Here is a 72,089-nt window from a genome sequence, read left to right on the forward strand (position 1 = left end):
CTCTTTCCAACCTCCAACCCGAGCTCGATGTAACAAAGGCTGAGAACCGTCGGTTGAAGGGAGAGCTGGCCAAGATGGTCGAATACAACCGGAGTCTCGAAGTGTACAAGATCGGCCTCAGCCGGGATAATGCTTAATTTTTCTCGAGGATCGATGAGCTCGAAACCACCCTTTCTCAACTCCGAGGGGAGCTGGATTGGGTGAAGGCTGATGCTGCGAGGCTAGAAACTGAGAGTGCTCGGTACAAAGAGCGTATGAGGGTGTTCGAGGAGAAGGCGGATCAGAGGGCCCAGATATGCGATGATCTGAAAACCGAGCTTAAGGAGACGGTCGATGCTAATGACACCCTCAAGGCCGAGCTCGAGTCGGCCATCCGCATGCAAGATGTCCTCGGAGAGGCTCGGGATGTTCTGGCGGAAAATTTAGTCCAGGCCGAGGCTGATTTGGAGGAAGCTCTGAAGAGCGTGGAGGCCGCCGAGGCTCATGCCACTATCGCCGATGAGTACGAAAAATGGAAGTCTCGGGGGGTCACCCTCGAGCAAGCCGAGCATGGCTTTACGGATCTTCCGGCCCTTATTATCGAGGCTAGAAGAATCGAGGAAGAGGCCAAGGGTGCCCTCGGGGATGACTCCGATGACTCCGAGCGGACAGTGTCCGAACACTCCGGCTCCAGCCATTCCGGATAGATTTAGGGTCTGTCCTTAGCTTTTTATTTTTTGCCTTTTTATTTTTTGCCTTTGTAGAGGTCTCTAATGTAAAATCCTCTATATAAATAGAACATGTGTTTTTCTTGATTCTTTTCTTTGAATGACTGTTTGTTATGACCTTCGTCCGAATTGTCGGTTCGTTTAAATAGTCGTTGTTTCTGACTATGCCTGAATATCGGCTTCTCACTTCATCCGGAACATTTTGTCCGAGAACTTTATTGAGGTTTTGCCCATGGGACTTACTTTATGCTTTGTGAATTCGGACGTCTTCGAATCACGACGGGCATTTTTAGGGCCGGAATTTTTTGGCTATTTTTATCTTTTAGGGCCGGTATTTTTCGGACACCTGAATCTCAGCCTTAGCTAGATTTTGATGTAAAAGTCCCCATTCGTGGGATTAATGACTTCGGCCTGGTTCGCTATGACCTTGTTGCCTTTGTCGAATTTCGACCGTAGTGCCCGGTATAGGGTGTATAAATGAAAATAGTGCCGAAATACGGCGGTTATCACCGGGGTGAACTGTTTTGACAGGAAGACATCCGAGATATCGTTTATCCAAACTTTCGATAATTTTTACACTGCAAGTGTTTGTGTACATGAGAATGAATTTTTCCCTTCCGCTTTTGTCGTAGCAAATACTAAATGGACACGATTCATTCCGATCTTTTGGTCCTTACATCGGAACCTAATGCAGAAGATCCGGTTCTAGGTTTTGCCGTAGCAAATGTTATGTGGACACGATTCATTTTGATCGTTTGGTCCTTACATCGGAACCTAATATTGAAGGTTCGGTTTTATTTTGTTGAGTGCCGCCTCCAGTTTCAGCTAACCGGGGTAAACTTCAGAGTGGGTGTGATAGTCCCCTAGCTTTTATCCGAGCTGCAAGATCGGGTGAGTGTTATTAAGTCCCCACTCGTTGGGTGTGACCCCGAATTTCTGGGCGTCTGTCTTCGTCTTCATTGAGTAACACGTTGTACTTGTTGCCTCATTAAAAACCTTGTCGGAAAACCCATTTTGGGACAAAACCGCACTAAGGAAAAGAGTGCAACACGTGTTTTCAGGCCTAAATTCTAACTTTATTCGGCTCTCGATTTTTCTGCAAAAGAGAAAGGTTAGATAGAAAACACGGGGAGTCCATACCTTAGCAGTAGTATCTTTTCAGATGGGCCACGTTCCAATTGTTGCGCAACCGTTGCCCGTCCATGGACTCCAACTGATACGATCCTTTGCCCGTGATCCCGGTTATCTTATACGGACCTTCCCAGTTTGGACCCAGTTTTCCTTCGTTGGGATTTTTGGTGTTCAAGGTAACTTTTCGAAGCACCAAGTCCCCAACTTGGAAATACCGAATATTGGCTCTTCGATTGTAGTACCTTTCCATTCTCTGTTTTTGGGTTGCAATACGGACTAACGCGTTTTCGCGAAGTTCATCCGTGAGGTCGAGTTTTACGGCCATGGCCTCCTCGTTTGACTCCTCGGTGGTATAGCTGAACCGGAGAGTGGGTTCACCAACTTCCACGGGGACAAGGGCTTCAGCCCCGTAGACCAACGAGAAAGGAGTTTCTCCCGTACTTGATTTGATGTGGTTCTGTATGCCCATAACACCTCCGGTAATATTTCCCTCCAGTGATGCTTTGACGCTTCAAGTCTTTTCCTCAGATTTTGGATTATTGTCTTGTTCATGGATTCCGCTTGTCCGTTTGCACACGGATGATACGGGGTCGATACAATTTTCTTGATCTTCAGCCCCTCGAGGAAATCGTTGACTTTGCCACCTATGAACTAGGGTCCGTTATCACAGGTTATCTCAGCAGGGATGCCGAAGCGACAGATGATGTGGTCCCATATGAAGTCAATGACTTCCTTCTCTCCGATTTTTTCAAAGGCCTGCGCTTCAACCCACTTAGAGAAATAATCAGTCATAAACAGAATGAAATGGGCTTTACCTGGTGCCCATGGTAATGGGCCGACAATGTCCATTCCCCACTTCATGAAAGGCCAAGGTGAAACCACCGAATGCAGCAACTCCCCGGGCTGGTGAATCATCGGAGCATGTCTCTGACACCCGTCACATTTTCGGACAAAATTTTTCGAGTCTTCGTCAATCCGGTTCCAGTAATAACCAGCCCTGATGATTTTTCGGACCAGAGCTTTAGCATCGGAGTGGTTGCCACAGGTTCCTTCGTGCACCTCCCTCAACACATACTCCGTTTCTCCGAGACCCAAACACTTAGCCACGGGGCCGAAGAAAGATCGTCGATACAATTGGCCGTCTACCAAGCAGAAATGCGCAGCTTTGGTCCTTAATGATCGTGACTCTTTTGGGTCATTCGGGAGTTTTCCATCACGCAAGTAGTCGATGTACTTGTTGCGCCAATCCCAAGTCAAACCCATTGTGTTTATTTCGGCATGTCTGTTTTCTATTGCCGTGTTAAACAAGTGCACCGTAGTCCCGGGGTTGATTTCTTCCCCTTCGGTCGAGGATCCCAAATTTGCCAATGCATTGGCTTCGCTGTTCTGTTCCCTCGGTATATGCTGCATGGTCCATTCTTTAAACCGATGTAGTATCACTTGGATTTTTTCAATATACCTCTGCATCCGTTTGTCTTTGACCTCGAAGATGTCGTTCACCTGGTTTACGACAAAGAGCGAATCACACTTTGCCTCGATTATTTCGGTCCCCATACTTCAGGCCAGTTCCAAACCTGCAATCATAGCCTCATACTCGGCTTCATTTTTAGTCAATTTAGCAATTCTAATAGACTGTCGAACGGCATCCCCGGCCTGGGTTCTAAGGACGATCCCCAGCCCGGAACCTTTGAGGTTCGAGGCTCCGTCCGTATGCAGCAACTAAATACTTGAGGCGTTCCCCGAGGTCAGCAGAAGCTCTTTCTCAACCTCGGGGACCAGAGCCGGGGTGAAATCTGCCACAAAATGGGCCAAGATCTGGGACTTGATGGTCGTTCGAGGTTTGTACTCGATATCATATCCGCTAATTTCGACGGCCCATTTAGTTAGTCTACCCGATAATTCCGGCTTATGCATGATGTTTTTCACGGGGTAAGTAGTTACTACACATATTGGGTGGCATTGAAAGTAGGGCTTGAGCTTTCTAGATGAACTTACCAGTGCCAGTGCCAATTTTTCCAAGTGGAGATAACGGGTCTCCGCATCCCCCAAAGTTCTACTTACATAATAGATAGGGAATTGCATACCTGATTCTTCTCGGACCAAAACGCCACTTACCGCTACCTCGGAGATAGCAAGGTAGAGAAAAAGTGGCTCGTCCGCCTTTGGCGTATGCAACAGCGGCGGGCTAGACAAGTATCTCTTCAACTCTTGTAAATCTCTTTGGCACTCCGGTGTCCAAACGAAGTCGTTCTTCTTCCTTAGTAAGGAGAAGAAACGATGACTCTTGTCTGAGGACCTTGATATCAAAACGACTCAACGCCGCTATCCTTCCGGTGAGCCTCTATACTCCTTTGACGTTATTCACCACCTCGATATCCTCGATGGCCTTGATCTTGTCCCGGTTTATTTCGATCCCCCGGTTTGACACTATGAAACCCAGAAATTTGCCGGACCTTACCCCGAAGGCACATTTTTTCGGGTTGAGCTTCATGTTGTACTTGCGGAGCACGTCGAAGGTTTCCTGCAAATGTTTTAAATAGTCCTCTGTTTCCAGGCACTTGACCACGATGTCGTCAAAATAAACTTCTATTGTTTTTCCTATTTGTTCTTCAAACATCTCATTAACTAGGCGTTGGTAAGTTTCACCGGCATTTTTTAATCCAAAAGGCATGACATTATAACAGTAAGTCCCATATTGGGTGATGAAGAATGTTTTCTCTTGATCCTCCGGGTGCATCCGAATCTGGTTATACCCGGAGTAGGCATCGAGAAAACTTAACATCTCATGCCCGGCCGTCGCATCGATCATTCTATCGATGTGAGGCAACGGGAATGAATCCTTCGGGCATGATTTATTTAAATCCTTGTAATCAACACACATTCGAAATTTGTTACCTTTCTTGGGCACCACTACCACGTTAGCTAGCCAGTCCGGGTACTTTACCTCCCGGATAGAGCCTATTTTTAAAAGCTTTGTTATCTCGTCTTTTACGAAGGCGTGTTTTGCTTCCGCCATGGGCCTTCTCTTCTGCTTCACCAGGGGAAACTTCCCGTCTAAGCTGAGCTTGTGAGCTGCTACCTCCGGTGATATACCTGTCATATCTATATGGGACCATGCGAAGCAATCTGCGTTAGCTCGAAGAAATTCAATTAACTTATTCCTGAGCTCCGGGGTTAACCCCGTGCCCAGGTATACCTTTCTGTCCGGTAGATACTCGAACAAGATGATTTGCTCCAGCTCCTCTACTGTTGACTTGGTTGCGTCCGAGTCATCCAGCATGACGAATGATCTGGGCACACCGAAGTCATCCTCTTCACACCCCGAATCCAATCCTGTATCCTATGATTGCTATTTGGTGTCTGTTTCCCCGGTTAAGTCCTTCTCCTTTTGATCCGATTTTTCGGGCTGAGGTGTCATTTCCTCGACCGCGAACATCTCCCTTGCAGCGGGCTATTCGCCTCGGATGGTTATTATCCCCTCCGGTGTCGGAAATTTCAGCAACTGATACAATGTTGATGGCACGGCCCTCATGCTATGTATCCAGGGTCTGCCCAGTAATGCGTTATACTTCATGTCCCCTTCGATCACATAGAACACCGTTTGCTAGATAGTGCCATTGATGTTGACCGGCAGCGATATCTCCCCCTTTGTGGTTTTGCTCGCCATGTTGAACCCGCTGAGTACCCGGGCTACCAATATGATCTGATCGAGCAGCCCTAGCTGTTCGACCACTCTCCACCGGATGATGTTGGCCGAGCTACCTGGGTCAATCAAAATACGTTTAATCTGAGTTTTAAAGATAAGAATAGAAATTACCAATGCATCATTGTGCGGTTGAATGATGCCTTCTGCATCCTCGTTGCTGAAAGAGATGGAAGCCTCGGGTAGATAATCCCGGCTGCGCTTTTCGCGAACAGCAGAAACCTTGGACCATTTCATCACCGGCCCTAGAGGGGCGTCGGTGCCCCCAATTATCATATTGATCACATGCTGGGGTTCTACTGGCTCGGCCCTTCGATGAGCCTCCCTTTCTTTGTAGTGATTTTTGGCTCGTTCACTCAGCAATTCTCGGAGATGACCATTCTTCAGTAACCGGGCTACCTCCTCTCTTAGCTGGCGACAATCCTCGGTTCTGTGACCATGGGTTCCATGGTACTCACACACCATGCTAGGGTCCCGTTGGCCCAGATCCGACCTTAAAGGTCTTAGCCATCTTACATTCGGGACACGGCCAATGGCCGAGACGAGGCCCGAGGTACTGACGTTGAAGTTGTACTCCGATATCCTTGGCAAATCCTTGTTACCGGCAGAGCTTCCGGCATCGCTCTTGAATGAGAGACCCCGACTGTTCGACGGGCGCTCGACCCGTTTACTACCCCGACCGGAGAAATGGCTTGGGCTAACCCTTGATTTCTCCGACCTAAAGCTTGGCTTCTTCGAATGGGAGTATGGCCGATACCTTTCCCTCGACGATTCGGCCTTCGTTTCGTAACCTTTCCTTAGTCTCTCAAAACTTTTGTTCACATTTATCGGCCCCGGGGGAAGTTCGAATTGATCATCCTCCACCCGAATCATCGACTCGTATCAGTTATGGACATCAGCCCACGTCACAGCCTCATACTCGAGCAAGCTTTCCTTCAATTTGAACGAAGTCGTTGAGCTCTGAACATTGAGCCCCTTTGTGAAAGCTTGTGCAGCCCATTTTTCTGGAACCGGGGGGAGCTCCATTCGTTCCCTTTGGAATCGGTTGACAAATTCACGCAGCAATTCATCGTCTCTCTGAGTTATACGGAAAATATCTGTTTTACGGGCCTGCACCTTCTTGGCACCGGCGTGAGCTTTTATGAAGGCATCGGCGAGCATTTCGAATGAAGTGATCAAATGCTCGGGCAGATGGTCGTACCATGTCAACGCCCCTTTTGACAAAGTTTCCCCGAACTTTTTCAGCAATACCGATTCAATTTCGTCCTCCTCCATATCATTTCCCTTTATAGCGCACGTGTATGAGGTCACGTGTTCGTGTGGGTCCGTTGTGCAGTCATATTTCTGGATATCCGGCATCTTAAACCTCTTCGGGATTAGTTTTGGAGCTGCACTCGGAGGAAAAGGCCTTTAGATGTACCTCTTCGAATCCGGCCCTTTCAGTAAAGGCGGAGCCCCCGGGATTTGGTCTACCCGAGAGTTGTATGTTTCCACCCTCTTCTCGGTTGAGTCTACCCGTTTTGCCAAAGTTTCGAGCATTCTCAGAACCTTGGTGGAGGACCCAGCTCCGGACCCATCGCTCTCGACCATCCGTGCCTCATCTCTTCTGGGTTCAGCAACACCCTTTGCCTCCTCCGAGGTCGTTTTATACCCTCTGTTTTGCAACCGGGCTATTGCGATTCCCTGTTCGGCAATAGCCGCTCTCTGTTCTTGCAACATTTCAAAGATTAAACGTAAGTCAACATTATCCTTCAGGGTACCCGGTTCTTTCCGGCCCTGAGTCTGGGACAAAGTAATCGAATTGTGTGTATTTAAAGGGTCGGTAGCCGGTTGGGCTGCATTCTCCTGATCCACGATGTTTTGATGGTTGAGGCCCTCCCTCGAATTAACGGGGTTAGGATCAGTGGGGTTTGGTAGTCCCCGTGGACCGCTTCCTTCGTTTTCAGCCATGATTTCGTGGTTGTTGACGTGACCAGATTGCCCACTGTCAGCCATCTAGTCCGTTTTTTCAGCGACGAACAGAAGATGTTTTTGATTTTGATGAGTAAGGTAGAGATCAAGATAAAAAACCACTATTATCCTAGCCCCACGGTGGGCGCCAAACTGTTTACCCTGAATTTGGATAATCAATTAAATTTGTGAGTAGGTATAGGATATGTGGCTAAGCCTCAATCTACTTGATGGAGAAAATAAATATATGAATATACTATGAGGAAGCAGCTAATAATCGGTGGTCTGCTATGCACTTGTATGTTTGTTAATATATGAGTGTTACTTGGTTGAAGAAATGTAAGAGATACGCACAACAAATATGGACCGAATCAGATGTTTGAGAGGGAGATTTTATATATATATTTTGTTATTACAAGAGTTCTTGATATAAAGGAGTCAACCCTTTAAGAGGAGGACAATGCCCTTTTTTTTATAGTATTGCCCCATGGGCTTCATACAACATGAACAATAAAATAATAATGAAAAAGCTCTGAGTTGGGTTAGGTTGGACTAGGTTGACCGTACGATCTGACACCCGTACGGTAGGCAGTTGAATATGGCAGGACGTTATCGGCGCGTGGCAACCGCGCAACGGATCTCCCGGACCACCGGCCACGATCAAACGGACTAATGACCTCGACCAAATGGACCAATGGCAACGATCAACCCGGTCATGGGGGGACCGGACCAAATGATGCCCTTTCTTTGCTGCGGTCCAAACATTCCTCCGGTACAGAACGGGAGCCTTCGTGCACGTTCTTGTTCCTTTCTTCCTTCGGTCTTTGGTCTCACCGGTTTAACATATATCCGATTTTTACCGTATACAGTTTCAAGTGTAACCTAATTGCACCATTTGATCTTATTATGATGAGTTGAAGAGCCTTTACTCGAGTGAGAGGCGGAGCCGCGATTTAAAATTTGGGTTTAGGATTTTAATTCGTTTATATTACCGAGTTCTCAAGTAACAATTTATACATATTCAGTGAATTTTTACAAGACAAATACAAAGTTTAAACAAAAATTACTGAGTTTGACCGAACCCGCAAGTCCAATGCTAGCTCCACTCCTGACTCAAGTGCATCCAAACCGTTAAATAAGATCAAGATTTATCATTTTGAAGAACTTTCAAATTTTTTTTAATTTCTATTACACAATTCAAATATATCATTATGTCGTTTTAAGAAAAGAATTTCTCATTGATACAGGATACACAACAACTACTTAAAGTTTTTGAATTCAATAAAATATTCTATTTTTAAATACCTTGCGTATTTTCCTTTTTTTTAAAAAAAAAAAAAGAAAAGAACATTAGCTCACCCATAGTGGTTGAGTTATGAATGTGACAATTTTACAAAGAGGAAGGAAATAAAAAATGGCAAAGTCCATAAAGAATAAGTAAAAACTAATACGTAATTGTCATTAACGTTGTAAGTAAAAAACTAATAATTTCCATTAACGTTTCTAATGCCAGTCGGCACTGCTTTGATGTTTAAAGATAATTAGGTTTTCAGACTATGTACCTTAAGCTTCGTAAGGGTGTGTGCAGGGGCGGATCCACCCTTTAGGTGGGGTGGCATGGTACCCCCTAGATTGGTATATTTTTTATATACCTATGTTGCAATTTGCTTAAACTAGAAGAAATATTTGATCCTGCCACCCCCAGTTGAAAATTAGACAAAGATGTCATGGCTGGTAAACACAAGTTTGAATCTATCTTGAACATTTTCCGACTCCCGTTTCTCTTTGTGCTTTTTAGTTCATGTAACGACTCGTTTTGTCATTACCGTGATTTTTCTGTTTTTGCCCTTGTTGACCCATTCCTGAGTCTCGTTAGAACTATTTTGACCCGAGGAGATAGTTGGCATGACTTCCTAGGCATCGTTGTGGGCTTTAGAATGTTTTCTAGAAAAATTGGCCTTTAAGCGAAAATGAGTTGACTCAAAGTTGACTTTTGAGTAAACGAACCTTTTTCAAAAATCCGTCGATTCCAAGAGGTCTAGATGGTCATTTAGAACTTGTGTGCAAATTCGTTTCGGTTCCCAATGCACTCGGGTGCATTTTGGGACCTGGGTTGGAAAGTTAGTTTTGAGGTATCGGGGGTTGACTCGGTCAATGAGACCTATGATGGGAATTCCGAGGGCGTTCGTAGCGCGTTTTTATGTATATCTGCCTATTTGGTTTGTGTCCGAGAGGTTTCGGGATAGTTCTGAGGGTCAATTTCAAGTTTGGAAGACACCAGAAAAATCTGGTGTCTGGTGCACGCACGATGCGCGAACGAAAGTGTTGCCGAACCGCTGGAGCGCTGGCCGAGCCGCTGGAACGGTCGCACTGCAGCACTGGCCGAGCCATTGGAGCAATCGCACGGCAGCGCTGGCCGAACTGCTGGAGCGGCCGACAGGCCAGATTTTCTATTTAAAAACCTTCTAAAACCCTTAGACATTTCCCATAACTTCTAAACTCATGTAAGCACTCTTGGAGGCAACTTGAAGGTCTAGAGAGTCATTTTCTTCCTAGGGTAAGTGTCCTAACCTTGTATCTATCTATTATGATCTTCTAAACATGATTTCAACCTTGTAATGACTAGAATCAAAGAAGGTTTTTAAGGGTTTCATGTGAAACAGGGTTAAAAACGAAATTGATTATTAGATGATGTTTAATGATGAAATTGTTGTTGTACATGCTAGATAATGTCATATCTAGGCTTGTTAATCATTAATCTTCCATTCTAGAGTTGAAATTCTTGAATGAAAGTAAGGGTTCTTAGACCCAAATTTGGGGGTTTTAATATAAATGATGATTTTGAGAATTAATTGAGTATTCCTATGATTAAAGTAATGGATTTTAACCTTTTAGTATTGAATTTGGTATTTTGGTCATAAAATTCTCATTTTGCCCTTGAGACCCATTTTTCCTAAATTAAGGGTTGGAAGTTGACCCGAATAGAAAGTAGCCAATATGAGGATCATTATTCATGGTTTCTTACATAGAATTCATACGTGATAGAGTTTGATTATTTGGAGAGACACTTCGAAAAACAAGGCAACGTGTGGGTTCATGGCACCTGTTCGGCTGCCGGGTAGGTTATGGCTTTCCTTTTCGGTAGACTCCGGTTAGTTTCCCATATTCGTGTATTAGAAGGAACGGAGAATGCATGTGTAGGAATTGGAGATTTGGGATGGAATCCTAGGATGGTATTGATGTGTGATTGTGTGTTCAGGCTTGTGGCCTGTAGATTGTTTAGGATGTATGATGTGGCTTTCTTGAAATCCGGTGGATCTTATGTGACTTGATAGTAGCGGGTGATACCTATTTTCTATGTCTAATAATGAGAATTCCCTTAATATGTGATTATTTGTGTTATGCCATCAATAGTGAATCTAGTTGATAAAGGGAAGGATAAAATGCACCAACGATTGTGACTGAGTTCTAGATTGAGTTGTGACGAATGATTGTGAGTGTAGGGTGAGATTACCTGTTCTAAGCTAATAGGCTTATCTAGGGAAGTGGTAATAATGTATATCGATTTGATTAACCTGTTGCGTGTTGGGAATTAGGCACTCCGCTATGTTGTGATTTGATCGTTCTATTAAGCCGGCTTGATGACATAAGTTGTTAATAAATATTGGATTATGTTATCGTCTTGCTTACGATATTTTTGGCATGCCCACTGTTGGTATTTGTGATTCGGGTATAGTGTTGGCATACACACTGTTGGTATTTATAATTCGGATATATTGTTGGCATACCCACTGTTGGTATTTGTGATTCGGATATATTATTGGCATACCCAATGTTGGTATTTGTGATTCGGATATATTGTTGGCATACCCACTGTTGGTATTTGTGATTCAGATATATTGTTGACATACCTACTGTTGGTATTTGTGATTCAGACATATTGTTGGAGTACCCGATTGTTGGTACTTGTGTTATTGAACATGATTATTGATGTGATTCATGCATTGCACGCACTCTCATTTTCATGATACACTGTTGAGATATTGATGACATTTGATGAAACACTTGATGAGTTGGGCTCAGTTTTACTTGAGTGACGTGAGAGGCTGATGTCCGATGTTCATCTCCGGATCGTTGATTGAGTGAAATTGATATTTGATAAAACTCTTTTACTTGAGTGACGTGAGAGTGCGATATCCGATGTTCATCCCGGAATCGTGGATTGCATGGCCGATATCCGATGTTAGTTCTAAAATCGTTGTTAGTGCATGGACTCCGCGAGTCCCCAGGGTGGTGCCGGTGAGAAACCCCCATGGGCAAAGATCCGGGGTCCCGTCTGTCTGTTGGGCAAAGATCCGGGTCCCGTCTGTCTGTTGGGCAAAGATCTGAGACAGGTGGCACTTAGACTTCGCGAGTCACACTAGGTTGTGCTACCGAGACGTCGATATTTCCGTCCGGAGTACATGCGTACACTGCATTTGCATGGCATTCATACACTATTGCATTGCATTATGATTTGATTTTGAGATGTTGATGTTGTACTTGTGGTGTTGGATTCAGACTTGGTAGATTCAGACTTGGCACATTTGGGATTAGATGCCTTACTTAGGCAATGACGTGTACTTGGATCTGGATTTATTGATTGAACTTGTTGAAATATCTCATAAACCGTCTGTAAGATTTGTTATATGTTTGATCTCTATCTGATGTAGGCTAACGGGTGTCTTAATGATGAGTTGACTACTAGACTAAAACGAACGATTTAATGATATGCGAGTTGCGAGATCGTTGTGAGATTGGCTGGTGATTATTGGGGTGAAGTTAATGATTAAAAGGTATTGATGTACAATGTGTGGTAGATAGGCGTATGACTTGATTGGGTTGTTATCATGTTTATCTGTGAATTCTTTTACTGATATGTGTTACTAACCATTGTCGACCTATGATATTTACTCAGTACGCGTGGATTGTACCGATATTGCACTTGCTACATCGTTTTCGGGGTGTAGATTGTTTCAGGTGGTTGATTGTGACGTGTGCGGAAATGCGCGCCTCCCACTTCATTCCGGGATGGTGGTTGAGTCTTAGAATATAGTGGAAATCGGAATTCATTTAGTCGCTCTTGTACTAGTCTAGACCAGGTCATGGGAAAATGGATTGAGTCTGTAATCATGTATTGTTCTAATCATATGAATACTTGAGTTTATGGAAAATATTATGATGTTCCGCTGTTATTTCTAAACATCTATTGGTTTAAATGAATCGTCTTTATTTAATTGATGTGTTATTCAATGAGAGGGTTCGCCTACCGAGGAGGAAAAGGTAGGTGCCCGCGCGGCCCTAAAATGGGTTGTGACAGTTCATTTGTACCAGTCATTTTCCTTTTCGGCTCTCCTAATTTTCTATTTGTTTTTTTATTATTTATGTTGTCTTTCCTCAATTCTACTATTATTTTATATGTGATCTCTAGCGAGACCACACAAAATAAAAACTTCAAAATCCCTTAAATTAGACATTTCTCTTAATCTTAAATCTGTGAGTATTTAAATCGAAAAACTTGGGTCTCAACGAGAATTTTGGATTGAGATAAAAAAATCAATCTTTTTATAATTTCTTTTGTTGATTACTCCCTCCATACATGTTTACTTGTCTATATTTGACTTGAGGCACTCTTAATAAGCAATAAATAAAATGAGAAATGAATTTGAGTAATTAATAATAAGGATAAAATAGGTATAAAATGGTAAATTATGTCTTGATTTTTCAAACTATACAAATTACATGTAAAAGTAGACATCTATTTTAGTATAGTGGATGAATAACAATGGATGGAGGGAGTGCATTACAAAAATTCGTGCTTTTCTAGAATTGTTAAATTCAATTTAAATCACGTTACTACTTAAATTGTGATGGAAATTTCGTAAGCATTGCTTAGAAATAACATGAAATTTATGATTTATTTTTTAGAACTTGTAGTTATCTAATTCTACATTTACTTATGAGATGTAATTTACCTATTGAAGAGTTTTTCTATTATTTTTCTTATTTTGATTGTGCAAGTTCATTTTTTAATACACATAAAAGATGTAAGTTCCTTGATGAAAATGTTGATTTTAATTTTGTTGTTAATGGGTGTGGTTCCTTGTTTAAGATGTTAATAATGTTAGTTTCTTGATTTTTGAGATGTAATTTTCATATTTGCAAATAAAAAACGGTCTATTAAGTTGATCCGAATAAACTCAAATGAGATAGACCCTACCCGACCCAAATACACGTTCCTAACAAGATGTATATTGAAAAAAATTGTGGCACCCGCCACCTTCAAATCCTAAATCCGCCTCTGTGTGTGTATATACGATTTTTAAACCCCTTTTTAAATGTTACTATCATTAGCAATAACATTTTAAAGTTTAATGTAATATTACTTACCCAAAACACAAAAGAGATCTGCAATATCTGAAGAAAAAAAGATACTTTTTTGAGATTTTGATATGTGAATGAAAACTTGAGGGAAAATTTTTATAGTAAGAGAAAAATATGTTATAGAAAGATAATTTTGAGAAAAATATGTTGTAGAAAGATAATTTTGATCCAATTTTTTTCTGTAGTATTTATTGTCAAATGAGATACACACTTTGTTTGCGCGTACACACTTTGTTTGCGCGTACACTAAACTAGTTTTTATAAATGACTTTGTTGTGTTAGATAATGTGAGAAGAAAAGGTAAAAACTGACATCGTTGGCATGCAGATTCTTGCATCATCCATCACTGCAAAACAAATAATATCATACTACTAAGGACAGGAATAAATCGCTTTATGCTCGAGATGAGCAATAGGCATAAATGATCTGTCATCTCTCTCTCATTTTCATCAATTGAATATTTAATTTTTGAAAAAAAAAAATGCTTTCCTTATTATTCAATATTAATAAATAAATGTTTTTCTTAACTCCGCATACACTTTTATGCTTTAGGGGTCGTTTCGTAGTTGGTTAGGAGATAAGGAAGTATTTATTATTAATTCTTGCATAAGTAATATCATGTTTGGTAGCTTATTAGGAGATAAGTTATTCATGTATAAAATTAATACCGTGTTGATTTTGCAATTTAGAAACTCACATAATTAATACATGTACTCTATTCATCCTAATTTATGTGGCACTTTTTGGATTTCGAGATTCAAACAAGTTTTGTCACTACAATTTTTTCATTTGCCTTATAAATATTTTAAATTGTCAATTATTGTGACTTATAGTAATACTTTTTATGTAGTTTACAAATTGTAAATTTTATTTCAAAAAATTTAAAAGGTTTCACATCCGAACTCATGGTCAAAATTGAAAAGTTTGACTCTCCAAATCCGAACTGTGCCACATATATCTGGAGAGATAGAAATAAGTTATGAGGATATCTATGTATTTATGTAGGATAAAAGATGAAAATAACTAATGAAAAATAAAATATAAAATAAACCCTACATAACTAATCCCTGTATAAATAATACATATATAGATTTCTTCTAACTAATCCATGTATTATTAATATCTGCATAACTATAACCAGCTACCAAACGATCGCTAAATTTGTGTGTCCTTCCTGCGTTATATCATTGTAGAAAGTTGTTAGGGGAGGTAGCTGGTTTGGGGTGAGTTATACAGGTATGAAATCCTGTATAAGTAATGCTCCCCTCTGTCACATCTATGTGGCATTTTTCGCTTCCTCAGGTTCAATTTGACTAATCTTTGAAGTTAAATTGGATTAGATCAACTTAATTTTAAAATTAAAATTTGGTTATTCAAAAACTATATGAAAAGTACCATAAGTTGCGATTATTCTCATGTTAATGTGATGAAAAATACATTATAAAATATTAATCAAAGTTTACATAGTTTGTATCTCGAAAAACAAAAAGTGTCACATAAATTGGGACAGAGGAAGTAACACGTTTGGTAGTTGGTTAGGAGGTAAGTTATTCGTATATAAAATTAATAGTGTTTGATTTGCAATTTAGAGACCCACATAACTAATACATGTATAAGTTATAAGAAAATCTTGTATTATTTTATGCAGCATAGAATGTGGAATAGTTAATACATGAATAACTAAAACATGCATAATTAATCCCTGTATAAAATAATATATTCCCTCATAACTAATTTTTATTATTAGTAATACTTACATAACTCTAATTTTTATTATTAGTTATACTTACATAACTCTAACCGGCTACCAAACGTGGCCTAATAGTATTATGACTACGAATTTAACGTGTGTGTGTGTATGGTTAAAATCTGTCTCTAATATTGCTGCCTCACCACTCAAGATCAGCAACGTTGCCCTCCATGCACGACCAGCTCGATCGAAGTCGTAAAATATCAGCAAACCGTCACTGTCACCCTAACGTGCCATTATCCCATACTTCCAATTTCTTCTTCATAACATTATCCCACACCAAGAATATCCCTTTCTTCTTAATTTCCACTCCTACTAACATCATCTTCATCCTATAAATAGCAAATTCTCTTGCATATTATAACCACAAATGATATACTAACAATGTCTGAACCGAAAAAAATCATATTACATGGAGATTTAGACCTCCACATTATTGAAGCCCGTCATTTACCCAACTTCGACATAACATCCGGTCGTCTTAGCAGTTGCTTCACCTTCGGTGGCATCTGTGGCACCCCTCATGAACAACATCATTCAGATCACAACCCGAATAATAAACCTCACCACCGGAAAATCAATACGAGTGATCCATATGTGACAGTTTCAGCTCCACAAACCGCTCTAGCACGTACTCGTGTCATATCCAACTCGCAGTACCCATTTTGGGATGAGCACTTTAAGATCCCATTAGCTCATCCTATGTCCTTTTTGGAGTTTCGGGTTAAGGATGATGATCTTTTCGGGGCAGAAATTATGGGTAAAGTCAAGATTCCAGCAGAGACTATCGCCACCGGTGAAGATATATCCGGTTGGTTTCCCATTATCGGGTCTTCCGGGAAACCCGCTAAACCTGATACGGCTCTTCGGTTTAAAATGAAGTTTTTTCCTTATGATAGAAACCCATTATACAAACGTGGGATTGCTTCTGATCCTCAGCATTTAGGTATTTGGTGCAAAATATGTTATTCATACTCTCTCCCTCCGAATTTATGTGCCACGTTTCAGATTTCGAAATAGAAACGAAGTCTTTTTTTACTCTAACTTTTTCATATATCTTTTACTAAATCTTTTAAATTATTAATCAGTGAGACTTATAGTACTTTTTACGTAATTTTTAAATATATAAATTTTATTTCGAATTCACGATTAAAATTAAACTTTTGACTATCGACATCCGTACTTTAAACTGTTTGGTTCTCGAAATTCAAACTATGCCACATGCATTGCGATAGAGGGTAAATCTTTGAATGCTCTCTACAATTTCAACGCTATCTCTGGTTATGAAAATAGCTAATAGCACCATATTTATAATAAACAAATCTACTTTAAGTCAAAACAGAAAAATCTATTCCTATGTAAATTTGATTATAAATACTAACTAAACATGAATTAAAATATCAAATTTTAATCAATTTTGAATTATTGTTTACTTCAGGTGTGAGAAATTCATATTTTCCAGTGAGAAAAGGGAGTTCAGTGAAACTATACCAAGATGCTCATGTAAGCAATGATGTGAAGTTCCCGGAGATTAAATTGGAAAATGGAACAGATTTTGAACACAATAAATGTTGGGAAGATATATGTTATGCTATTTCAGAGGCTCATCACTTGATTTATATTGTTGGGTGGTCTGTTTTTCATAAGATTAAATTAATTAGAGAACCCACAAGGCCATTGCCACGTGGTGGTGATTTGACACTTGGTGAGTTGCTTAAATACAAGTCCCAAGAAGGTGTAAGAGTTCTGTTGTTAATTTGGGATGATAAAACTTCTCATGATAAGTTCTTCGTTAACACGGTATGTACTGTTGAAATACTTTCTGATTTCTTTATACTCCATTCCATGTGGTTTCTTTTGCATAAAGTGTATTATTGTGTGGCTTCTATGCTTACTTTATTCTTGTTTACTGTATTAAAGAAGGTGTTTAGATAGTAGCAGCACGTGACTAACTTTTCTTATTAAGACTTCATGGCTAGTATAATCTAGCTAGCAGCATTTAACTTTAGCTAGTTGCTGTTATTTTATAGTATAAATATTTTTCATTTCTATATCTTAAACTCCAAATACAACATTAGTACTTAACTCTTGCTAGCTGCTGTTATTTTTAAAATTCTTCATTTCTTTGCTTAAACTCCAATGACTATGTAGTACTCCAGAATTTCCTATACAGGTATACGAATGTTTTGCGTACTGCTCGTATGCTTTTTTAAGGCAATTACGGCTTCCTTCGCCTCAAGGCCTGCAGGTCAAGCTATATTTGTTCCAGTTGACTCGATAGTGCTACGATCTGCTAAGCCTTATTTGACCACCCTCGGAGCAACTGTTTATGACCATTATGGGGAACCCTTTACGAAGAAGATACATTAGTTACCTTTATATATGGAAAATCGAGATCTGGTGATATAACCAGAGGCAGACCTACATGGAAGTGTTGGAGTGCACGTGCACTCCCACCCTTCGGAAAAAATTATGTATATATATGTGTATATAACTTGAGAAATTAGTATATATTTAATTGTACACTCTAACAAACGAAAGTATCTTTGGGGCACGTTGGTGCAACTCCTGCTTCCCTTAGATGTCACCCTAGATCGAACCCGAATGTCACTTTTAATTATTTTTTTAATCCTATTTTTAGGAAAACAATAAGGGGTCATTTGGTTTGAACACAAGTTATGATGAGATTAATTATGTTGGGATAAGTTATACTTTTAAGAAAAAATTATTTGTTTACAAAAATACCCTCCATCTTATGTAGTAGAAAAAGGGTTTTGAGAACCTCAGGGCTATTTTAGTCAATTTCACTGTTTTATCCCTGGATTACTATTCCACCCTCTGATGGGTATAAGTTATCCCAGCACGATTTTTAATCGTGGAATAACTTATCCCACGATTAGTAACCAAACAAAGGATAAGGTGGTACTAAATTTTTATCCCATCACTATTTTTACTTATCCATCATACCAAATCATCCCTAAGCGTTAAATCCCCATATTCAAACCTGCACTGTCACCACATGTTGCACAGCCTTAGCCACTGAACTATCTCTTTCATTTGCTTCACTGTGTTGAATTTTATTTATTACACATATTTGACCTATCTACTTGTATTTTCGTCATTGCTACGCTATTAGTGACCGGTCCGACACAATATTATCCCTTTATGTTAAGATAAAAGTGCCCCCACCATTTTAAAATCCTGGGTCCGCCTCTGGATATAACATAGGGTGTTCCAAAAGTAAAATAGGTCAACAGGTCTTAAAAGTGCGTTCGAGTGATTCAATATCCATGAATCTAGAAAAGAGGGTTGAGGGTTGGTAACAAGAATTCTTGGAATTCCTTGGGGATTCTTGATTGGTCCTGAGCTAACTATAGTGCAAAGCCGAACCTCTTTGGTTAATAATATCCTACAGGTTTATCGCTCTCCCAGGGGTGCAGATTTATAAAAGGCGTATAGAAATTATTGTACATTCAGTTTCTTTGAAAACATTTCAGCTAATATTGAGACAAAGTTATTCCCGTGATTGTGAATGGAAATCTTTCCATGCAGTTAGATATGAGCTGGATAACGTCTATTATTTGACTAACTGAGCTCAATGTACAGTTAATCTGTATCGCGAGGCACCAATTGCTTTTGTCTTTGCTTTTCAAGATGATGCATGCCATCAGTTGTAGTTTTTGCTGTATAGCACCCCTTACAATAATTTGGGACGGCATTTGTTGCAGGAAGGATTAATGGGAACTCACGATGAGGAGACCAAAAAGTTCTTTAAGCATTCATCTGTGATTTGTGTTTTGTCACCACGTTACGCTAGCAGTAAGCTCAGCATTATGAAGCAACAGGTAATTAACTTCCTTATCTTAGCAGTTTGTCAAGTTTAAAGTAGCAGCAAGCTTAACATGATGAAGCAACAGGTTAACTTTTTAACCATCCACCAGTTTGCCAGTCTAAGATATTCTAAGAACTTTGAGTGTTAACTTCTACCCACGTGACTATGATGTTATTGTCCCTGCAACCTCCTTTCAATAGTTCCTGTCGAGACCCAATTCAATATAATAGAAACTGCTCACATAAGTTTGTTAGAGAAATGAAAGAAGAGGTCAAAAAGTTCAGCAAGAAAAGATTGCAATGATGCATTCTTTTTTCGTTGTTGATGGTGAATATGTCCTGAATTAATGGACTGTAGAAACGTATTTCTTATAAAACATAATACCTCAGGCTTTGCTGGGTTGAGTGAAGCTAAATTTTGTTATTGTGCATATCTAATGATAGCATGAATATTCCCTATTCCTTTTTTTAAAAAAAAAAAGGCATGATTATTCCCTATTAGAAATCTACGGTGGCTTTGACACAAACCACTTTCTTGCTCTTTGGCCTTTATCTCCCCTTTGTTGATAGTTTGCATATTTACTTGTTTCTTCCAGGTTGTTGGAACCATGTTCACGCATCACCAAAAGTGCATTCTTGTAGATACACAGGCTCCTGGTAATAATAGAAAGATTACAGCCTTCTTAGGAGGTCTTGATCTCTGTGATGGTCGCTATGATACACCTGAACATCGCTTATTCCGTGATCTTGACACTGTATTTAAAGATGATTGTCATCAGCCTAATTTTCCTGTAAGTACTTTGTTGTTCCAAATACTTCTTTGATAATTCTGATACCTGTAATCTTTGATTTGGTGTGGTTCCTACATTTTATGCTTGATAATTACAAGAAAGACCTTGTCAAGAAAAAACTTTCAAGAATTTTGTAGGTTAGTAAGGTAGAGTCAGCCTCACAAATGCAGATGATCAATAGCCTTGTTCCCAGCAAATTAAGAAATTGTTTCTTGCATTATATTGACAATTTCTTACAAGAAGCATTTTGCTAAGAGTTATCCAAATTACTGTAGTTTCTATTGCTGAAACATTTATGCTGACTGTTATCCGAATTTAGCAATAAGAAGTTACAAGTACAGTCAGCAGGCACCGAAATAGACTTGTGGAAATCTGCTAGTAGATATCAGCTAGTTGGAGAAATGTCTAGTATACTTTATTCTAGTTGGACTACATGGGCTGCAGCAGATAACTAGTGGAGACCAAGTCATGTGAAAAGAATGGTTTTGAGGGTTCTCTGTTAAGCTATATACCCTTATAAAGTATCCAAAAGTCTGTTTCCAGCATATGAAGTTTAACCCATCTGTTAATGCTTGTGGTAGTTTAGTAGATGTTATTTTCCATGTGGCTGAAAATGTCAGCAAGCAAAGGGCAACCTGTAGTTCAAAGTGTTCAAGTTGTGAAGCCTGTGTGAATAGTTTGAGCTGTAAAGAATATCCTTAACTTCTATAATTGCTGTAAAACATTTGCTCAGAAGTTCCCCAAGTTTAGGAGTAGTTTGGTTCACCAAAAAGTTATGCCGGCATTATAATGCAAGGGTTGTAATCCTGGGATTAATAATTGGTGCCTAAACCTCTTTTGATGAATATTTGTTTCATTCTGTTGAAACTGGCATATACGGTGTATAACAAGACACATATATTTGGGTTAAAGCTGGGTAACGTTTTCTTTAAAATTTTACCGCTATTTTAAAAGTATTTTGGTCTTTCTGTTCTATCCAAGGATTGGTAATCCCGGTATTAGAATCCCAGGTTAAATTCGGTATAAAATAATACTAGTTTTGGTATAGAATAATTCTGGTATTGCTTATACTGGGAAGTGGGAACAACTTCAACCAAACAGGATAAATAATCCCAAACTTTATCTGTGATTATTTTTCTAATCCTGGTAACCAATTGACCCAGAGTTCCTTCCTTTCTGGAGCTGACGCATGAAAAGGTTCCTGTCTTGTGAATTTCACTAGATTTAACTCTGTTTCCGTATGGAATTCGCAATTAAAAAAGGTCTATTTTTTATTTCACATGACAAGTGGGGAAATGTAGCTTGGGAGAGTAGTTCTAGTAAAGCATTAGGAGCTATTTTTATGCTTGGAGGCCTGAAGCAACTATGCTTTAGGGCATCCTGTTAATTACTTATCATTCTATTTTATGAAAATTTCAGATATAATTTCTATATATGTTTATAGATACATACATTCTGGTGCAGTTCTCTATTTAGGAAACACAGTTGCTTTGAAAATAAATCTCTAATCTAACTGTATTCTGAAATACCACAAGAATAATGTCTTTGTATCCGCTTACGATTTGAAGTGTCTGAACTAGTTGGAGCCAAAATAAAGATTTTACCTACAAGCTACTGTTGTCCGAACTATTTAGCCGTCAGTCTCTCATTTTTCATGCCATGTATCATGGGAAAGTGGTCACATTTAGATGAAGAGTAAGAAAAAAGATACTAACGCTAATAGAAACTAGGTGGCTATGTGATTAAAAGGAAACAGAAAAGATACAAAAGCTTTAAATCTGAACTGACACTCATGTCCCCGGAATTTGAGTGTTCAGGTATACGTTTGTATGTTCCTACTTGATATTTTAACAGCATTATGATTTATTTGCTTCAATGTTGATGTAACTTAGTTTGGGCGTTAAACTTAGTAGACTGCTTGTTGTATAGTATTTGTTATCTGCCTTAATTTAGACAAAAACACTAATGCAAACATGGAGTTAGTTTCATACATTAATAATGAGATAAGAATAGGTTTTGGACTATAATAAACAAAAAATATAAGAAACATAAATTAGTTTAATTCATAAACAATGAAATAAGAATTTTTCTAGTGTATTACTCTATATTCAGTAATTCATTGACATACTTCAATGCTATTTGACTTAAATTTCTCAAGCACTTTATGAAAGTTTAATATGTTGAGTAATATTAGTTTACATTGTCAGGCATGTCCAAGGACTATGATTTATTTCATTAAACATTGAACATTCTATTTATTTCATTAAACATTGAACATTCTATTGTCAGTCATGAATAAGGTTATCTAGAAGTCCCCAAGTTACTTAGAATAAGGATTGTTAAGTTTGATTTGAACCAAAGATGGTGAAACCCTGCAGATTCATCATATGATTATTGTCAGCCACATGTTTATGTGATTTTCTTTGTCTTTTCTACCGTGACATTTTCGTTCTATCTCTTTTGATCATGGCTCTCTAGTTGATTATATTTTTATAATTTTCATTTATTTGTACCACATATACTAGCCAGGGACGAAGGCCCCGAGGGAACCATGGCATGATTTGCACTGTAGAATTGATGGACCTGCTGCATATGATGTACTTATAAATTTTGCTCAGCGATGGAGGAGAGCAACAAAGTGGCGGGAATTCTCTTTTCTTAAGAAAACAATGTCCCGTTGGAATGATGATGCAATGCTAAAAATTGAGCGTATCTCATGGATACTCAGCCCTGCTTTTGCTGTTTTCAAAGAAAGGACTGAGATTCCAGAGGATGATCCCGAACTATATGTATCTAGGGAAGATCACCCTGAAAATTGGCATGTGCAGGTAATGTTTCTTTGTCACGCAAATTGTTGTACAGAATTCGCTGAATTGCTTTTAACCTCATCATCATTTCTCATCTGCAGATCTTTCGTTCCATTGATTCAGGTTCAGTGCAAGGTTTTCCCAAGAGTATTGGCGTTGCTGAGGAACAGGTATAGAAAACATGGCTTTTTATCATAATCTTTTCATAGTTCTGCAAAAGTAGGTATATTGTATCTGGAGCATTTGGCAGAAAATTTACCTGGTTGCCAATCACTATTCACAATTTCTGTGCATTATGCCTTCACAGAACCTTATCAGTTCAAAAGATCTGGTAGTAGACAAAAGCATTGAGGCAGCATACATCCAGGCAATAAGATCTGCTCAGCATTTCATATATATTGAAAATCAGTATTTTCTTGGCTCATCATACGCTTGGCCATCATACAAAGATGCAGGTAAATTTATATTCTGTTGCTGTTTTATCAAATATAAATGTAGAATACATGTGTAACCCCAAATAAATAAATAAATAAATAAAAGATATGATTCTCAACTTAGAAATTTGGCTTGGGTTTTATATTCGCAAGGGATATTGTTGGTCCAATTTACATTTGCAATTTTAATGCATTCGACTAATAGGTAAATCCAGATGGTAAAGTTAGATGTACTCTAACTATCATATTTTATGTGGCCATCATACAGATAAGATGTGTCCTTTCTATGTTTTATACTTCCTAAACCTAGAAAAAGAAAAAAGAAAAAAGTTTCAAAATTATGTGTCCTCCAGTTTAGTTTCTTCAAGTGTTTCATTTACAGATACTCTTGATAGTCTTCTATTTCTTCCTGAAAGTAGTATCTTATATAGCACATACAAGTATAATAGGATTGTCCAGTGATCAGTTCAGCTGATCAAAATTTCTTGATCTACTTCAACTTACGAGCATTGGTTCTTCTTTTTTACCACACTCAATTCATGTTCCTTTATTGTTATTTTTTCAGGAGCTGATCATCTGGTACCAATGGAGTTAGCACTGAAAATTGCTAGTAAAATTAGATCCAAGGAACGGTTTTGTGTATACGTTGTTTTGCCCATGTGGCCCGAGGGGGATCCCAAGTCAACTACTATGCAAGAAATTCTATACTGGCAGGTAATCTATTTCCTGAAACATCATGACCTGTATATTCGATTTCATAAATGTGGTTTCATCTAACATTAATTATGTGATACACCGTGCACGGTGGGGAGCTAAGATCAAGGGCTGTTTTGGAATAACAAAGATGGCAGCTGTTTGGGTATCTGAATATCATAATTGCACCAGTTATCATGCGGAGTAGCATAAATGGGAATGGAAATAGCTGTCCAGTTTCTAAAATTCTCATCCTTATGAATTGATACTTTATCTCTTAAATACGTTGGGAAATACATGGGAAAATCTTGTGTATTTGAGGAACCTGGCAGAATGAATGAGGAGAATTTTGAAAACGAGCGCCACTTTTTACTAAATATTTCATGTTATCTCAAGCTTGTGCTTATTTTTCTATGTAATTTTGATGATTTAGTATGTTATGTTATAAAAAGGATATGATCGGACGCCAGAATCCATCAGATGTGCTTTATTGAGATTTTTGTGTGCTTTCAATAGAGCCAGACAATGCAGATGATGTATCAAGTTATTGCAAGGGAGCTCAAGTCAATGCAGCTTTTAGACTCACATCCACTAGATTATTTAAATTTTTACTGCCTTGGAAATCGTGAAGCGAATGCTCAATTTTCTAGTGATGATGATAAGGTAATGTCCATTTGAATTTGTGTAGTCTATATTAAGTTAGCATATAAACACCATATGCACTTGCAGTGAAGTTGAAGGTCATCATGAGATTGAAAACTGTGTGCTCTTCATTCATAGATATAGCTTGTTGTCTTGCTGGTGTCTCTATGAATCTTATCACTTTATAATCTAAGCTGGTAGATTATATCTTGAGCCCTTAGTATATCTGAAAGGGGAGAGTATATAGATAAAATGTCTTCTTCATAAAGGCATTAGATTTCTTTACCTATCTTCCTTTCATATGACTTCCTTTTGTATTAATCCACGCGCTCTGTATTTTCGCCAAATTAAATACATGCTGTTAGACCAGGATGTGTCATATATACAATCCATCTCAGCCGCTGCCCTCATAGTATAATTGTCTCAAGCTCTTCAAGGTTGTCAACGGAATTGTCACATAATCCTTAAAATTAATAAGGAATTTCCTTACTCTTTGAAGCCTCAAATGAAAAATATTGCTGAACTTCTACAGACTCCTAAGTGTTTGCTTCTCCATTCTAAGTTTTCATTCTATTCCTATGACAGAGCAACATGCCCATTTATCATACCGTAGGGAGTGTTGTTTTCGTTTCCCCCTTTTTGGTGGTAATGGTGTGTTTCAACCATTTTCTAATAAGAGATATCCCTACGTGCTTTGATTCAAGTCCTTGTTAAGAGCAGTGAGTACTAGTACCAATGAAAATGTTGGCCCTAAGGGTGCAATTAATGTTAAGCCCAAACACTACGCAGCAACCTATTTTCTTGACATAAACTGTCATCACTATCATGGTGTTCTAAATGTTTATTATGAAATAAGTAAAAATAAGATCGATTAATGCAAAAACAACTCTAAAGTGGTGCTGAGCGCTGTGGAATACATAGAGGTGCAAAAACTCAATTACTGGCTATTCATGTAAGGAACCAAGCAACTCTAGTAGTTTATTTGCTTCATATGCATTGACAACCCTAAACCAAGAAGCTAATAATAAACATTTGTATTTGACACTAAATATTGGTTTGAGATGAGTTTAAATAGAGTGTCATGGCCAGTGGGGATTTATATAGCGGACCTCAACTTGTTGGGATTGAGACATTGTTGTTATATTTGTATTTGATGCTAAGTACTGTTATAATTTTGTCTTCAAAATATATTTTGTTCCTTCCCCTCCACATAACCCAAAGAATGCATGCTGGTTTAGTTTCCCTTTATTTTAGAGCCTTATACCTCTTCTATACCAAGCATCGAAGTAGTTCCCAGCTGTCCTTTGCATAGTCCACTTTTGCTCAAAGATGGTAAAATGCAGGTTGAATAATTGTCTGGTAACTTTATAATTAAAAAACAGGTGATTTGAACCTTCAACCTCCATTTCACATAACAAGCATCTGCGAAATTCAACAAATATTGGCAGATCATGTGTTGATGTGTTTGATTCAATTAAGCTTGGCAAATATTTCTAACGCATGATTTTCAACTTTGCCATGCAACCAGGTCTCGGATTCGTTTAAATTTCAGCGTTTCATGATATATGTGCATGCTAAAGGAATGATAGTAGATGATGAATATGTCGTACTGGGTTCTGCCAACATAAATCAACGATCTTTAGCTGGGTCGAAGGACACCGAGATAGCTATGGGTGCCTATCAGCCGCATCACTCCTGGAGAAAGAAGCAGCAACATCCAGGGGGACAGGTTCGAATAATGTTTGAAAATTTCTCTTGCAAAAATTCTTTATTTTCTAAATTTATACTTTGAAGTTAGAGAGAAAAGTTGGTCTTTAGATGACATGTTATAGACATGGGAAGGAAAGGACCAACGGATTTAGTTTAGTTGGAAAATTACGTGCAAATTCAAAAGCAGATACTATGTCTTTCATTTTAAAACTAGGGCAATGAACTCATTTATCATAAAGTCATTTACAGCGGATTTTCTATTTTTCATCCTTTTAATTTGTGTTCATTTTTCTCCAGATAACTATTTGTTCAAATAGCCCAAGTTGTAATGATATGTCAATTTATTAAAAAGAAGAAGGAAGCACTACTATAATGCTAGAACTCAAAAGTTCAGTTACTACATCCACAGTTTTGAGAAGAAGTTGAGCAAAACTGATGCTTTAGTGAATCATTTCTTTTTCATCTCGTCTTGATCTCCAGGTCTATGGATATAGAATGTCTCTGTGGGCCGAGCACCTTGGAATGTTAGAAGATTGTTTCCAAGAACCAGAAGCAATAGAATGTGTAAGGAGGGTGAATGAGGTTGCTGAAGATAACTGGAAAAGATACACAGTTGATAATTTCATTGAATTGAATGGGCATCTTCTCAAGTATCCCATAAAAGTGGATGCTGATGGCAAAGTAGGTTCCTTACCTGACTTTGAATGTTTTCCAAATCTTGGGGGTAAAATAGTAGGAAACCCTTCCCCTGCTATCCCAGATGTTTTGACCACTTGATTTTGAAGAATAGTCATGGTCCCTTTGGGGGCATCCAATGAAATTGGAATGATACAACGAAGATTAGCATGGCCTGTACAAGAATGATGCGCGCAAATTCAAGAATTTCCATGCGTTCGAGTCTCTGGCAATGTAATTAAGATGGAGCATGTAGCTGTTAAATAGTATATTCTTATATATGTTTATGTTGTATATCAAAAGGTAGAAAAGAACTTGGAAATATTGTAATGCCTGTAAACAATTCCAGGACCCTGTTAAAGAAATGGAAATTTGATTGTTACTTGTTCTCCACATTCCCTGTTAAAGAAATGGAAATTTGATTGTTACTTGTTCTCCACATTGTCTTATGTATAATAACATGGTGATCTACTTGAAACTTGTTACAGAATGTATATAGACTCATTGTTAGTAATGTACATAGCCATAGTTAAGGAGCAGATTTGTAGAGATATGTAGGAAAGATTTGTAGGAATCCTTTTTATTTCTTTCCTTAGTTAGCACTGTGATGTACGTATTTATACTTTGCTTATCTATTGGAATAAGATAACAACTTAACTTCAATTCGATTATATGGTATCAGAGCCTATAGGCCCTTTACGCACCGGCTGTACTTTCCACCTATCCGTCACGCACCAGCGGAATCATTTGGGGATTATATTTTCGGCTCCGTCTCGTCATTTCCAGCTTGATTCTGGTGTTCTTCTATCCCTCAGACCTTGTTTGGAGGCTGTTCTCGAATTTCAGGTGTGTCTGTTCCAACTTATCTGTTCATTTTTTTTTTGCTTCTGCAGTTACAGTTCTGAATAAGGCTGGTCAGATCTGTTTGTTTGGCTCAACACTTGATTTTCTGGATACTAGATAATTTTTGGACCTTGTTCATCCGTTGTTGAGATTGCTGTTGAGATTGATTTGTGACTTATTTGGCTGAGATTTTCTCTGGCTATATATCTGTTTAGCTGGTGGTTTTTCCGTTGATTTTGAAGTCTGTCTTGTTGGTACCTGCTGGTTTTCTACTGTTGGTGAAATTACTTCGATTTTGGCTGGGTCAGATCTGATTCGCTGGTTGCTTCTGTACTGATTTTGAAATCTATTTTGTTTGGTATTTGCTGGTTCTCTATTGTTAGTGAAATCACTTATTTTGGTTGGGTAAGACAAAGTTGAATTTTTTATCTTTTTCTAGGTCAAAAGATTTGTTGGGTATTTTTGGCAGAGCATTGTTGATTTCTCTGTTAATTCATTTTGTTATTACCGGTTTTGTTAGTTTTTTTTCTTAAAAAATGGCAAGTCCATCTTCTGATAAAATGATTTTGGTTTCGGCGGATAAGTTTGCAAAATTTTCTGAATATCAAAAATTACTTAAGAAATCTATTTCAGTTACTACTCTTGCCGAGTCAAGTAAAGCATGCCTTGTCTCCTCTTCAAATAAGTGGGTCATTGATTCGGGTACCACAGATCACATGACCGGTAATCCTAATGTATTTTCTAGCTTTCAGTCACACAAAACACTTTCTCCTGTGAAGGTAGCTGATGGCTCAACCTATAATATTGTGGGATCCGGACTGTTGAAACAACCTCGTCCATTACTCTGTCATCGGTATTACGTCTACCGAAGTTGGCGTTTAATTTGATTTCTGTGAGTAAACTTACCAGAGACCTTAAGTGTTATATTTCGTTCTTTCCTGATTTTTGTTTGTTTCGTGATCTTACGACGCATAAAGTTATTAGTAAAGGACATGTATTTGATCGTTTGTATATCCTTGATGAATATGAGCCTCGAGTTGCTGCCTACTCAGGTTTTGTGTCTCCATTTGAAGCATATTGTTGATTGGGACATCCTTCTTTGCCTATGTTGAAGAAACTTTGTCCTCAGTTTCAAAGTATTTCTTCTTTGGACTGTAAATCATGTCAATTTGCAAAACATCATCGCAACACGTTAGGTCCAAGGGTTCATAAACGGGTTGAGTCAGCTTTTGAGCTAATTCGTTCTGATGTTTGGGGACCACGTCCTGTCGTTTCCAAAACTGGACATAAGTATTTTTTCACTTTTGTGGATTATTTCTCTCGAATGACTTTGATTTATTTTATGAGAAATCATTCTGAAGTGTTTACTCACTTTTATGCTGAAGTCAAAACTCAATTCAATGCTACGATCCGTACTTTGAGGAATGATAATGCCAAAGAATACATGTCAGAGTCGTTTCAGTCCTACATGAGACAACACGGTATTCTCCATTAGTCATCCTGTGTTGATACACCTTCTCAAAATGGAGTTGCTGAGAGAAAGAATAGGCATTTACTTGAGACAGCTCGGGCACTTTTGTTTCAAATGAAGGTTCCTAAACAGTTTTGGGCCGATGCAGTTTCTACGGCTTGTTTTCTGATTAATCGCATGCCATCGACTATGCTTGTTGGTAATATGCCCTACAGTGTTCTTTTTCCAAAAAAGTTACTATTTTCGGTGGAACCAAAGGTATTTTTTAGCACGTGTTATGTTTGACATGTTTGACCATCTGTAACCAAGTTGGACCCTAAGGCATTGAAGTGTGTTTTCTTGGGTTATTCTCGTCTTCAGAAGGGGTATCGATGTTATTCTATTGAACTTGGCAAATATTTGGTGTCAAATGATGTGGTATTTTCATACACTACACCATTCTTCTATGCACCTCCCAGTTCTACAAGTCAGGGGGAGGAAGATGAGTGGTTAGTTTATCAGGTTACTCGTGCTGTGGAAAATAACCAGATGATGTTATTCTTCCATCTCCTAGTTACTCTATTGAGCACCGACTGTTGTGCCTTCAGCACCTACTCTAGCAAGAGCGTCAATTGTTCAAGTTTATTCGAGAAGACGAGAGACTGATGATACATGCCCTGCACCCGCTCCTTTGTCATCAGATCCCCCTCCATCTGATCCTCTGGAAAACCTTGACCTCCCAATTGCTATTCGCAAAGGATGTGTTCAAGACACATCCTAGCCAATTAGGCAAAAGAATGGAGAGGTCTTCAAAGAAGGAACCAATTCTGGAAGTGTGCAAAAAGCACCTTTGAGGGAGAGATAAAGATAAATCTGGAAAAAATGAAATAGCTTGGTACTGCCCAGCTTGGTAAAGATATTATTGCAGATTTACGGTACTACCCACCTGAAACTTGGTGTAAACTGTACTTTAGAACTAACATTAAGTGTGATAGTGTGGACAATCATATGTCTGAGAGCTTTAATGCTTGGATATTAGGACCAAATCATAAAACCATTATCACTATGCTTGAAGAGATTAGAGTGAAGGTAATGACTAGAATAAGGTCAGTTGAGTTAATTTCCAAATACATGGTTAACCAATATATCTCTAATGGCACTGAGGGTACTAGAAATCAACATAAAGAAGTCAATGGAATGTAATATTGATTTCAATGGCGAGAGAGGGTTTGAAATTAGTGATGGGCCATATCAACATACTGTTGATTTGAGAAATAGAACTTGCAGCTATAGGGCCTGGATGCTCAAGGGAATACCATGTCCACATGACCTTGCTGCCATATTATATAAGAAGTATGAACCTATTGACTTTGTTGATAGCTGCCACAGAAAGGGGACTTACTTGAGGACTTACTGTCATTTTCTTCAACCAGTCACCAATATGAGGACTGGAGTGAGGTGGAAGGGTAAAGCATCAATGACATCAAGCCAGCTTGAAGAGATGAGGGTAAAGAAAAGGAAAAAAGTGACAGCAACCTAGAACTCGCAAACAAAGGATCCATGAAAGTAGTGTTAATATGTCGGTAGTTGCTAGAACAAGCTAATGTAGTTGGCAGTTTTGGCAGTTTTTTGATAAACAAACTAAAGTAGTTGTGGTTTAAATGTGGCTATGGCTTAAGATGCTTGTTTTGTGACATTATGCTACTGCACTTGAATGTTGCATCATCATGAATGTGATGCACTACTTTTGTACAAACTTATATTGGTGCACTGGTTTATATATACTAAGGTCTATTTCTATTATGAAGTTCTGTTTCTTTTTGTATGAACTTATGTTGGTGCACATGTTTAATGTCCAAAATGTGCAGTTTATGGTAATGGTAATGTGGTCAAGCATTTGAACGAATTTAATGGTGGTCACTAAATGCGGTCAAGCATTTGAACAGATTTAAAGGTGGTCAATAAGAGCTAAGGTAGTTGGGGGTAACTAGTTGGTAATTTAATGCAAAACACATTATAAATATAGGCTTTCACTCACAACTCGCATTCACAAATCATATAGGTCTTCCAATCTACCTCTCACTCACACTCTAATAGTATCAAATACCATTCTAGGCAGCCTCTAACATGAGCCTTAATTAAAAAATGGTAGCATATTTTGAAAAAACAATTGACCAAATCATATGTCGAAATTGATGATTTCGTAAGTGTTAATTTCATCATCTAATTTATTTTTTATGTTCAATTGTTTTTTTTTAGTTTTAGTAATAACATGTATTTTTGCATATCCTTCCAACTAACATTTTGGAATTTCTCCCAAACACTGACCATGAAGCTGTTATAATTTTTGAAAGAGGTGCGTACAATATGAAATACAAAGTTAGTGCACATGCGCGCCTCTATCAAGGCTGGAAAGAATTTATCGATGCTAACAGATTGAGGAAAAGAGATGTATTGTGTTTCAAGGCCTGTGACGCTGTTAATGACCACATATCCTTCCTTGTTAATAAAAAGCAGGAGATCATAGAGATAGATTAGATTAGGTATATGTGTTTTCAATTTAAGTAAGGTTTATATTGGTGCACATGTGTATATTGAACACCTTTGCTTTCTAAATAAAATGGATTTCATTCATCAACTTCCAACTTACATTAACCACAAAACAAAAGAAAACTACAAACCACTTCCTAACTTATATTAACCAAAACACAAAAGACATTTTTCCAAGCACTTCCTACCTTACATTAAGCACAAACTAAAGCATTCAACTTTAAGCATGCAAGAACCACTATGGCAATTGGTCATGACAAGTCTTTGCATATCCTCGCATTAACCAATTGATCCAACAAGCAAAACAAATCAAGATGCAAAATGTGAAAATCATATTAAAGCTAAAGTTGTTGATCCCCTTCTTTTTCGCTTTTATCTCTTTTGAATTTTCAATTTCGGGCAGATTGATCACACTTGACTGTTCTTCCATCTCCTTCATTTTCTTATCACTTGAGGCAAATTGTTCTGCTATCTCAATATCCTTCAACATCTCGGAAATTTCGGAACTTCCATATTCTTCTTCCATCTCCTTAATTTTCTTCTCCTTTGAAGCTAATTATTCGTCCATCTCCTTCATTTTGATCAGCAACTATGGAATAATGTATTTCGATCTTTCATCAACTTTGGAAAGATCCGTCCATCGAAAAACTTTACACTTCTTCGAACCATAGTAGGGGCAAGACCAATATCTTCTTCCAGGATTGTTGTCGGACCAGGAAGTCTTCAATGGGAGTAAGAGACCATGATTGCATTGCACCTCGACGTTCAACATCGAATCTTCATTGTCCATACAAAACTTATTCAAATCCAATCTTGTTTCTTCCATAGCTAACCCTAATTTTTAAACAGAAATTTGGGGAAAGAAATTGTAAGAATCCTGTTATATCCCGTGTTTTCGCATACTCGGAAATTTTGAAATAATTGCGACTTGTATGTCATGAGGCAATATTTTGATTTTAGTTAATATGTCCATGCTGTCCATGAAAAATATTGCCGTGAAGACATCGGGGAAGGTCAAGGGCAAAAATTGGAATTTCGGAGATTGGTTTCGGGAATTACAAATTATGGTCTTTAATGAATTGGGCTCAAAAAATAAGAGAAAAATTGAGGCCCAAATTAATGGGGTGGCCGGCCATGGCCAAGCCCAAGTCCATGGGATTTATTCCATGTGACTAATTAAATAAGAGGATAAGTATATCAATGTTCATCCTTTAGAACATTCAAGAAAAATCAAAGAAGAGAGGAGAAAGGAGAGGCACGGCCAAAGGAGAAAAAGGAGAGAAAAAAAATTAAAAAAATTCCAAGCCTTCAACTTTGATTCAAGAATTATAATTTCCTTGTATTCCTACTAAGTTCAAGATTCTCTTCAAGATGATATAATTATTTTGGGAAGAAACTACCTTTTGCGGCAAGTGGAAGAATTGAGAAAAGGTAAGAATTTTATCATTTTATACTATGGAAGACATATATATATGTTATAGTATGTAGAGATGAATGAAAAGTATGAAGATTTTGTGTGTTGTGGATGTGTGTATGTTGGCCGTGTGCATCAAGTGGAGGAGGAACATGAATTAAATTGTTTAGTATGCCAACTGTGTTGTTGTAGTCTTGTGATGCAAGTGGAAGAATTTTAATTCAAGTTGGCATGAGAAAATTGTTGTTAAGTTGTTGTCGGAAAGTATGCGATTTTATTATAAATTATGTAATTGAGAAAATGAAGTTGTAGGATGTAAATGATGATTGTTGTAAGTGAAATTGGAGGATAAAAATGTGTTGTGAACATTTATGTTGAAAATGGGAGGTTTTGGGTGGATTATGGTTTGGTGGAACTTTGGCATATTTTGTAGAATAATGTGAAATGTTTTTGAATTGTATTTGAATGGCCTTGAATTAGTGAATAAACATGAAAACGTTGACATTAGTTTGATAGTGTGAAGTTGGGATGGAAGTTGTTGAACTATGTAGAAAAGAAGACTATTTACATTATAATGTATTTTGTGATGATTATTGATGTTGTTGGTATTGTTGGATTGTTGTTGTTGATATTTTGGGCCGAGATAACTCTCGGGGACGTTGAATTTATAGGGGAAATACTGCCGAAATTTCGGTAGACAATATGAAGTTAAGATTGAAATTCTAAAAGCTTGAAACTTACATTTGGCAACTATGACCAATTGTAGATTTTGGGCGAAACGGGAATTGAATTTGAGCGAGCGTAAGGCGCAACTAAGGTATGTAAAGCTACCCCTTTTCTTCTCTTGGCATGTCCTAGGTGTACTAGATTCGGATTTGAGCCTCGTAGGTTATTCTGCTCATAGAAAAGCGAGTCTGAATTTTGGTACTATTCATTCAGCACAATTGAATTATAGTCCTTAAGTTTTGTTGGAAAACTGTTCAAACATCCATAACCCGTACAGACGTGATCGGCTCGCTTTGAAACCTTCATGGATGACTCCATAAATTCCAATGTTTGTAATTTATATCCGCCACCTCGACTTGACCCGAGGTGAGCCCACAAGTTCCGAAACTTCCTTCGTTTGTCTCACTTGAGCTATTCTTGTATGATATAAAAGTAATTATTCTGATATTCTGGATAAGTTACTTACCTTCTGTATTTTTCCTGATATACGATTCTTGTGTGATGCATGATTCTGGCATGTGTGATTTATGTTTGGAAAGTAATAAAGTTGACATTTATATTATTGTGCGCACTATGTGATATTGACCGCTGGACCCCTGACCGCGGTGTGTGCGACATTGACCGCTGGACCCCTGACCGCGGTATGCCGCACTATGTGATGTTGACCGCTGGACCCCTGACCGCGGTATCTGCGACATTGACCGCTGGACCCCTGACCGCAGTATGTCGGGTTTGGGATGCTAACCGCTGGACACTTGGTCGCGGTATGTGTGATAGTGACCGCTGGACTTTTGGCCGCGGTAATTGTGTGTTTGATTTTCTGTGTGTATGAGACGGAAATGTTTTTCAAAGGAAAGCAAAGTATTTTGGCATTTTGATTGCCGTATTTGTCTTCTGGAACCTTTTATGTATGATTTGTACGTCAGATGCAACACTTTGGTATTCTGGCTATTGTGCTCACCTTCTGTACATTTTACGTCGGTTATGTCTTCGTTTTTTGTACTTCATGCTTTGCATACTCAGTACATCTTTTGTACTGACCCCCTTTCTTCGGGGGCTGCGTTTCATGCCCGCAGGTACAGATTCACGTTTTGGTGACCCATTGGCGTAGGATTTTCCTTTTGCGGTTCGAAGTGCTCCCTTTGTTCCGGAGCCGACGTTTTGGGTACATACTCTTCCGATGTATATGTTTATGTTTATTCAAGGTACGACGGGGCCCTGTCCCGCCATTTGATTCTGTTGTTCCGTGTTAGAGGTCTGTAGACATAGACGTGGGTAATGTACAGTTTTGTTTGGACGCGTTGTGTGAATTGTGTTTGGGCGGCCCATCCGCCGTGGCAGCCCCATCGGCCGCATGCATGTATGCTTTGGTACGTTATGTATAGTATGATAGCCTTGCCGGCTTCTATGCAGTATATATGGTTGTAGGCACCAGTGTGGAGCCACGTCTGATATTCATTTATATACGAGTCGTCTGTATGCTGAATCTGGTAAATGAGCGCGTAGGGGTGCCCAGTTCGGGCACTAGTCACGGCCTACGGGGATGGGTCGTAATAGAAGTGGTATCAGAGCGGTTCGTCCTCGGATTGTCTACAGACCGTGTCTAGTAGAGTCTTGTTTATCGGTGTGTTGTGCACCACATCTATAAACAGGAGGCTACAGGGCATTTAGGGTGTTATCTTTCCTTCTGGTCCTAGATCGTGCGATAGAGCTGTGTTATCAGGATGGTTCTTCCCTGACGAATTGTTATATTTTCAGCGATGCTTCCGAAGAAGGCCACAGCCGCCCAGAAGGGCAAGTCTACAGCGGCAGGTGAGACCAGCCGAGCTCAGGTGACTACTAGGGCTCGTGCCCAGATTGAGCCAGATGTTGTGCCTTCGACGGCCAGTTCTGCTACGCCACCAGTATCGGAGGGATTTGGAGCAGCCACAGCTGCAGCACAGGGGGCGGCTCCACCGCCAGCTCCCGCGGCACCAGTACCTGTACCTCCAGCCCCCCAGCCAGGGGCGGATGATGGGACCCTGCGAGAGGCAGTCCAGTTATTGACTCAATTGGTAGCGGGGCAGGTTTACAGACATGGAGCAGGTAATGATCGTGTAGACAGGCGCGATAGTCAGAGGGCCCGTGATTTTCTGCTTTGTCGCCCACCAGAGTTTTCCGGGTCAAAGCCCGCAGAAGACCCTCAGGAGTTCTTCCGACAAATGCAGCGTACCCTGCGATTGATTAGTGCCTCCGAGATAGAGTCGGTTGAGTTGTCGTCATACCGGTTGCACGATGTAGCGGCTAATTGGTACGAGTCTTGGATGCTATCCAGAGGCGAGGGTACCCCTCCAGCCGTATGGGGAGAGTTTACAGAGGCCTTCCTGGCCCATTTTCTACCTCCGGAGGTGAGGCGGGCTAGAGTAGACAGATTCCTGCTATTGAGACAGAGGGGCAGGAGTGTCAGGGAGTACAGTCTGGAGTTTGATTCGCTGGCCAGATATGCGCCCGCTTATGTCGCTGATATGACTGACTGGATGCACCGGTATGTGATAGGGCTGGATGATTATTTGGTTGACAGCTGTACGGTGATGGCGGCCCAGACAGGGATGAACATTGCCTGTATACAGGCCCACGCCCAGAGTATGGAGGACCGATACCGAGGGCGTCAGCCTGACAGGGATTATGACAGGGGTCCGCCCAAGAGGTCCAGATCCGCGAGATATTCTGGGGAATCGCGAGGCAGGCAGCCTCAGCAGCAGCAGAGCAGATATCCTCCCCAACCAGCACCGAGCACACCCCCACAGTTCCCCGAATGGTGCAGAGTATTCAAGGGCAGGCCAGAGCTCTAGGGCTTCAGGCTTACAGATGGACAGAGGATCCAGCCAGTTAAGGCCACCCCTACCCCGATGTCCTCACTGTAGGAGACACCACCAGGAGGGGGAGTGTCGTCATGCCACGGGTGCTTGCTTTACCTGCGGCCAGCAGGGCCATTATATGAGAGATTGCCCACTCAGGGACAATGCCGGGGGAGCATCTTAGCCTACCGGGTCAGTCGTCGGTTCGGTTTCCCCTTCCGTAGCTATGCGCCCGATGGGACGGGGCACACCGGCACCAGCAGGACATGGTAGAGGCCGTGGCGGAGCCTCTAGTTCCGGCGGTCCATCGAACCGCCTATATGCTTTGACCAGCCGGCAGGACCCAGGAGCGTCACCAAGTGCAGACCCAGGTATATTATTAATCTTTTCTTAAGAGATATGTGTATGGATAGATCTGTACTCTACCATATTACGCGATTTTCTTCTTCTGGGTGTTAGTAAAAGTAAGGTAATTTTCAACCCAATAGAACTATATGAGATAGCTATAAATATACAGATGGAAAAGGATATTGAGGATTCAGAGGAGCGATATGATAATTGTATGGTTTAGACCGGGGTGGGACCCGCTACAAAAACTTTTCGGAAATTTACTAAGATCCCGATCTGCCCTAAATTGCGTGACAAAGGTCGTGTGGAGCAGTCGGCGCAATTACATTAGCATTAACGCATCAAAACGCATGAAAGTTTCGAGGTTAAGCGTGCTGGGGTCAGAGTAATTCTGGGATGGGTGACCCCCTGGGAAGTACCCCGAAATTTTCATAAATGTAGATACAAAAGGCAAATGGGAAATTTGGAGTAACTTAAATGGAATTAGATGTACTGAATGGGTAGAAACCCTGAATAGGTCAAGTAGGCTAAGGCGGACCCAGCCGGTAAAGGAAAAGGGAGCGCAACACAGTTTTGTGATCAGAGTAAGTTTGAATAAGTGTTCGGAAATGTCTTGTGAGCAGAATGGTAGTAAATATACGTGCATGCGTACGACATCCCATTTATGACCGCACCGATCGACGGTGGGCCCCAACAGTCGGTGTTGTAATACATAAGAGACAATGACTAAACGGAATCTACAAGACGAAGCAAAAAATATGGTATGGATGTTATGAGTAGACGGATACTAGTTCCACCAGGCAAAACTGAAAGGTTTTAGTATAGCGATGCTCGGGAATAGAAGGAAATGAGTAAGGAAAAAGGGGAAAATAACTATGGTAGCGTTTGAAAATTTCTTGAAGGAAAGACAGAGACCTTCCCGAAGTACGATGACCCCCAAAAGGTCAGTTGAACATTCGAGGACGAATGTTCTAAAGGGGGGGAGGATGTTATATCCCGTGTTTTCGCATACTCGAAAATTTTGAAATAATTGCGACTTCTATGTCATGAGGCAATATTTTGATTTTAGTTAATATGTCCATGCTGTCCATGAAAAATATTGCCGTGAAGACATCGGGGAAGGTCAAGGGCAAAAATTGGAATTTCGGAGATTGGTTTCGGGAATTACAAATTATGGTCTTTAATGAATTGGGCTCAAAAAATAAGAGAAAAATTTAGGCCCAAATTAATAGGGTGGCCGGCCATGGCCAAGCCCAAGTCCATGGGATTTATTCCATGTGACTAATTAAATAAGAGGATAAGTATATCAATGTTCATCCTTTAGAACATTCAAGAAAAATCAAAGAAGAGAGGAGAAAGGAGAGGCACGGCCAAAGGAGAAAAAGGAGAGAAAAAAAATAAAAAAATTCCAAGCCTTCAACTTTGATTCAAGAATTATAATTTCCTTGTATTCCTACTAAGTTCAAGATTCTCTTCAAGATGATATAATTATTTTGGCAAGAAACTACCTTTTGCGGCAAGTGGAAGAATTGAGAAAAGGTAAGAATTTTATCATTTTATACTATGGAAGACATATATATATATGTTATAGTATGTAGAGATGAATGAAAAGTATGAAAATTTTGTGTGTTGTGGATGTGTGTATGTTGGCCGTGTGCATCAAGTGGAGGAGGAACATGAATTAAATTGTTTAGTATGTCAACTGTGTTGTTGTAGTCTTGTGATGCAAGTGGAAGAATTTTAATTCAAGTTGGCATGAGAAAATTGTTGTTAAGTTGTTGTCGGAAAGTATGCGATTTTATTATAAATTATGTAATTGAGAAAATGAAGTTGTAGGATGTAAATGATGATTGTTGTAAGTGAAATTGGAGGATAAAAATGTGTTGTGAACATTTATGTTGAAAATGGGAGGTTTTGGGTGGATTATGGTTTGGTGGAACTTTGGCATATTTTGTAGAATAATGTGAAATGTTTTTGAATTGTATTTGAATGGCCTTGAATTAGTGAATAAACATGAAAACGTTGACATTAGTTTGATAGTGTGAAGTTGGGATGGAAGTTGTTGAACTATGTAGAAAAGAAGACTATTTACATTATAATGTATTTTGTGATGATTATTGATGTTGTTGGTATTGTTGGGTTGTTGTTGTTGATATTTTGGGCCGAGATGACTCTCGGGGACGTTGAATTTATAGGGAAAATACTGCCGAAATTTCGGTAGACAATATGAAGTTAAGATTGAAATTCTAAAAGCTTGAAACTTACATTTGGCAACTATGACCAATTGTAGATTTTGGGCGAAACGGGAATTGAATTTGAGCGAGCGTAAGGCGCAACTAAGGTATGTAAAGCTACCCCTTTTCTTCTCTTGGCATGTCCTAGGTGTACTAGATTCGGATTTGAGCCTCGTAGGTTATTCTGCTCATAGAAAAGCGAGTCTGAATTTTGGTACTATTCATTCAGCACAATTGAATTATAGTCCTTAAGTTTTGTTGGAAAACTGTTCAAACATCCATAACCCGTACAGACGTGATCGGCTCGCTTTGAAACCTTCATGGATGACTCCATAAATTCCAATGTTTGTAATTTATATCCGCCACCTCGACTTGACCCGAGGTGGGCCCACAAGTTCCGAAACTTCCTTCGTTTGTCTCACTTGAGCTATTCTTGTATGATATAAAAGTAATTATTCTGATATTCTGGATAAGTTACTTACCTTCTGTATTTTTCCTGATATACGATTCTTGTGTGATGCATGATTCTGGCATGTGTGATTTATGTTTGGAAAGTAATAAAGTTGACATTTATATTATTGTGCGCACTATGTGATATTGACCGCTGGACCCCTGACCACGGTGTGTGCGACATTGACCGCTGGACCCCTGACCGCGGTATGCCGCACTATGTGATGTTGACCGCTGGACCCCTGACCGCGGTATCTGCGACATTGACCGCTGGACCCCTGACCGCAGTATGTCGGGTTTGGGATGCTAACCGCTGGACACTTGGTCGCGGTATGTGTGATAGTGACCGCTGGACTTTTGGCCGCGGTAATTGTGTGTTTGATTTTCTGTGTGTATGAGACGGAAATGTTTTTCAAAGGAAAGCAAAGTATTTTGGCATTTTGATTGCCGTATTTGTCTTCCGGAACCTTTTATGTATGATTTGTACGTCAGATGCAACACTTTGGTATTCTGGCTATTGTGCTCACCTTCTGTACATTTTACTTCGGTTATGTCTTCGTTTTTTGTACTTCATGCTTTGCATACTCAGTACATCTTTCGTACTGACCCCCTTTCTTCGGGGGCTGCGTTTCATGCCCGCAGGTACAGATTCACGTTTTGGTGACCCATTGGCGTAGGATTTTCCTTTTGCGGTTCGAAGTGCTCCCTTTGTTCCGGAGCCGACGTTTTGGGTACATACTCTTCCGATGTATATGTTTATGTTTATTCAGGGTACGGCGGGGCCCTGTCCCGCCATTTGATTCTGTTGTTCCGTGTTAGAGGTCTGTAGACATAGACGTGGGTAATGTACAGTTTTGTTTGGACGCGTTGTGTGAATTGTGTTTGGGCGGCCCATCCGCCGTGGCAGCCCCATCGGCCGCATGGATGTATGCTTTGGTACGTTATGTATAGTATGATAGCCTTGCCGGCTTCTATGCAGTATATATGGTTGTAGGCACCAGTGTGGAGCCACGTCTGATATTCATTTATATACGAGTCGTCTGTATGCTGAATCTGGTAAATGAGCGCGTAGGGGTGCCCAGTTCAGGCACTAGTCACGGCCTACGGGGATGGGTCGTGACAGAAGCAATCTTTCCTGTTCAAATATAAAGAGAAGAAATTTAAACATAGATTTGGGGAAGAATCCAATCTTACCTCAAAATTTGGGGAAGAACTCAATGGTGGAAGAAGACAACAAGTTCTAGTCGTTGTGGGGGTTATTATTTGGATGATTTAAGATTAAAAGACGTTATTTAGACAGCCATGTGGCAAATATAGACTAGTCAATTTAGTTTCTAGCTTCTCTTATGCGCTCAAAGAGAGTAGGCTCACTTGCTTGTCCAGGTTACCACATAAAAGCGTAATATAATACACAAAAAATAAGTCCTGGGGTGTCATAGGACCCCTGCAAAGTTTAGGTGTGTTATGACAACTTTGGTCATAGTTTGAGTGTATTTTGAACCCTTTTCCCTTATTTTTATTATATTGGTATTTGACATAAGTTAAACTATTTGTTTTTTGGATTTTGAAATTATGTTATGTTTATGGTTCCAATTTTCTTGCTTTAGTAGTATTGACTTGTTATTTCACATTTTAGGTCGTTATTTTTCCAGTTAGAATGGATAGATTAGTTTTGTCAACCATTTGAATAATGTTATGACATTATATTTATAAATATTAATTTATTTTATCAAACATGCATTCCATGATGTTCTTATAAAACGTGTGCTTTTAGTATTTTATAATTAATTTGGAAAATATATATCAATTATTTTTATAATATTAGTTATAAATATATGATTACTAATTAATGTATTTAAAAAAAAAATACATATCTTAAACACCAAATTTGATATCATTTATACTTATAAAAAATCATTTATAGGCATATATTTATCGTATTAACTTTTAAATTTTGATAATTACTTTATTTAAAATTTAATCTAACTGTATAATTATACTTGTGCAGTCAAACAGTACGCTTAGTCGTCACATTACTATACAGTGTATTTACTATAGGCTGTTTAATTACTACCTTAGTATTACCAAGTGGCTTTCCAAACAGACCCTTATGCTCTCGTTCTTTCAACTACGAGAAACATAAGGGAAAATTATATTAATCCACAAAATTATGGGGGGTGCAAATGTAATTTAACGTGTTTCACCGAACTTTTCTTGTGGTCTAGAACATAATTACAAGTTTCCCCAAACTCGTTTTAGGGTTTTGTCGTATCCTGTTAGAAATGGTAGCTCTCTCTCAATACTACCTGCAAATCCGTCTATCAGTGTGTCTGTTTTATAAATTGATTGCATTAATCTTTTCTTCTGATTATTATTGCTAATTGATTTTATTTTCGATTCTTTTGCAGGCTGATTCTCCGCGCAAAAGGTTCGGTTTTCTTTCTTCGCCAATTCTGGCATCTTGCTCTTAAAAATTGGCACTTGCATTTCTTTGTTGTTACGTTAGGGCTTTTGACTAGTCTTTAATGATTGAATTGTTTTATGTTCTACTCCCCCGTCCCATTTTATATGAGGGTGTTTGAAGTTTAAGAAATAAATGAAAGACTTTTGAAACTTGTGGTCTAAAATAAGTTATAGAAGTTTGTGTGACTAGAAATCTTTTTATTTAGGGTAAAAAGGTAAATTTAAAATTGAATTATTATTAAATATAGAAATATGTCATTCTTTTTGGATTCTTGAAAGACTGCCACATAAATTGAGACAGAGGGAGTACTTGTTTATGACTATTGTGGGAGGTAGATCTCTTTGGTTATGTGATATAGAGGAGGAATATATGGAGCCTGGACCATTTGAATAAGCTTTTGGATTATTATGGTTTCAATTTTGACTTAAATTTTTACCTTTTTTAAAGAAAAAATTTGACTAAGAAAATATGCGTTCAGACAGAGCTAATTGACATACTTTACTTTATATATCTCAGTTAACTGCATTTTCTCAATGTTTTGTTCATATGAGTCCCAAAAATGGTTTATTTTATGATTCTTAGTCCCTTAAATTGATTTTGACATGTAATAGTGTAAGAGGTTGAGTTAACTCAAACATGCGACATAAGTTTCTACTGCTTATTATTTTATGGAACGCAGGATGCTTTGTGCACCGTGCTACCCTTTTTTTTTTAAAAAACAAAACATTGAAAATCACAATAAAGGTGGTGGGTTTGACTTTGATACCTTGATAAGAAAGGACCTTGGACCTAACTTAATTGCAAAAGCTAGTTCATTAAGTGACTGTTGTCCAAGGCCATATAAAAAAGACAATCCCATTCCTTCAACGAATGTCGGACACTCTAAGTATCAACATCATAGAATAACTATCCTACTCCCTCCGGGAAGATTAGATTTGTATTTGTCCACTCCCTTGGTTTGACGAACTCTGATACTCCACTTTTTTGTGTTAACTATGATAATTGTAAAGAAAATTTTCGAGACTCCTATTTTGAGTTTTAGAAACTTAAACTGAACAGTAAAAAAATGTTAGAAGCTTACACAAGTTCTGTGTTTGCCACAATTATAAGTACGGGGTCAAATCCTAAGAAACTCTTATGTTATTTCATGGCGAGTAATTTGTTTCGTTGGATGATGGAAGCCTAAAGGAGATGTACTTCAAGCTACATTTTTGAGGTTTCTAGTTAATCTTTATGTTTAAGTGCTGGAGCATGATAATTTTAAATAATTTACATTTATCCAATTATACTGCTGTTATTTGGAGCGTCATTTCCTTATGTAAGTATAATTCTATGATTTTATTCTCCGAGCACTCACTAAATGTATTTCAAGCATTGAGGTTTCCGTTAACATCATGGGTTTTAATGTATTAACTCTTTTCTTGCTTAATGGTTTGTATGAAATTTTGCATGCAAAAAGATGACTCCATTATTGGAGGGGTCCTTTTGATATATGTTGTTTTATGTCAATATATTTTGTCCCATTTATCTGGTTAATTGTTGGAATTGTTTGATCTTATATTTTCCGGATGTCCAGGTATTCACGCTCTCATTCTCCTTGGGAAGACAAGTCAAGATCTAGATCCAGATCAAGGTCTAGATCGCTACCTGGGTCACATTCAAGGCCAAGGGGAAGATCCAGGTCCAGATCAAGGTCAAGAAGTCGTGGAAGGTTTGTTGGAACTTCAGCTCTACTCTACCTTAATATTTGTTTTTTTAATTATAGTGGTGTCCAAGAAGCTTGACTATTCCACTGAGTACTTGCTAGTGGCAACTCTAGGAAGAAATCACCTAGTGTCTTTGTCTCTGCTGGATTTGAACCAGTACCCACTTCGTTGATCATTAGGCAACATCCTTGGGTACAGCTTTGCCTCAGGATTCGTTGTTGTAGTGATACATGCATATTCCCCTGAATTATGCCCAGGTTGTGTGTTGATGGCTTGTTTTGAAGCTGCTTGTCTCATCCTGTATGACTTATTTCAGGGAAGAAGTTTCTAATCCTGGAAACACTCTTTATGTGACTGGTTTGTCTACAAGGGTCACAGAAAGGGACCTGGAGGAGCATTTCTCAAAGGAGGGAAAGGTTGGTTATTTTTAGTTTATGTATTAGTAGGTAATTTTCTCATTCCTTTTCCAGTTCCCTTTCCTACAGCTTTTCCTAGCTCAAGGTTTTTGCCCTCCAAAATCACGTGTATAGTGTTTTTCTTCAGATTTATCCATACTGGTCAATGTGTAAACAACAGATTCATTTGTGGTGGCAGCATCTTGACCAGAATAGCTCCCATTATCCCTGTATTGATTTCTCCAATTTCTTCTGAAGTTTCTTTAAATTTTGTCGACCAGGTGAAATCATGTTTTCTTGTCGTGGAGCCGCGTTCTCGGATCTCTCGTGGTTTTGCTTTTATAACGATGGATAGTCTTGAGGATGCTAATCGTTGCGTTAAACACCTTAATCAATCGGTTCTTGAAGGGCGTTACATTACAGTGGAAAAGGTTAGCTACTACTTGTATACTGAGTGGTGAAACCCACTTGTTTTCCATTTGATTGCATATTTGTCTTCTTAACTTGGAGGTTTTCTGGCTACATTCAGAAAGACATTGCGTCAGCTTTGTTGGCAGCAATCAAAGATGATCAGTTCTTCCCTTGCAACATTATATCACTCAGCTTGATCAATCGCCCGCTAAAACAGCTTTTCACATGCATCTGATCAACTAAACATAGCAACTATATTGCCCAACAACTATACTACTTCAGCAAATTCTTTCAACTCTCAACTAATCAACGGTCATTATCAACAATCTAATCAGGCTTTTCTGGTATTGGATACCTGGCATTGGTTTCAATCTTCCATCTTTCTTCCTGTGATGGAACATATAAACATAACTAAGCTGCTCTGTTACACAAATTGGATGGTTTTTTCATGTGCTTGTGCCACAATTTCACCAAGTATGGAAGGGAAAGTAAATGAATCTGATTTCCTCGCCCATATGAGAGAATGTTGTAATCATTCTTTATCACAACAGGGACTACATTGTTTGATCTAGATATCCCATTTCTTTTGGATGTAACTGTACATTTTATTCAGATCTCCCAGTTTGACACATTTCTATTTTTCAGTCTCGGAGAAAACGCGCAAGGACTCCTACGCCTGGTCACTATCTCGGGCTGAAGAACGCAAGGGGTGACGGTGAGTGTTTCTAATATTGTACAATTTTGTATTGCATATTTCAGCTTAATCGTGAAAGTTCTTTACTACTGGTTGCTTTCTTCAAAGGTTATCGGGACCGTGGTGACCATGGTAGGTATAGAGGCCCTGAGGACTATGGGTACCGAAGATCTCCAAGGCATTCACCATATAGAGGTGGATGAGATTATTCTCCTAGACGCTTGTCTTATGGGGGAAGGTCAAGAAGGGAGCGTTCTAGGTCATATTCTCCTTATGAAAGGAGCTATCATCGTGGTTCCAGATAGGACTTTGTCAGGGCCTCTGAATCCCCAGTGGCAACGGAAAACTGCTAGCGAGTATCTTTATAATTTGGTGGTGTCTAGGCTGGGAAGGATTATGATGTTAATGAATGAATGTTTGGTGTGTTTGTCTGTTGTGCTTTTATCTCTAGTTGACTTCCTGATTGTACCTTTGTTTGCAACAAGGTTTAAGTACTTAACAAAAATGAAATTACAAGCCATGTGAAATATAGTTCTACTGCTGAAATGATCGTACTCTGATTGAAAATTTCTGATTCTTGCATCTCAGTTTTTTCGGTTATTTTTTGCCCAAGGCCAGAACAAAATCAAATTCCGTCAGTCTTTAAAATTAAAAATCAAAACCAAACCAAATCAATGAAGTGCCAATTTTTTTTCTTCTTTGGCTTGATTCGGTTTTTGATTTTCCATGAACACTCCTAATATTTTGTGATCTTTTATTTGAAATGTTAGTCTCTCACGTAGTTTCTGACTTGCCTTGGCTCTAAGATGCCCATCAACTAAATCACTTTCAAGACGCCTTGTATACTTAAAAAAATATTTGGATAAAAGCAAATATGACTATCTTATTTCATTTCCTTTTATCATCGCCAGGTACTAGCTCTGTCTTGGTCGAGTCCTGTCCTTGGCAGTTTGCCAGTCCCGTGGGCATACTTGACGCCCTCCTTAAAGCCCTTCTCTTTATTTTTGTTTTGATTTTTTCGATATTTTTTCAATATGAATTCATTTAAACCCTTTATAGCAGTATAATACCATGATAAACGCAAATATGACCATCTTGCTTCATTTTCTTTTATCAGCGCTAGGTACTAGCTCTGTCTTGGACGAGTTGTGTCCTTGGTAGTTTTTTTTTTTTTTTTTTTTTTTTTTTTTTTTTTTAAGTAAAGCCACTAGAAAGGTGGAATTTATTGATAAAGAAAATTATGTACATATCAATCCAAAAGTGATTGATCAAAGAAAAGAAACAACAAAAAAAGAGGGATCAATCCAAAAAAAAGGAAAAACAGCAAGGAATATGAAAACAACAAGTGGAAATGGAGATACAGATGGAGACTGTAACAGATTAGTAACAACTAATAATCCAAGAGCCTGGACTTGATAACATCTATCACACCTTCAAAGTCTCACAGGTGAAATGTTTCAATCATTCTTTAGGCAGTCTTGAATGTAGTTGTAGTCATCTGTGGACATCTTATGTTGTATATAATCCAGGCCACTCTCAAACTTGTACCATTGCCAATAACAACATGCAGCATATCATGGACTGTTGTAACACCCATATTAAGGAATGAGCATGCTGAGCACACTAATACCATCTTAACACATATGCTGGATCAGTCCATAACAGTACTAGTTCAGACTGCATATTGGAAATGGCTCTTTTATATGCTTGATCATTAGTCTGGGGCTCTATCTTGTATTGTTCTTATTCTCAAATTTGGAATTCCAGCCTTTTCTATATTCAATATCCTCCTAGCTTGACTTGGTGACTCATGGAAACTATTAAAGTGAATTGTACCTGCAAAATAAAAAACCATGTTAGTTAAAAAATTAGCAAGTCCATTCTCTTCTCTGTGTATGTGCACCACAATCACCATCTGATCGCTTCTCATTCTTTTAATGTCCTCCACCAACATTGAAATACCCCATGGGATTTTCCATTTAGCATCAAGGATCATCTTCATTGCCATTGAGTCAGTCTCCATGATCAGTGGGAATAGTTGCTTATCTAAGCAGTGTTTCAACCCCATTCTGATGGCCTCAGCTTTTGCTACTAAATTTGATCCATCTTGTAACTTCTTAGCAGCAGTATACACCAAATCTCCCTCCTCATTCCTGATGCAAAAGGCACCAGAACTTGGCCCTGGATTACCTTTAACAGCTTCATCAGTATTACATTTAAACCATCCAGCTGCAGGCCTCATCCACCCTATCACTTTATAAACAATTGTAGGTTTATACTCTTCAAAAAATTGCACAATGTGATGCCACCTTTTTGGAACATTTAGCCCAGGGAACAGCACCTTGCATAACAAGTGTATGTTCAGATTGATGTCATATATCACCTTATTAAAAGTCATGGTGCCTTTATGTAATTGATTGTTTCTCCATTTCCATATTTGCCAAATAATAAAACCAGGAACAACTTTATAAACAGGTTTCAGCTTGTAATGACATTTTGCCTCCCACCAGCTTCTGATAGCATGTTTAACTTGAACATAATTCATGGTCAATCCAGCTGCTGTATTAAAGACACTCCAAACTTTGGCAGCAAAATCTCTAAAGAGAAATAAATGATTAATGGATTCAGGCTGAGCAGCATTACAGCAATAATACTTAGAAACTATAGCAATGCCAATGCTTGCCACCACCTCATCTACTGGCACTTTAAACTTCCAAAGTCTCCATAAGAAGAATGAAATCTTGAATGGTACACCCTTGATCCACATGTTATGAAAAGGCATTGTTACATTGGCGCTTTGTCTCAGCAACTCCCATGGGTATACTTAACTATCTTACTTCATTTACTTTTATCAGTGCCAAGTACTAGCTCTGTCTTGGAAGAGTTGTGTGCTTGGCAGTTTGCCAGTCCTATGGGCATACTTAACGCCCTCTTTAAATCCCTTCTCTTTATTTTTTATTTTCAACTTTTTTGTTTTAAGATTTTTGAGTTTTTCGATATTTTTTCAATACGAATACATCTAAATCCTTTTTAGCAGTATAATACCATGATAATGTCACGACCCAAAATCTCTTAGTCATGCGGGCACCTACCATTTCCCACCTTGGTAGGCGAACCCTTTCCCAAATCATTAATTCAACAACAATGAAGTAAATAGGACAATAGAAATATAAGTCTCAACGTAAATATAAACAAGTGCGGAATACAATACTAATACAATCCCAAGGAATCTGATCTAAAGGCAGTAAAAGAGCCACTACTACATAAACAAGCTTGGGATAAGTACAAGTCTCAAAAATATGAAATACTGTCACAGAATAACAAGATAAGACAAGTAACAATGAAGAGTCTCCGGGCTGCGGATCCATTATTTTGCTTACCCTAAACACTCAACAGCAAAGGCCTTGGAAATCAGTCGCAAGGAGTGGATGTGGAACCTGTCACATACTCTGCACTCATAAAAGAATGCAGCAAGATAGTATCAGTACATACACTATGTACTGGTAGGTATCATAGGCCGACCACAGTTAGCTAACATATATAAAAGAAGAGACTGAAGAATAGACATGCTCACGATCAAGTACAAACACAACACAATCCAAGAATAACAACTCAAGTACAAAAATATCAAGTAGCGGGATCATAGCCTATGGTGAAGCACCTAAACACAAGTCTGCCAAGTTTCCAGAATTCCTCAGAATATCCACAAACACAAGTACAACCAACAAATCCGATCAATAGATGTAAAATGAGATGATAATGAATGCATATGCAATGCAATGATATGCAATGGCCAATGTAATCTATGTACACACATGCTCTGGTCGGAATGCCTCCACGCCTTAGCAGTTATGACCTATACGGGACCTGCGAAGTTCATGTACCACTCTCGCGATCCCGAAACAGACCTCGAGCATCGGACACTCTCTTGATCTCGGTTAAGATCTTGGGCATCGGTCTCTCATCTCTCTCATCATCCTCAGTATCAAGTCTCAGCTTATATCAGTGTATCATGAAATATGAGAATGAGTGCTATGCATAATATCAATGATCAATGATAACATATCAAATCAATCGTGCCACACAACACATATCTCAATATCAATAATATGTCAAGCTTTTTCCTCTATCCAAGATAATACCTAATAAGTGAGGGATAGAACTTTCACAATCACGATAAGTTAACTAAGTATCAAGTCTTGTATCAAACACGTGGCAACAAGCCAATAGGTCACAACAAAGCAACAAGCCCATAATCAAACAACAGTACCAACCTAGGTAATCCATCCCAACTTCATACCCGAAGGCATAACATGCTTTCTCCGACAATCACTAACTCTATATATGCTTCGCTAATCGAAGTCTAACTATAAGGTAAGCCGTAACCTACCTGGCAGCCGAGCCGGAGCCACAAACAATCAAACCTTCGCCTTGCCTTTCCGAAGAGCCTCCAAGTACTCAAAGTCTATCCCTTATCGAAAAGTCTAAGTTAGAAATAAGAAAACAACGATGCCCATATCGCTATATTATCTTTCGAGTCAAAACAACTATGGAAAAGGGGAAAACGGTCCCATAAGGGCAAAACGGGTATTCCAAAGGTGAATTCAGTAACCCAACATTCTAGAAGTTCAATTCTACTATTCAATTGCTAACTTGGAATCCGAGCCGGAGCCACGAATAATCAAACCTTTGCCTTGCCTTTTCGAAAAGCCTCCAAGTACTCAAAATCTATCCATTATTGAATTCTAAGTTAGAAATAAGAAAACAACGATGCCCATATTGCTATATTATCTTTCGAATCAAAATAGCTATGGAAAAAGGGGAAAACGGGCCCATAAGGGCAAAACGGGTATTCCAAAGGTGAAATCGGTAACCTAACATTCTAGAAGTTCGATTCTACTATTCAATTGCTAGATTAACTCCATATTAGGCAAATTTCATCATTCAAATCAAAACCCCAAATTTGGATATAAACCCTAACTTTTAATCTTTCAATTCATCAACATAAATGGAAGATTCAAACCTATTAGTCACTAATTCATCAAATTCCATGCTTAAATTAGTCAAAATCCACCAACAAAGCTCATTTGGAAAGACTAGAACTCAAGTAATGAAGTAAACATCAAGACCCATCTTCCTTTTTAAGTTTTATAGATTTCTTAGCATGGATTTAAGCTTAGGAAAGGTAAAAGAATGAAATCTAGGTTAGAGGACTTACCCTGAAGAGAAATCTGGTTGAAACCTCCACAAATCGACTCAAGGATGCTTAGGAACAATAAATGAAGAGATAGGAAATAAAGGGTTTTAACTAGGCAATAAATAGGATTCTGGTCCTGTCATTCACTGCAACGATTGGCCGTCCGCTAAAGCGGGCCCACCAGCGACCTTTCTCTTACAGTCACGATTCCGCCACAGTGGATCCCCGTTTGTTATGGCGACTCACATCGAACCCCACCCACTCACCATGCAGCCAGTCCTCGCTACAGCGAGACCACTACCGGGCACATGCTGCCGCTACAGCAGACACCAGACACAAGAATAATCCTGGTTTTTCACTAACTCAATCCCAAAATTCAACAATCACCCGAGACCTCCCAGATACAGACCAGACATGTAATCATACATAAAAATACGCTACGGACTCACTCGTGGTCTCGAAATTCCTAACGGGGGTCTATTTGACCAGGTCAACACCCAATGGCTTAAGACCAACTTTCCAACCAATAACCCAAAAGGCTCCCCTAGTGCCTCGAGAATCGAACTGAACATCCCACCAAGTCATAATCGACCATCCGGACCTTACAGTATTGACGGATTTTCAAAAAGGTTCGTTTACCCAAAAGTCAACTATTGGTCAATTATTTTTCAATTGAAGGCTCTATTTCACATAAGTCATCATAAAACTCGCCCGACTACCTCGGGAACAATACCACCCATCCCTGTGGGTCAAAATCATACTAACAGGGCTCAGGAAAGGGTCAACAGGGGTAAATGGGTCAAAAGCGCTATAACGGCCAAACGGGTCGTTGCATGAGAAACCAATTAAACAATCGCTCGTTCTCGAGCGACAAGTAAAGAAATAGGGAAAAGTACCTGAGTTAGAAAAAAACTGGGGATATCTGGAATGCATATCGGACTCGGTCTCCCATGTGGCCTCCTCAGCTGGATGATGCTTCCATTGTACCTTAACATAAGCTATCTCCTTAGAACTCAACTTCTTAACCTGCCTATCTAAGATCGCAATAAGATCGCAATAGGCTCTTCCTTGTAGGACAGATTCTCATCAAGAAACACAGAATCCTAACGAATTATATAAGACCCGTCTAAATGGTACCTCTTCAGCATAGAAACATGGAATACTGGATGAACACCTGACAGGCCTGGTGGTAAGGCTAACTCATAAGCAACATCACCAATACGATGGAGAATCTCAAATGGACTAATAAACCTCGAGTTCAACTTACCCCTCTTCCCAAATCGCATAACACTCTTCATGGGTGAAATCTTCAGAAGAACCTGCTCACCCTCCATAAACTCTAGATCCCGAACCTTCCAGTCCACATAGATTCTTTGCCGACTCTGAGCTGCCAGAAGCTTTTCCTAAATAAGCTTCACCTTGTCCAAAGACTCTCTTAGCAAATCTGTACCCTAAGGTCGAACCTTAAAAGCATTAAACCACCCAATAGGAGAACGACATCTCCTACAATATAGAGCCTCGAATGGTGCCATATCAGTGCTTGAATGGTAGCTATTGTTACACTCGAACTCTGTCAAGGGTAATAACTGGTCCCAATGACCACCAAAATCAATAACACAGGCTCTCAACATATCCTCAAGCACCTGAATAGTCTGCTCGGACTGACAATCAGTCTGTCGATGAAAATACGGTGCTAAGGTCTAATTGAGTACCCAACTCTGCCTGCAACGTCCTCCATAAATTGGAGGTAAACTGAATACTTGACGTGCCTTGAAATTATGGCACATTTGATGCTTTTTAACTCTAAGTTCTACTTGTTTTCGAGTGAGTTTGTGTCAGTTTGATGTGTTTTGTGTATGTTGCAGCTATTTTTTAGTCGGGCTGCTAAAGCAACTGAAAATAAGAAAATTTAAGACTCAACACTGTTTATGTACTTGTACGAAACTTTCGTTATTCCATGGACCATCAATTGAGCCTTTGTTATGCTTAATCAGAGAAGTTCAGAGACCGTGCAGCTTTGGGATGCAAAAGGACGAGAAGATTGAGAATCGTTAACTTGCTCGACGGTCCATCGAAGTGCACCCTCATTTGACAAACTGAGGCTTGGTTCTCTATCAGTAGACTGTCAAGTGTATTGTCGTTACTCGATGGTACCGTCGATGTACATTGACGATCCATCGAGTTGCAAACCGATTGGGGCAGTTTAGTCTTTATTAATTCCAAGTTTTTGGCTTGTATAAATACCTAATACGGTTTTATTTTTCAGACATCTTGAGTTTAAGACTTGTATTGAGCACTTTGAGTTCTTAGTACTTTTTAAGAGTTTCAAGACTATTTTATTTTCGTTTACCTTTAATTCTCTTTGTAAGTTCAATAACAATTACAATTACAATGTTTTGTGTGTTCATCAATTCAATGAGTGGCTAAATGCCCTATTAGGGTTGTGGACCCAAGGATGGGTGTTTTGCGAATGGGTTTCTAGTTGTGATATATGCATAATGGGTTGTTAGGGCTTGTTAGTTCTTCATTATTCATTGTTAGTTGATGGTTGCAAACATTAGCGTATGCCATAAATCTTGATTTATTTGGAAAGATAATTAGGGTTTGGTAAGAATTAATAACAAGAACTCAAGGCTTTAAACCTTGTTTAATAAGTTCACTTTGGAATAAGAGGAATTTACTTGGCATAATTAATCGTTCTTCATGTAAACTCTTTTGTATTTGGGAAAATCATAAAGAGATATTGTTCTTAATTATTGGGAAATATTAGGAACTCTATTAGAGATTAAGTGCACTCATACAACGACCCATTAGAAGTATATCATATTAGAACTCTAAGCATTGCATTCATTTGGAGGGGACACAACCTTAGTTTCTTCCATATATTACAATCCAAAGTAATTAGTAATAAACAATCAACTTTCTACAAATTCATCGGAATAAGACATTAGACCTAAATAAAGTATTTACGATTTTAGTAACCTTTTCACACCATATTACCCGTGGGATTCGACCCTAATCTTGTTGGGTTACTATATTTGACATCGTCCGCTTTACACCAATAAAAGGTGTAATTTGAGCGTATCAAATTTTGGCGCAGTTGCTGGGGAGTACGGTTTTGAAATTACTAAATAGTGATTTCTTTGCTTGAAGTCTTTTTCTTATTCCATCACACATTTTTTGCTATTCCTTGTGAACCAGGTGATCATGAATCGCAATCAACGATGAGCAAATGGTAATCAGGGTGGTCAACAAACCCCCCCTCCATGGTTATAGCGGAGAATGAGAATGTATTTGCTGATCTGATAGACGAGGAGGACTATGCTTCTACTATTGTTCATCCTAGGGTTGGAGCTACAAGTATCAAGATTGATTCCTCTCTATACCAGTTGCTCAAACTTGAGGGCTATTTTTGGAATTCCATCGACAATGATCCTCATCAACACTTGTAGAACTTTGTGGATGTATGTGCTAATCACATCCAAAATAATGTTTCGCAAGATGCTATTCGGTTGATGCTTTTCAAATATTCTTTAGCCGGAGATGCCAGAGTGTGGTTTGAAAAGCTGCCCCGGAATTCTATTACTTCATGGACAGAGATGGTTTTGGTTTTTCTCAAGAAGTGGTATCCCCCAAGAAAGAATGCTGAAATTTGTGACAAGATTTATGAATTCAAACAATGCCAGGGGGAGCAACTATATGAAGCTTGGGAGAGATTTAAAGAGTATTTGCAGAAGTCTCCAAATTAAGGTTTTCCAGAGAATATATTGATGGAGAAATTCTATACAGGGATGGATCCTATAACACAATCAGTCATGAACAATGCAGCTGGTGGGTGTTTCATGGACAAAACTTATACTAATCTCTGATATGCTTGACAGATTGACTACACATAATCAGGCATGTCACTCGGGTAATGCTGATATTCTACCGTATGGGGGTGCAATGATACACAATATAGTGAAAGAGAACCATGATACATAACAGATGTTGGCTCAGCTTGCAACAAACATTTCCTTGTTGACTAAGAGGTTTGATGAGATGGAGACTAAAAAGGTGAATGTTTGTGAAGAAGCTCAAGGAATGACTAAGGGGATGTACCAAGTCTAAGGGGATCCATATTAAGAGTGAACCCCTATACAGGTTGAAGATGCTAACTATGTGAACAATTCTTCAGAGGGTTATCAAAGGAAAAATTACCAAGGGGGTTACCAGAATCAAAATCAATGGAGACCTCAGCAGGGAAAAGGTACTTATAACAATAGCCAGGGGAACTACAATAATAATTATGGTGACGCGAACCAAGGGAACTACAACAACAAGAACAACAACAACAATTTCAGAAATAAGAGTTCAAATCCATATATTCCACCAAAAGGGCAATCAAATGATCAAGGTAGTTCACGGATGGAGGCTATGCTTGAGAAGGTGCTAGCAAATCAAACCAAGGCTGAGATGACTTTATCTGGGCTGACTAAAACTGTGGGATCTCATACAGCGTCCATTCAGAAGATCGAGTCACAAATTTGTGATATGTACAGGAAGCAGCACCTCATCAAAAGGAAAGACTTCCTAGTGACACTATTTTGAACCCGAAGAATAGGGGAAGTGGGGTAGACCGTGTTTATAGTATCAGTATTTGGAGTAGTAAAATACTTGAAGGTGCTGAAAAGAAGGTAATAAATCTCGATCCAAGGTAATAAATCTCAAGCCAGTTGCTGAAGAAGAAGAGGTGCAGTCTGACGCACCAATTATTGATGAAGAGGTTCCCACAGAAATTCTAATTGTAGAGGAAGTTGCTGATATTCCAGAGGGTTCAAAGATGACTAAAAACAAGAGCAAGCAGACTGTGAAGGGGGCTCTCTGCCCTTTTACTAAGCTTTTCAAATATACAACTCCCTTTCTTAAAGGTTGGTGAAGAAAACGGAAGATGCTAAGTTTCAAAAATTTTATGATTAGCTGAAGCAGTAGTTATTTAACTTTCCATTCTTGGATGCTGTCAAGGAGATGCCTGGATTTGCTAAGTATTTGAAAGATCTTCTTACGAAGAAGAGGTCTGTGCAACATAAAACTGTGAGTCTGATTCACACTGTGAGTTCTTTTATTTTAACAACAGTCCAGAAGAAGAGAGATCCTGGGGCATTCACCATTCCTTGTTCTATCGGGTGTTTTGATTTTGCTCATACTCTGTGTGATAATGGGGATAATATAAATTAAATGCCATTTGCTATTGATAAGAAATCAAGATTGGGGATGCCTAGGACGACGACTATGCGATTATAGATGCTGATAGATCTATTAAGAGGCCAATTGGCATGATTGATGATGTTCTTATGGGGGTTGGTGATTTTCTGTTGCCCGCAGATTTTGTTATTCTTGACTGTGCTGTTGATCGTGATATTCTCGTTATTCTAGGGAGACCTTTCCTTGCTACGGGAAGGGCTCTTATGGATTCAGAAAAGAGTGAAATAAAGTTCTGAGTCAATGATGAAGAGGTGACTTTCCAGGAAAGTAAATGGATGAAGTTACCTAGTGCTTACACGAGCATTTTGGTGGTTGATTCTTTTGATGTTTTTGATCAAACTGTGGAATTCAAAATGGAAAAATAAAGTTTGGGAGTAGCTCTTGCTGCCATTCTAGTGAATTTTGATGCTGAAGACATGAAAGGCTATATGGAGACGGTGAATTCGCTTGTTGGGTTGGGTTCATAGTCTTACCACCCAAAGAAGCTTGATCTTGATCTGAAAAATAGAAAGACATCACCAGCAAAACCATCCATTGTTGAGCTGCCTAAGTTGCAGCTTAAGCAACTGCCTGTACATTTGAAGTACGAGTTTCTGGGCCAAGACAACACTTTGCTAGTTATTGTGTCTGCATTGCTGAAGCAGACAGAGAAATTATAAGAAATATTGCGAGAATAAATATGTGCTATTGGCTGGACTATTGCAGATATTCGAGGAATTCTCTCGGGCATATGTGAGCATAAGATTCAGCTTGAGGAAGATAGTACACAAAGTGGTGAGCACCAGCGAAAATTGAATCCACCTATGCAAGAGGTGGTAGAGAAGGAGATAATTAAATGGTAATATGTTGGAGTTGTATATCCTATTGTCGACAACAAATGGGTAAGCTCGGTGCAGTGTGTTCCAAAGAAGGGAGGTATCACAGTGGTACCTAATGTGAAAAATGAGTTAATTCCGACTCGTAGTGTTACTGGGTAGCGTGTTTGCATGGATTATAGGAAGCTGAATATGACCACTTGCAAGGACCATTTCCCCATGTATTTTATTGATTAGATGCTTGATCGGTTGGCTGGAGGCTCCTATTGTTGCTTCCTAGGCGGTTATTTTAGCTACAATCAGATCAACATTGCTCTTGAAGACCAGGAGAAGACGACGTTCACTTGTCCTTATGGGACTTTTGCTTTCAGCAGAATGACATTTGGGCTTTGTAATACACCAGCTACTTTCCAGAGGTGTATGATATCGATTTTCTCAGACATGGTGGAAGAATTCTTGGAGGTCTTTATGGCTGATTCCTCTGTGGTTGGTTTGATGATTGTCTTGACCATCTGGCTTGAGTGCTGAAAAGATGCGAGGAGACTAATCTTGTGCTGAATTGGGAAAAGTGCCATATTATGGTAAAAGAAGGGATCGTTCTCGATCATAAGATCTGTGAAAAGGGAATTGATATTGATCAAGCTAAACTTAACGATATTTCAAAACTTCCTCCACCCATTTCAGTAAAAGGTGTCCGAAGTTTCTTGGGACATGTTGGGTTTTATAGGTGGTTTATCAAAGATTTCTCCAAAATTCCGAATTCGTTGTGTAATCTTCTTGAGAAAGAGGCTAAGTTCGAGTTCGATAAAAAGTGCCAAAAGAAATTTGATGAATTGAAGAAATGTCTAACTTTTTCTCCTATTATTGTTTATGCTGATTGATCTCTGTCGTTTGAGCTAATGTGTGATGCGAGTGGTTTTGATATTGGTGCTATGCTTGGCCAGAGGCACAACAAAATTATGCACCCAATCTACTATACCAGCAGAACATTAAATGCTGCACAGATGAACTGCACAGATGAACTGCACAGATGACTGAGCAAGAGCTGCTTGCTATAGTCTATGATTTTGAGAAGTTTCAGGCCTATCTGTTGGGGCCCAGAGTTGTGGTATATACTCACCATGCTGCTATGAGGTATATGATGGCAAATAAAGAAGCAAAACCATGGTTGATTCGATAGGTCCTGCAGTTGCAAGAGTTCGATTTTGAGGTAAAAGATCGAAAGAGGACTGAAAATCAGGTTGCTGACCATTTCTCACGGCTTGAAGAGGGTGGGAGACCTTCAAAGGAGTTAGATATTGACGATGCTTTTCCTGATGAATGGGTTCTCGCAATGACAACTGAGGTAGCACCTTGGTATGCAGACATCGCCAACTTTTTGGTGACGGGCATTATTACAGAGGAAATCAAGTCATACCAGAAGAAGAAGTTTTTGAGAGATTCTCATTAGTATTATTGAGGCGAGCCATATTTATTCCGAACATGCGCTGACAACATCATTCAACATTGTGTTCTTGAGTGTGAGGTAATGGAAATTCTGAAGGAATGTCATGACTCTCCGGTTGGGGGTCATCATAGTGGGACTCGAACGACAGCCAAAGTTCTTGAGTGTGGATATTACTGGCCCACTCTGTTCAATGATGCAAATTTGTTGGTAAGGTCTTGTGATCAGTGCGAAAGACAAGGAAATATTGGGAGGAAGCAGGAGATGCCTATGAACTTTCTGATGGAAGTAGAAGTGTTCGATGTTTGGCGAATCGATTTTATGGGGCCCTTTGTGAGCTCTTGTGGCATGAAGTACATCTTGGTTGCTATGGATTATGTGTTTAAATGGGTTGAAGCAGTAGCTTTACCTAATAATGAAGCCAAGAGTGTCATGGGGTTCTTGAAGAAAAATATGTTCAGTTATTTCGGTGCTTCGAGAGCAATAAGTAGTGATGATGGTTCTCACTTTTGCAACAAGGCATTTGCGGGATTGATGGAGAAGTATGGTGGGCAAACCCTTATCATCCTCAGACAAGTGGGTAGGTTGAAGTCTCTAATCGGGAGATAAAGAGTATTTTGGCCAAGACAATCTATGCAAATAGGACCTACTGGTCCCGAAAACTTGATGATGCTCTTTGGGCCTATTAGACTGCTTACAAAACTCCAATTGGGACTTCTCCTTTCAGGCTGGTTTTCGGCAAGGCGTGTCATTTTCCAGTCGAGCTTGAGCATAAAGCCATGTAGGCCTTGAAGAAGCTGAATATGGACTGGGAAGAAGCAACTAAACTTCGATTATTTCAACTAAATCAAATGGATGAATTCCGATACCAGGCTTATGAGAGTGCAGCATTGTATAAGGAGAGGTTGAAACATTATCATGACAAAAAGATCCTCAAGCGAGAGTTTTACAAACGTGATGTTACATCTTGGAAATTTCAAGTCGGTTGCATTATGAGTAGACTAACGCAAGCCTAAAGTGGACATGAAGTCCTTATAAGGTTAAGGAGAGTATATTATAACTTTAAGTGCATACATTAAGGTTATGGAGTCATATGAATCGGTGGAACTAAGCTCGTCGAAGGAAATGGAATGTGAGCCATGTTTTGGGAAGATTCCGCATTGATTGAGCTATACCCTTTTTAGTAATATCTTAAGAGGGAGCTATAGGGCCCCTTAGATGATTAATGAATTGTTACACAAGTGCTAAGAAGGTTCCATAAGGATTGGAAGTCATACGAATCAAATCGAGCAAGTCATCGGAAGGGGCAGTTTGGCGGACCGTAGGACGTTTGACGGCCAATCAAATAGTGCAGGCTCCACCGTAAAATAGTCACGGTGAGGCCTGTTTGGCAGGGCTATTTGACGATCCATTTGACGGACCACAGGACGTTTGATGGTTCGTCAAAGTGGACGTCAAAATGGTCGATGGGATTTTAAGTGACGCTTTATATATTTCGTTTTGCCTCATTTGGATTCATTATTTCCCCAAATCAAATCCTAGAGCTCTCCAAAATCCTCTCAAAGTATATAAACTAATCCATGCTAAATCCAAGAGGATGAAGAGGTTCAAGTGCTAAGAAGCTTACTCGGGTTTGTGAAGCTCAAGTTTTCCTTTGGTGTTGATGTTGGAGACTTCACTTTGGTGGAGTAAGTTGATCCAAGGCTTGTTCTTGTGTGATTAAGGTAAGTTTTTACATCTCTTGCATATAGTTAAGGTTGTTGGATTGTTGTGCCATTTGGTTGAAGGAAGAAAAATGAAAAGAGAGTTCAAGTATGAATTAGAGGATATTTTGAGTTATAAATTAACTTGAATTATAATTCTTGGCATGTTATGAGTATAATCTTGTTAAGGGTGGTAATAATGATGATGAGGAAGTGTTGAATACAAGCGCATATGGTGTTGTGGTGTAGTTATTGTTATGGGTTGATTATGAAAGGGAGTTTTAGGGATTGAATGAAGTCTCTTAATTATGGTATTGTTAATAATGTCGTTGTTGATTGGGAGTTGTTTTTTAATTTGGCAAAAGTAGATGAAATAGGGGAAATACTGCCCAAGTTTCGCTCATGAATTACACTAGTTTGAACTTAAGAGTATCTTTGAGACCTAACCTTGGTATGAACCTTCTTGAATGTAGATTTCTCGGGCTTTGGAGGAGAACGTTAAGTAGTTAAGAAGACATAAAGGTATGTAAGACTAACCCTTCTTTCTTAAGGCATGATCCCATTGTTGTATACCTATACGTGAAATTCATAATGTCTTCCATGTTGACTCCATTCCTAGAAGCGCTAACGCTCATAGTTTTTGATACTCTCATGATATCATTGATCCCATCCTATGATAGTTGATCCTCTAAGGAAAGATATAGTGATAATGATGATGATGATGTTGCTTATACTTATGTAATCCTGTATGTATATATATATATATATATATATATATATATATATATATATATATATATATATAAAGCTATGTTGTGACACCGAGCCTATATGGCTGGGTATGATATATATTGTGCACACCACTGATCAGTTAGGTACGAATAACATCGAGCCTTGTTGTGGCCGGGTACGAATAACACTGAGCCTCTTTATAGACGGGTACGAATAACACTGAGCCTACATGGTCGGGTATGGTATATGTATATGTATATGTATATGTATATGTATATGTATGGAAGGTCTTCTTTAGAGAAAGGGGTAAGTAAGTGTGATGTAACGTCTCAATAGATATAAGTGGCTCTTCTATCTTATGTTATTCTTCATGCTTTTATCATGTTATTACTCATGCCTTACATACTCAGTACATTGTTCGTATTGACGTTCTTTTATTTGTGGACGCTGCGTTCATGCCCGCAGGTGGACAGGGAGACAGGCTCGACCCTTAGGCTGCTTTATCAGAGATTGTCTAGACGAGCTCCATTTGATTAGGAGCTTCAGCCGTGGTACTATTCTTTTGTGTATTTATATGGGCATGGCGGGGCCTTGTCTCGTCTTCATGATGTTACATACTCTTTCTAGAGGCTCGTAGTCAGTTGTGTATAGTTAGATGTCTCTCAGCCTTGTCGGCTCATATTTTGTATATCATTTTGATGGCCTTGTTGACTTGTGTGTATATATATATATGGGATTAGTTAATGATGTTGATATAAAAGTGCCTTAACCGAGGGAATGTGTATTATTGATGCCTAGAAATTATGAGTTAGCCATATGGCTCACCTAGATATGATTGTGAAGGTATGATGAGGGGTGCTCAGTGAGTTAGTTGCGGGTGCCCTTCATGGCCCTCCGATTGGGGCGTGACAGGTGATTCTGTCTTGCTATATAGTTCCAGACTAAAGCTGCTACCAGATAAGTTAAAATCAAAGTGGTCCGAGCATTTCGAAATGGTAAGTGTTTCACCCAATAGTGCAATTGAATTAAAGTCCGAATATGGAACTCAGACATTTAAGGTGAATGGCCAGTAGGTGAAGCACTATCATGGGATGGTTGATGGTGATAGGATTGTTGACAGGTACCGGTTGAAGCATCTGGGGACAAATCCTGATCTGAAATAAAACGGTACCCCCGTCGTGCCGCAACGTTAAATCAAGCGTTTTTTGGGATCCAACCCAAGTTTAGATTTCTGTATTTTTCTTTGTTTGTTTTATTTTTCCTTCTTCTTTTTTTCTTGATTTTAGTAGTGTTCTGGACTATCTGATGGGTGTTGAGTGTACAGGAGCTGAAACTCAGGAAATTGGCAAAGTGGAATCACAGTGCACATCGACGAGATCGTCGAAATTCAACAATCCCGTCAATGCACAACGACGGTCTGCAGAGCTGGGGTTCTGAGAGTTAGCAACTTGAAACTCTCAGTGAAGTCTACATACAGGGTAAGTCGATGAACCGTCGATGTACAAAGACGGTTCATCCTTAAGCCCAAGTAAGTTTTTCTGATTTTGAAAAAAAAAACTTAATAATATAAACCAACGAGCAGAGGGTTTAAAAAGCCCAAAAGTCGCGCCCTTCTCTTTTCTTATTTTCTCCACTAAACAAACCCACGTACTCAACCCTCCATCTACCCACATAATTCCTCCATTACACCCCATTAACACACCCTAATATACTATAAATTCCCAACATCTCTATCACTAAACACCCCAAAACCCTCTGCTCAAAAAAGGAAAAGGAAACGTTCTTCGGATTCTTTGTGTTTTTCCTCCAAACTTCCCGAGTATTTTTCCTTCTAATTTCTTTGCTAATCAGGTATGTTACTATGAAACGCCCCTTTCCTTGGTTTTAGTTTGTGAAGACTTGGTTTTGAAACTGAAATAGACACACCTAGGATTCCTAAATTGATAGAATCCTTATATAATGGAACTAGGTTGTGTTAAAACTATGTTGGGGGTATACAAATTGGTTGGGGACAGTTAAATATGGTGAATAACATGAAGGGTAGAAATCATGACCTAGGGTTGGTAATTTGGGCTATGATTCATGCTAAAATTTGAAATTAATTGTACATATTGGTTGGGGGTGGGGAATTTGGTATGTTTGCTGTAGTTAGGACTCGTGGGGACGAGAATATCGTACCTCAATTGAGTCGGCGGGGATTTTGATCCAACGGGTTGGAAGGCATTTCGATTGAGAAGTTTGGTTTGACATTGTTATGCCCGCCAAACAAAACCCGACAATATACCAAATGGTCAAAAATATATGGAACAAGAGGGTCAAGTATGAGTAACCCCCAGCCCCGAATCCCAAAAATTTTATGCATATATGAAAATGAGTCTTTGATGTTTATATATCTGAAATTGGAAACAACTTGCAAACTCTCTGTTTTGTAAACTGCCAGGGCCGTAATGTGTTGACGGTTTTGTCAATAACTAGATGAACCGTCCTTGTACAAGGACGGTACCGTCAAGTTACTTGATGATCCATCAATATGTTCGACGGTCCATCGAAGTACATCGGCGGTTTGCAGTCTCAAGTTTCATAGAACAGACAGAAATAACTAAAGTATTTTTGATTGAGCCTATGTTGTGCATATTAACTGGAAAATGGTTTATGATTGCAGGTATGGCCCCTCCCAAGTTGAAAACTACTCGAGGGGGCAGTTCAAAGTAGACACAGAGAGAATCGGGTAGAAGGAGGCCCAGTTTTAGACTCACGTTGAGAGATGAACCTTCTGAGGATGAAGCCGAGGTTATGCTAATAAAGAAGAACAGGGCTGTTGTTGCCATTTGGAACAGGAAGGTCCCAATACCATCTAGTCTACCATTTGGTTCCTCCCAATCTAAAGAGAAGGGATCGTCTTCATCCGGATCAAGTGACGGAGATGCGGAAGAGGGTTCAGAGGCTTCTTCAGGAGATGTTTCACCGGTCTCGCAGCAACCCACTACTGGGGGTGATTCACAGGCCTCCCAATCGCCTACTAGATCCCCAACTCAGCAGAGTTCACCTCCAGCTGATGATGGTGATGATGCGACTACAACACGAGAGCTCAGAAGCAAAATTTTAGAAAATGATCGTCTCCGGTTCACAGTCGCGGGTGCTAAGGAATTGTATGATTCTGGGGTTGTATTGAAAGGCGGGGTTGGTCCGAATGAAAATAGGACTATACATGAGGAGCGGCGTATTAGTTTTGAGGGTCTGGAGCTCCTCTCGCGCACTAGATAGACTACTGCTCACTTTCATTTGGGTTTTATGGATAACACTCCTGGGGAGTACTATCCAGTGTTGGTGCGGGAATTGTATGTTGCGTATGGGGCCTTGATTAACAAAGTAAGAAAACCACGACAGAGGCTGATTGAGATTGACCCACTGACTGAGGTCGAGGTTAGAGGAGTGAATGTTGACATCTCCACTGAATCAATCAATAGAGTGTATTTCAGTGATGACAATGGTGCTCCGAGACAGACAGATGAGTTGAATGATAAAATTGACACAAAAGAGGAGCAGACAGTCCAAGATTAGGTGGCGACAGTGATTGGCTGACCAATTAAGAGGACGGAGACTACTTACATGTCCCAGCGGATACTTAAGCGCTGGTTGACACTTGATGGAAAGTTCTGGTGGAGTGTGGTACAGTTGCGGCTTCTTCTTACTCAGGCCGATAATGCACTCACTATTGACAGATCTATAATAGTTGTGGCATTGATGACTATATACCCGATTAATTTCAGGCGGTTGGCTGCAGATGAGATTTAGCTGAGGGCATCACAGTCCACCACTTCATTGATATATCCGTGTTTGATCACCGAGCTCGTTTGGAGGGCACATGTCCATATTTTACCACATATTGATCACCAGATTATCGCCTTACATGTGTATTCAGTGACGAAGAGCAGAGATGAGGCCATTAGAGAGGCCAAGGTGCAGAGGATGTCTTCCGGGTATTGTTTGGGGGTTTGCCTGAGGCTTAAGATATTCCATATTCAGGGGCCGCCGGTGACACCACGGAGGTATTACCCGCCACTACTGCCCTTGTTTCTAAGCCTATACGGACTACAGATCCTGAGCCTCCACATACAGATGCACCAGCGACCCAGACTCTGACTCTACAACCACAAAGGGTAGGTCCACTGCCACAGGGTCCCGCTGCACAGCCACAGGGGGCAGCCAGAGTTGCTGACCCGTATGTTTTTTTTTCTCAAGAACATCAGGAAGTTTTCAAAGCAGGAAATAACGGTAGATGATCAGTGCAGAATCATATTCAGGCAGCTGGGTGAGCTAGTAAATAAGAGGGTTGCAGCTGCTATGGTGCCACTAAGGTAGGCCACTTAGATAGTTTTGAGGCGAGGGTCGCAGCTTTTGAGCTGTCTTGACTGAGTACTTCTATTGGTGCATTGAGGGTTGAGTTGGAGCACCTGAAAGCTGCAATACTGATTTTGTAGGTTCGTGATCCGAGTGTAGTGGCGATGCCACCCCCCACCAGGACTGAGGTGGATGAGGACGTGCTTCCGGTGGTACAGTTACTTGATGATGAGGGAGCCCTGACTGTCACTCCAGCTGCAGATGTTAGGGAGAAGAGGAAGAGAGTGGCAGAGGATGACGATGACGAGGATGAGTTGTGAGAGGACTTGACTTCGAGGGCAGAGCTTAGAGGAGCAACATATCCAGGAAGCTACCCTGAATTCTCTGGAGTTGAACTATCTTCGTGGGACTGTGGAGGCCGCATCGAGTAGTGCTCCAGTTGGGGAGACTTTGCTACCGCCCCTCCCTATTCCAGAGCTAGTTCCTGAGGGTACTGCTACTACTGCAGCCACTGATGCTCCAGCTGATGCCTCGCAGGCCTTAGATCCTCGAGATGAGCAGTGCGCCTAGTGCGCTATAGGTATTCCTCCTCCATTGCTTTTATTTTACTGCATTGGGGACACTGCAGATTTCATTAGTTGGGAGTGTGGGTACTTGATATGTAGATAGTTTATATATGTGTTTAAGACCCCCTCGGCTTTTCTTTGCCCTGGTTCTTTTCCTGAGGGTTTTACTTTCTGTTGAAGCTGCAATGTTTAGGTCATGTCTATATAGAATAGAGTAATTTTGACTTATGTGGTGGTGGTTTGAGTAACTTAAGGCATCCTTGTTGTGATTTGAAATAAATACAATCCCCACCAAAAAATAAGTATACTTGGAACTGGTTGTTTAATTGACATGCATGATTCTTTGTGTGACATTCAAATTATTGCGTCATCTTGTGTGCTGAATTCTTAGCGGGGAGACTAGTGTGTTGACAATTCTTATTCCATGTGTGTGAGGTTCTTGTATATATATTCTCTGGTTATGTGTGTAATCTAGAACTTGCCTGGTTAGACGTGCCCGAGTCCTAGGATAAGTTGAGCTGCGAAGTGATCTTAGGCTTTGTTTGTTGATACAGAACCCTTTTAGCCTGATTATAAGCCTATATGTAGATGAATATACCTTGTTAGCCATGTTGATCCTTTAAGCCTATTCTTTGACTATCCGTAATGAGCCAATACCCGTTCTGAATATTCCTCTCTTCGTAGCTGGTCCCTCATTGGCGCTAATGTGATAAGATTGAGGCTAAAAGCTTAAGTTAGGGGTGTTAATTGGAGACATAAGGGAGAACATGAGGCTAGGCCTAAAGTGGGGTAAAAGGTGAATTGCATAGTTAAAAGAAAACGGTGTGGTAAGTGTAAAAAGAAAAAAAGGAAAAAAGAATATAGTGAGTAAAGTAGTAATAAAACCACACAGAGGCAATAGAAGAAACAAAAAAGGATGAAAAGAAGGGCGCAAAAGGTAAGAAGATAAAATAAGTGTAGTGTTCAAGGAGGGTTAGTCACTATTATCCAAATATACATCTAATCTGTCCCTAAGCCTACATTACAACCCTGAAAAAATCCTAATGTGATCACAGCTGAACTGTCCAAAGTCAAGGGTACTGAAAATAAGGGCAAGCCTATAAGGCCCCATCAAACAACACAGAATCCCAATGAATAATATAAGACCCATCTGAATGGTACCTCTTCAGCATAGAAACATGGAATGACAGGTCTGGTGGCAAGGCTAACTCATAAGAAATATCACCAATACGACGGAGAATCTCAAATGGACCAAAGAACTTCAAGGTCAACTTGCCCCTCTTCCCAAATCTCATAACACCCTTCATGGGTGAAATCTTTAGAAGAACTTGGTCACCCTCCATAAACTCTAGATCCCAGACCTTCCGGTCCACTTACATCTTTTTTCGATTCTGAGCTGCTAGAAGCTTTTCCTAAATAAGCTTCACCTTGTCCAAAGACTCCCTCAGCAAATCTGTACCCCAAGGTCGAACCTCAAAAGCATTAAACCACCCAATAGGAAAACGACACCTCCTACCCTATAAAGCCTCGAATGGCGCCATATCAATACTCGAATGGTAGCTATTGTTGTACTTGAACTTTGCCAGGGGTAAGAACTGATCCCAATGACCACCAAAATCAATAACAAAGGCTCTCAACATATCCTCAAGCACCTGAATGGTCTTCTCGGACTGACCATCAGTCTGTGGATGAAATGTGGTGCTAAGGTATAACTGAGTACCCAACTCTACCTACAACAACCTCAAACAATTGGAGGTAAACTGAGTACCTGATTTGCCGTGAAATTATGGCACATTTGATGCTTTCTAACTCTAAGTTCTACTTGTTTTCGAGTGAGTTTGTGTCAGTTTGATGTGTTTTGCGTATGTTGCAGCTATTTTGTTAGTCGGACTGCTAAAGCAAGTGAAAATAAGGTAATTTAAGACTCAACACTGTTTATGTACTTGTACGGAACCGTCATTATTACACGGACCGTCAATTGAGCCGTTGTTATGCTTAATCAGAGATGTTCAGAGACCGTGCAACTTTGGGATGCAAAAGGACGCGAAGATTTATGGACCGTTAACATACTCGATGGTCCGTCGAAGTGCACCGTCATTTGACAAACTGAGGCTTCGTTCTCTGGTAGCAGACTGTCAAGTGTATTGTCGTTACTTGATGGTACCGTCGATGTACATGGACGGTCCGTTGAGTTGCAAACCAAGTGGGGAAGTTTAGTTTTTATTAATTCCGAGTTTTTGACCTGTATAAATACCTGATAAGGTTTTATTTTTCAGACATCTTGAGTTTAAGACTTGTATTGAGCACTTTGAGTTCTTAGTACTTTTCATACCTTCAATTCTCTTTGTAAGTTCAATAACAATTACAATTACAATGTTTCGTGTGTTCATCAATTCCATTAGTAGCTAAATTCCCTACTAAGGTTGTGGACCCAAGGATGGATGCTTTGTGAATGGATTTCTAGTTGTGATATATGCATAATGGGTTGTTAGGGTTTGTTAGTTCTTCATTATTCGTTGTTAGTTAATGGTTGCAAACATTAGCGTATGCCATAAATCTTGATTTATTTGGGAAAATAATTAGGGTTTGGTAAGAACTAATAACAAGAACTCAAGGCTTTAAAACTTATTTAATAAATTTACTTAGGAATAAGAGGAATTTACTTGGCGTAATTAATCGTTCTTCATATAAACTCTTTTGTATTTTGGAAAATTAAAAAGAGATATTGTTCTTAATTATTGGGAAATATTAGGAACTCTATTAAAGATTAAGTGCACTCATACAACGACCCATTAGAAGTATATCATATTAGAACCCCAAGCATTGCATTCATCTAGAGGGGACACAACCTTGATTTCTTTTACCATATATTACAATCCAAAGCAATTAGTTAGCAATTAGCCATAAACAACCAACTTTCTACAAATTCATCAGAATAAGACATTAGACCTAAATAAAGTATTCTACGATTTTATTAACCTTTTCACACCATATTCTCTGTGGGATTCGACCCCAACCTTGTTGGGTTACTATATTTGACACTGTACGCTTTATGCTAATAAAAGGTGTAATTTGAGCGTATCCGTACCTCGGACGGAAATGATGGAAATAGGAACCCCGTGCAATCGCACTATCTCTCGAATATAAATCCTGGCCAACTTCTTTGCATTATAAGTAATAAGTAATATGAACAGGGATGAAATGAGCAGACTTAGTCAACCGATCAATAATAACCCAAACTAAATCGAACATGCCCAGGGTCTTTGGAAGACCCACAACAAAATCCATGGTAATCCTCTCCCACTTCCACTCGAGAATGGGCATCCTCTGAAGCACACCACCATGTCACTGGTGCTTATACTTGACTTGCTGACAATTCCCACACTGAGCAACGAAATCTGAAATATCTCTTTTCATCTGACCCCACCAATAATGCTATCTCAGATCACGATACATCTTAGTCGCTCCTGGATGAATAGAATACCTAGAGCTATGAGCCTCATCCAATATCAATCTAATCAAAGGACCCACACGAGGAACGCATAAACGTCCCTTGATCCGCAAAATCAGCTCATCATCAAGCACGGCCTCCTTGGCCTCGCCTCTCAAAACCTTATCACGAATCTCACATAAATTAGCATCATCAAACTGCTGAGCCCTGATCTGCTCCAAGAGAGATGATCTCGCCTCAACACATGGTAATACTATGCCTGGATCTAAAATATCAAGATGCACAAGTCTGTTAGCCAGAGTCTGAACTTTCATGGGTAAAGGACGCTCCAAAGTAATCAACCGAGCTAAACTTCCCATACTCGCCGCCTTTAGGCTCAAAGCATCAGATACCACATTAGCTTTACTCGAATGGTAAAGAATAGTGATATCATAATCCTTCAGTATCTCCAGTCATCTACACTTTCTAGAATTGAGATACCTCTGACTGAACACGTGCTGAAGGCTGCGATGATCCGTAAATACCTCACAATAGACCCAATATAGATAATGCTTCCAAATCTTCAAAGAGAAGACCACCGCTGCCAACTCCAAATCATGAGTAGGGTAGTTCTTCTTATGGATCTTCAATTGCTTAGAAGCATAGGCAATGACCTTGCCCTCTTGCATCAACACGGCACCCAAACCAACACGAGACGCATCACAATAAACTGAGAAATCTGTACCCTCCACGAGTAATGCCAAAATCGGAGTCGTGATCAACAAAGTCTTGAGCTTTTGGAAGCTTTCTACACAAGCATCGGACCACAGGAAAAGAACCTCCTTTTGAGTCAATCTGCTCAGGTGAGATGCAATAGAAGAAAAACCTTTCACGAACCGATAGTAGTAACTAGCCAAACCCACGAAGCTACGAATCTCAGTCACCGTAGTGGGCCTCGCCCAATCCCTAACGGCCTCAATGTTCTTGGGATCAACCATGATCCTGTCCTTTGACACCATGTGGCCTAAGAATGCCACTGAATCAAGCCAGAACTTATATTTCGAAAACTTGGCATAAAGATCTTTCTCTCTCAATAACCCAAGGGCAATCCTCAAATGACGCTCATGCTCTTCTCTACTCCTTGAATACACCAAGATATCATTAATGAAGACTATGATAAAAGAATCCAAATATGGCTTAAAAATGCCATTTATCAAGTCCATGAAAGCTACCGGGGCATTTGTAAGTCCAAATGACATTACAAGGAACTCGTAATGACCATAACGAGTCCTAAAGGCCATCTTCGGAGTATTCTCAGCCCAGATCTTCAGCTGGTGATAGCCTAACCTCAAATCAATCTTCAGAAATACAGAAGCACCCTGAACTTGGTCGAACAAGTCATCAATGTGGGGATTAGGATACTTATTTTGAATGGTGACCTTATTCAACTGACGGTAATTTATGCATAACCTCATCGTCCGATCTTTCTTCTTCACAAATAATAGGGGAGCACCCCAAGGGGAGTCGCTCGGTCTAATGAAGCCCTTACTCAGAAGATCCTGCAACTGCACTTTCAACTCTCTCCACTCAGTAGGTTACATCCTATATGGCAGAATGGAAATAGGGCGAGTGCCCGGCTCTAAATGGATGCAGAAGTCAATGTCACAATCGGGTGGCATACTGTCACGACCCGACTAGGGGCCTCGACGAGTACCCGGGGCTGACCACCGAGCACCACTCATTCTACTACTCATCATACCCATTAAGCATTCGTTTATCAATTTCATACTCAATTCATAGGAAAAATCATTTTTCATTTGAGAAAATAAATATTTTTATATACATAAGCCTTTCGGCTAACAAAATGATAATATGTATATCTACAGTAGTAACCTTGTGAGACCATATAACCCACAACTGTGTATCAACGAGCCTCTACTAGAGTGCTAGACATAGGGACGGGACAGGACCCCGTCGTGCCCAAAATATACATATGTATACAAAAGAATAATCAAAGGCACCTCCGGACAATGGAGTGCTCTCAAGTAAGCTAACATCTCCTACGAGTCTGGGTCAAGCTCACCTCCCAGTCTACCTGTGGGCATGAACACAGCGTCAAAAGAAAACGGATGTCAGTACGAACATTGTACTGAGTATGAGAGGCATAAGTAATGAAAATCTATCAATGAGATAAAGGAAGTATCAATAAAGAGCAACTGTATCTGACTGTCACTTATAAAAGAGATAACACATGCTGGCTTACTTCATAATCATCATCATATCATGTATGCATAAATGTATAAGTGTATAAGCTGCCAGTCCATATAGGTACGGTGTGATAATAGTTAACCTGCGTCCAGGCCTCCCGCGTCCGGGGTATAAGCTGCCCACTATAGTGGTGTATGTCTGCCCGTCCATATAGGCACGGTGTAATGTCATGAACATATAATCATCATAATGCATGTATAATAACTCAAAGATAGCTATACTTTATCGAGGTGACCTAAGGTCATGAACCCCCGATTCCATTATGGAACATTTAAAAGTACTCTGCCTCACCTTGAAGGAAGTAGTATATAAGGTGAGTGTATACAATAAATGACATCATTAACTTAATGCTATTCTGCCTCACCTTGAAGGAAAATAATATATAAGGTGAGTGTATACAATATACGACATCATTCACTTTATGGTACTTTGCCTCACCTTGAAGGAAAGAATATCTATAAGGTGAGTGTATACAATATATGACATCATTAACGTTATAGGAACATCATATCATGAACTCTAGAATCTTTATACTTAACTCATCATCGTCATTGTTGAACTCATAATATATCTCTCATCT

The 72,089-nt window shown here is 39.4% G+C and overlaps 1 protein-coding gene, 2 non-coding genes and 1 pseudogene across 3 annotated transcripts; 3 read left to right on the forward strand and 1 right to left on the reverse strand.

The window, feature by feature from the left end:
* Positions 1-15,850: 15,850 nt before the first annotated feature.
* Positions 15,851-27,636, forward strand: LOC132623294 (phospholipase D delta-like). Its single transcript, XM_060338029.1, has 11 exons — positions 15,851-16,610; positions 17,103-17,464; positions 19,393-19,509; positions 20,092-20,286; positions 22,812-23,114; positions 23,195-23,263; positions 23,401-23,548; positions 24,093-24,241; positions 24,737-24,883; positions 26,391-26,591; positions 27,053-27,636. Exons 1-11 carry the CDS (start codon positions 16,049-16,051, stop codon positions 27,347-27,349), a joined length of 2,550 nt encoding a protein of 849 aa, XP_060194012.1. The 5' UTR covers positions 15,851-16,048; the 3' UTR covers positions 27,350-27,636.
* LOC132625293 (U6 spliceosomal RNA) lies at positions 27,368-27,467 on the forward strand. The gene has a single exon (XR_009576731.1). It is a non-coding gene; the product is annotated as a U6 spliceosomal RNA (small nuclear RNA).
* Positions 27,637-42,248: 14,612 nt separating the features above from the next.
* Positions 42,249-46,315, forward strand: LOC132621872 (serine/arginine-rich splicing factor SR45a-like; annotated as a pseudogene).
* An 8,298-nt stretch (positions 46,316-54,613) lies between these two features.
* LOC132625354 (small nucleolar RNA R71) lies at positions 54,614-54,720 on the reverse strand. The gene has a single exon (XR_009576790.1). It is a non-coding gene; the product is annotated as a small nucleolar RNA R71 (small nucleolar RNA).
* Between the last annotated feature and the right edge of the window lie 17,369 nt (positions 54,721-72,089).

Source organism: Lycium barbarum, chromosome 12, assembly GCF_019175385.1.
Source record: "Lycium barbarum isolate Lr01 chromosome 12, ASM1917538v2, whole genome shotgun sequence".
Classification (NCBI taxonomy): Eukaryota; Viridiplantae; Streptophyta; class Magnoliopsida; order Solanales; family Solanaceae; genus Lycium; species Lycium barbarum.

Coding starts and splice junctions, on each gene's coding strand:
- LOC132623294 (XM_060338029.1), top strand. CDS start 16,049: ATGTCTGAACCGAAAAAAATCATATTACATGGAGATTTAGACCTCCAC. Junction 17,465..19,392: donor ATAAGTTCTTCGTTAACACG/GTATGTACTGTT, acceptor CATTTGTTGCAG/GAAGGATTAATGGGAACTCA. Junction 20,287..22,811: donor GTCATCAGCCTAATTTTCCT/GTAAGTACTTTG, acceptor CACATATACTAG/CCAGGGACGAAGGCCCCGAG.